Genomic DNA, 68,367 nt, shown 5'->3' with positions numbered 1-68,367 from the left:
GGAAACAGTGCAACCCACGCTAGCACTTCCTGCGGCTCCCAGGGCTCGCCCCTGACAAACCGCCTTCTCACACCCCGCTCCCTCTCCCGCAAAAACCCTCCCGAAACCCCCAGGCTTGAACTCGGCCGATTCCAGAGTGATGGCGGGTCCGGAGGAGGATTGGAAACCAACCCCTGGGGAAACAAAGGAAAAAAGACCTGGGCGTTGGACGGCAACACGCCACCTCCTCCATGGAGCTCTGGCCACCCAGCCGGAGGGCGAACCCAGTCTTCCGTCGCTGGTCCTCTGCTTAGGTGGAGCGGGGCGGGTGGGATCCCGGCCATACTCGCTAGATACCAGACCCATGGCACACGCTCCCTTCCCACCAGCACCGACGCGTCTGCTACTGAAGCCAGGCCACCCGCCCGCACAGGACCCGCTTTCACCGGGCAGCTCTCACACTTTCCTGCTCCTGCCGTAGGCTGAAAGCCAGGCAGGTGGGAACTGCTGCCTGACTGTGTGTCAGGGACCACCACAAAAGTCCCCTCCTTGGAGACAAACTGCTCCAGTCCTGGGGCCTTTCTAGCTGATGGAGACAGGGAGAGGGAGAGAGAGACAGTCAGAGAGAGAGAGAGAGAGAGAGAAAGAGATAGGGAGGGAGAGAGAGACAGAGAGATCAAAGACAGCGCTCACGCACATCGGTATTGGCCCGTATGTGTCTAGAGGATACACAGAGACTGCTGGGTTGATCGCCCCAACCTGTTTCAGATCTTGGTTACACAATCGGCCAATGACTGCTGACCCTGGGCCCGGTCAGGGGAAGAGGAAGCTGAGCGCTCCCTATTCCACACCCTTCACGAATAACAACCAGACCTTCGGCTCCAACACCTGGTTCAAACGGACTTGCAATCCATGCCCGGCACCGCTCTGTCTTCTAAGTGAGAGGGCGAAAGGGACAGAGCGTGGAGTGGCTCTGGAACACCAAGAGGAACACCAAGCACCGGCGTTCACGCCTAAACAGAGAGAGAAAGCCTGAGCCCGAGACACGAAACAGGGCTGAACATGCTGCCTTGACTGGGCCCCCACCGGCAGCAGCCCCACCTTAGGGCCGCCTACAGTCCCCTGAGGAACCTGTGCGAATGAGCCGCGAGCGGCCCTGTGTCTCCATCCTGTCCCCCTAGCAAACACACAGCCCCCAAGAAGTTGCAAACACCGTTAGGCCGCCCAGCCCCTGCTCACACCCCCCTCGGGAATGACTACTTTTTTCAAATTCCAAGACCCTGGGAACGTGCCAGTCTCTTGCCAGGCTGCGGACAGGAGATGTGACTGAAAGAACGCACAGATGGGGTGCGTCACAGCCATCTCACGGGGGCAAATCCACACATCAGAGGAACGCTGGGACACGCGACTTGGGATGACTCCAGGTCCGAGTCTAATTTTGCTAAGCTGTGCAAAATCACCCGGGGCGTCGGGGATCAAATTCAGGCCCACTTTGCTCAAAGGGATGGGCACCATATTCCCCCACGATTCCAGAGGGTCCAAAGAACAGTTTCCATGGGCCACTGGGACAGGTGGGGTAATTGAGTGAGTCACCGTGGGCACGATGAGTCACCGTGGGAATCCCCTTCCGCCCCCCACCCCCACCCCCCGGGGGGCCCACCGCAGAGCCAGCCGTCTGCACACAGCCCCACCCTAAACAACCCGACCGGGTGGGTCACAGCCCGCTATTCCATGGAGGACCCTTCATGCCCTGCGGTGGATGGGCAGGCCCGGGGGGCTTCAGGGCACGGCCAGTGGGTCCAGAAGTGCGGGTCTAGCGCGTGTCAAATCGCTTCCAAATAGGTGCCCAAAGCCAGTCCCACACATCCAGCGCCAAGACAACGACGGGACACCCAGGACCACGAGCTGAACGGCACCTGGCACCTGCTGTCTGACACTGTGTCAGGCACCACACCAGCGGTCTCCTCCGAGCAACAAGAGTGCTCCTTCCTCGGACCTCTCTCGCGCAGTGGTCAGACGCGTAGAGCGTGCAGATCGGCACGTGTGCATATCCGGGTACAGAGGACACACAGAGACCGCACGGTTGATCGCTCCAACCTTTTCCAGATCTGGGTTACACAAAGAGCCAAACCATGCCCGCCCTGGCTCCGGTTGCACTCAACAACCTGAGAGCTCCTCATCCCACGTTCTCACGAAGAAATCCATACCCTGAGCTCCAAGTCCTGGAGAGAATCGGCTTGGATTTGGGGGTCTTCGAATGCAGGCTCTGTCTTCTGACTTAGGGAGAGAAAGGACAAAGTCCGGAGTGCTGAGACTAGATTGAACAGCAAGCACGGCCAGCGTTCGCGCCCACACGGAGGGAAACGTGACTCTGAGAGATGATTCAACGCTGAACACATCGCCTTGTAGGGACCCCATCTACAGTAGCATGCCTTTTTATGTTTATTTTTTATTATTATTTTTTTAATTTAATAGTTTGTTTTTAATTAGTGAGTCAACGGGAGGCTACAGTTACAGATTTATACATTTTTGTGCTCATGATTCTCCCTTACAAAGTTTGATAACCCATCCCTTCACCAGTGCCCGTTCTCCACCACCAGGAAACCCAACATCCCTCGCCCCTTCCCCAGTCCTGTCTCCCCACACCCCACACTGCCACTGTGGCAGGGTATTCCCTTTTGTTCACTCTTTCTGATTAGGTGTTGTGGTTTGCAATAAAGGTGTTGAGTGGCCATTGTGTTCAGTCTCTTGTCTTTATTGGGCCCGCATCATCTTTCCCCCCTACATGACCTCCAATCATATTTGACTTGGTGTTCCCTTCTCTGAGTTGCCCAGAATGAGAGACACCCTCCAGCTTATTGAAGATAAAGGTATCTTCAAAGCATGCCTTGTTAATGAGTGAATCGAAATGAGTTACAGTTACAAACTTTCATGGTTGCGTTTCAATCACAGAAGTATCAAACGGCCATCCCTCCACCAGTGCAATTTCTCCATCCTCAATGTCCCTTGATCTCCCCTCCCCACGCCCCCGCCCCCTTGAAGCCCTCCATGGCTCTAGGGCAGGCCATTTCCTCGAGAATCACTCTGTACTTTGGGGTATTTTGGTTAGCCATGCAGAGACTCAGAGGCTATCCCTCTGATCCTCTAACTACGTTCGGCACACATCTCCCATCCTGAACGATTCCACCCCCCTCCGGGTTTTCTGCCCACACCTCTGTTTTCGGGCACTCGGGGTGTTTCCAGTTTCTGCCATGGTGAATGGCGCTGCCCTAACGAACATAGACGAGCCGACGGTGTTTGAGCTGTGTGGGTTTGGACCGTCAGGCTATATTCCCAGAAGCGGTATGGCGGGGGTCCCTGAGAGCTCGATTTCTACCTCTTTGAGGCATGTCTGTCTCGTTTGGCACAAAGAGCGAACCGGCCGGCATTCCCGGCACCCGGGAATTGAGGGTCCCTTTCCCTGCACTTCCGTGCCCGCACTGACTGTTCTGATTCTTTTGGATGTGTGTCAGTGTCTATGGCGTGAGTTGCTATCTCCTTGCTGTTTGCTTTTGCATCTCCCCGACGATTCCCGAGGTCGGACGCCTCCCCATGAGCCTGGAAGCCATGCGGATGTCTTCGTTGAGGAAGTTCTGTTCATGTCTTCTCCCCGTTTCTTGATGAGTACAGGCGCTTTTTCCTTGGATAGTTCTCCCAGTGCCTAGTAGAGCTGTGATATTCAAGCCTTAGGAGAGGGGTATTGCTTCAATCATCATTCCAATTCCAGGGGCCGTCTCTGAGTCTCGTTCACCGTTTCGGCTGAGGTGCACACGGTTCTTAGGTTCATAGGCTCCCGTGTGTTCATCTTGGTTGGCGTCCGCTTGCTTGGTCGGCGCTGGCTCCTCGTGGAACACGCCTGCAGCTTCATGGGCGTGGAGGGATTGCCCGTATTCCTCAGGGACCTTTTGCATTCAGGCCTGATGTGGAGATCTTCATCCACGTGGAACTGACTTGTGTGCATGGCCTAAGGTAGAGGTCAGGTGTACATTTTTTGCCCCCATGGAGCTGTCCAGTTCTGCAAGCATCCCTCGTTTATGTGCTCTCTCTCCCTCTCTCTTTCTCTCTTTCACAGGGACACACACACGCACACACACACACAGACACAGGGAGGTTCCGGGAGGACGTTCGAGGGGCTGGGATGACAAGCCACCCCAAAGGACCCAACTCTTTTCATTTGGACAAGATTCCCATCAGCCCTCCCCATTCCTCACAGCTTGGGTTCCTGTGCTCACACAGCCCTCGGGAATGATTTCCGTTCAAATTCTGGATCCCTGGATGCGTTTGGGCACCAAGGAGGCTCCTGACTACATGACATGGCGCTCCAGAGAAAGCACAACTGTGGTCACAGCAAGCCGAGTTGAGGCAAGCCAAGACGGCGCGAGGAACGCCGGAGAGCTACTCCTCCACGAGGGAACGACAGGAGTTCCAATTGGAGTTTTCTGCAAGTTGTTCAAAGTCACCAGGCCCAGGTTCCTGAGAGGAACTGCCACGAGATGCCATGATTGCAGACGGGACAGAGAACGGGTGCCACGGGACGGGGGGAGTGGGACAGGTGAGGCAGGCGAGTGAGTGTGGATGGGTAAGAGATGAGTCACGGTGGAGCCCCTCCTGGAGTGCAGGTTGGAGCGGGAAGGGGGGGGGGGCGGGGGGGATTTCCAGGCATCCCCAGGCCGAACGTCCCGCAAGGGTGCGCCACAGCCGGCCGTTGCACGGAGGACCAAGGGGCGGCGCGGGGGGCGGGACCTGGGGTCCAGGCTGTGTCCAGAGGGTACATAAGCGCGCGTCTGGCGCCACTCCCACTGTGCACCTCGCCGCAGAGACAGAGCTTGGCAGAACTGCGCCGCACCGCGCCGCCCAGGAGCCCGAAGGCCGGCCACTGCCCGACGTCAGCTGCGACTCCTGCACCTGCCGCGAAGCTCACCTCCACCCTTCGGGCCGCAGCGCCTTAGCCCAGCCCGCAAGGGCCGCACCTGCAGGCCCCCTCGCCTCCACCTCGGAGACATGCAGCCAGAAGGCCAGGCCCGCCCGGCGCCGGACGCCACCCTGGACAAGCTGCAAGCTCAGCTGGCCCTCCTGCCCAGACCCGCCAAGCTCCTCAAGGCGCTGACCAGGCTCTCCGCGCTGCCGCCCACCGCCGCTCTCCTGGACGACTCCCGCCTCAGCAAGGCCCTCAGGCGCCTGCGCGACTACCAGCAGCCGGCCGCTCTGGCCGCACGCTTGCTGGACCGCTGGAGTCCGCTCCTGGACGCTCCGGCCCCAGCCGAAGCCGGCACCGCCAGCCCAAGCAAGAGCCGGGGCCGGAAGCGCTCCAGGGAGGCCCGAGCGGGAGGAAACTGCGGCCAGCAAGAGCCCACGGCCCCACGCGCGGACACACCGGACGCCGCAGAACCCGCGCCCCAGGGACCCCCGAGGACCGTGCCTCCGCTGAGGATCAAACTCACACGCCTTCCTTCGGGGGCGAGGGCAGCGGGGACCCCCACCCGCTGCCCCCGCGGGCACGCAGACAGCGAGTCCCAGGCCCCCGCACGCCTGTCTCGGGAGGAGTGTCTCGACTACCAACCGCCACCCAGGAAAAAGCAAAGGACCAAGAGCGCACAGGCGGGGCAGGAGCCCCGCACCCAGCACGCTCAAGGGAGCGGGGGAGGCGACGACGACGACGACGATGACCACTGGGCCTTGGAGTCAGCCGACGGGCCCCCAGCCCGCCCAGAGGACCCGCGGCCTTCCACACGCGAAGACCCCCAGCTGGCAACGGCCCTCTCGGACAGCCTGGCCTGCCGGCCAGACCCCGCTCCCGCTCCGGGAGACGCGGGGGAGGCCCCGCTCCCGCACTGGGACTGGGGGTCCTTCGGGCAGCCTTCGCCCCCACGCCAGCACGAACCGGACTTGGCCCCGTGCAGAGTCAACGCCAAGACCCGCGTGTTCGCGGGCTCCAAGCGAGCCCACGGCCCCGCCGTGCCCAGCCTGCGCCAGCTCTGCACGCGCCTCCTGCAGAATCACCTGGATGCCATCGGCCCGCTGCCGCCCGCCTCCTACTCTCTTCTCCAGCCCGTCCTGCGCAGCTGCTCGCCGGATCAACTCTACCGCATCGAGACCTGCAACCCGGGCCTCGTGCCCCACGCAGACCACCTCTGGAAGGCTCACTGTGCCCAGAAATTTCCCACGGACACGCCGAGACCGGGGGAATCCTGGCGCGACGCCTACCTGAGGCTTCAGCTGGCCAGAGAGCAGCGCCTCCAAGCTCTCACCCTCAATTTCCGCTCGGCCCGCCTCACCAAGTTGCAAGACGCCCGCACCAAGATCGTGGTCTTCCACGGCCCAACCGCAAAGCCCTTCCCACTACCGAAGACGCCCCACGTGGACCCCGAAGAAGCCATTCGGCACGAGACCGAGCCCCACTCAGCCCCAGCCCCCACCGCCTGCCAGCCAGAGCCCCGCACCAACGCCCCCACCTCCCTTCCTCCGGCGGGCCTGCCCGAGGCCACCTCGGCCAACCCAGGCCCTGCCGCTTCCCAACGCACGCAGGCCTTCGCCAAACGCAAACCCAACAAGCCAATGCCCCGCCTGATGGCCAAGTCCATCAAAGACTTCAGGACATTGCTCTCCCGGCGCTAAGGAAGACGCACAGAGCCTAGGGCGGCGGCAAGGAAACAGTGCAACCCACGCTAGCACTTCCTGCGGCTCCCAGGGCTCGCCCCTGACAAACCGCCTTCTCACACCCCGCTCCCTCTCCCGCAAAAACCCTCCCGAAACCCCCAGGCTTGAACTCGGCCGATTCCAGAGTGATGGCGGGTCCGGAGGAGGATTGCAAACCAACCCCTGGGGAAACAAAGGAAAAAAGACCTGGGCGTTGGACGGCAACACGCCACCTCCTCCATGGAGCTCTGGCCACCCAGCCGGAGAGCGAACCCAGTCTTCTGTCGCTGGTCCTCTGCTTAGGTGGAGCGCGGCGGGTGGGATCCCGGCCATACTCGCTAGATACCAGACCCATGGCACACGCTCCCTTCCCACCAGCACCGACGCGTCTGCTACTGAAGCCAGGCCACCCGCCCGCACAGGACCCGCTTTCACCGGGCAGCTCTCACACTTTCCTGCTCCTGCCGTAGGCTGAAAGCCAGGCCGGTGGGAACTGCTGCCTGACTGTGTGTCAGGGACCACCACAAAAGTCCCCTCCTTGGAGACAAACTGCTCCAGTCCTGGGGCCTTTCTAGCTGATGGAGACAGGGAGAGGGAGAGAGAGACAGTCAGAGAGAGAGAGAGAGAGAGATAGGGAGGGAGAGAGAGACAGAGAGATCAAAGACAGCGCTCACGCACATCGGTATTGGCCCGTATGTGTCTAGAGGATACACAGAGACTGCTGGGTTGATCGCCCCAACCTGTTTCAGATCTTGGTTACACAATCGGCCAATGACTGCTGACCCTGGGCCCGGTCGGACAGAGGAAGCTGAGCGCTCCCTATTGCACACCCTTCACGAATAACAACCAGACCTTCGGCTCCAACACCTGGTTCAAACGGACTTGCAATCCATGCCCGGCACCGCTCTGTCTTCTAAGTGAGAGGGCGAAAGGGACAGAGCGTGGAGTGGCTCTGGAACACCAAGAGGAACACCAAGCACCGGCGTTCACGCCTAAACAGAGAGAGAAAGCCTGAGCCCGAGACACGAAACAGGGCTGAACATGCTGCCTTGACTGGGCCCCCACCGGCAGCAGCCCCACCTTAGGGCCGCCTACAGTCCCCTGAGGAACCTGTGCGAATGAGCCGCGAGCGGCCCTGTGTCTCCATCCTGTCCCCCTAGCAAACACACAGCCCCCAAGAAGTTGCAAACACCGTTAGGCCGCCCAGCCCCTGCTCACACCCCCCTCGGGAATGACTACTTTTTTCAAATTCCAAGACCCTGGGAACGTGCCAGTCTCTTGCCAGGCTGCGGACAGGAGATGTGACTGAAAGAACGCACAGATGGGGTGCGTCACAGCCATCTCACGGGGGCAAATCCACACATCAGAGGAACGCTGGGACACGCGACTTGGGATGACTCCAGGTCCGAGTCTAATTTTGCTAAGCTGTGCAAAATCACCCGGGGCGTCGGGGATCAAATTCAGGCCCACTTTGCTCAAAGGGATGGGCACCATATTCCCCCACGATTCCAGAGGGTCCAAAGAACAGTTTCCATGGGCCACTGGGACAGGTGGGGTAATTGAGTGAGTCACCGTGGGCACGATGAGTCACCGTGGGAATCCCCTTCCGCCCCCCACCCCCACCCCCCGGGGGGCCCACCGCAGAGCCAGCCGTCTGCACACAGCCCCACCCTAAACAACCCGACCGGGTGGGTCACAGCCCGCTATTCCATGGAGGACCCTTCATGCCCTGCGGTGGATGGGCAGGCCCGGGGGGCTTCAGGGCACGGCCAGTGGGTCCAGAAGTGCGGGTCTAGCGCGTGTCAAATCGCTTCCAAATAGGTGCCCAAAGCCAGTCCCACACATGCAGCGCCAAGACAACGACGGGACACCCAGGACCACGAGCTGAACGGCACCTGGCACCTGCTGTCTGACACTGTGTCAGGCACCACACCAGCGGTCTCCTCCGAGCAACAAGAGTGCTCCTTCCTCGGACCTCTCTCGCGCAGTGGTCAGACGCGTAGAGCGTGCAGATCGGCACGTGTGCATATCCGGGTACAGAGGACACACAGAGACCGCACGGTTGATCGCTCCAACCTTTTCCAGATCTGGGTTACACAAAGAGCCAAACCATGCCCGCCCTGGCTCCGGTTGCACTCAACAACCTGAGAGCTCCTCATCCCACGTTCTCACGAAGAAATCCATACCCTGAGCTCCAAGTCCTGGAGAGAATCCGCTTGGATTTGGGGGTCTTCGAATGCAGGCTCTGTCTTCTGACTTAGGGAGAGAAAGGACAAAGTCCGGAGTGCTGAGACTAGATTGAACAGCAAGCACGGCCAGCGTTCGCGCCCACACGGAGGGAAACGTGACTCTGAGAGATGATTCAACGCTGAACACATCGCCTTGTAGGGACCCCATCTACAGTAGCATGCCTTTTTATGTTTATTTTTTATTATTATTTTTTTTAATTTAATAGTTTGTTTTTAATTAGTGAGTCAACGGGAGGCTACAGTTACAGATTTATACATTTTTGTGCTCATGATTCTCCCTTACAAAGTTTGATAACCCATCCCTTCACCAGTGCCCGTTCTCCACCACCAGGAAACCCAACATCCCTCGCCCCTTCCCCAGTCCTGTCTCCCCACACCCCACACTGCCACTGTGGCAGGGTATTCCCTTTTGTTCACTCTTTCTGATTAGGTGTTGTGGTTTGCAATAAAGGTGTTGAGTGGCCATTGTGTTCAGTCTCTTGTCTTTATTGGGCCCGCATCATCTTTCCCCCCTACATGACCTCCAATCATATTTGACTTGGTGTTCCCTTCTCTGAGTTGCCCAGAATGAGAGACACCCTCCAGCTTATTGAAGATAAAGGTATCTTCAAAGCATGCCTTGTTAATGAGTGAATCGAAATGAGTTACAGTTACAAACTTTCATGGTTGCGTTTCAATCACAGAAGTATCAAACGGCCATCCCTCCACCAGTGCAATTTCTCCATCCTCGATGTCCCTTGATCTCCCCTCCCCCCGCCCCCGCCCCCTTGAAGCCCTCCATGGCTCTAGGGCAGGCCATTTCCTCGAGAATCACTCTGTACTTTGGGGTATTTTGGTTAGCCATGCAGAGACTCAGAGGCTATCCCTCTGATCCTCTAACTACGTTCGGCACACATCTCCCATCCTGAACGATTCCACCCCCCTCCGGGTTTTCTGCCCACACCTCTGTTTTCGGGCACTCGGGGTGTTTCCAGTTTCTGCCATGGTGAATGGCGCTGCCCTAATGAACATAGACGAGCCGACGGTGTTTGAGCTGTGTGGGTTTGGACCGTCAGGCTATATTCCCAGAAGCGGTATGGCGGGGGTCCCTGAGAGCTCGATTTCTACCTCTTTGAGGCATGTCTGTCTCGTTTGGCACAAAGAGCGAACCGGCCGGCATTCCCGGCACCCGGGAATTGAGGGTCCCTTTCCCTGCACTTCCGTGCCCGCACTGACTGTTCTGATTCTTTTGGATGTGTGTCAGTGTCTATGGCGTGAGTTGCTATCTCCTTGCTGTTTGCTTTTGCATCTCCCCGACGATTCCCGAGGTCGGACGCCTCCCCATGAGCCTGGAAGCCATGCGGATGTCTTCGTTGAGGAAGTTCTGTTCATGTCTTCTCCCCGTTTCTTGATGAGTACAGGCGCTTTTTCCTTGGATAGTTCTCCCAGTGCCTAGTAGAGCTGTGATATTCAAGCCTTAGGAGAGGGGTATTGCTTCAATCATCATTCCAATTCCAGGGGCCGTCTCTGAGTCTCGTTCACCGTTTCGGCTGAGGTGCACACGGTTCTTAGGTTCATAGGCTCCCGTGTGTTCATCTTGGTTGGCGTCCGCTTGCTTGGTCGGCGCTGGCTCCTCGTGGAACACGCCTGCAGCTTCATGGGCGTGGAGGGATTGCCCGTATTCCTCAGGGACCTTTTGCATTCAGGCCTGATGTGGAGATCTTCATCCACGTGGAACTGACTTGTGTGCATGGCCTAAGGTAGAGGTCAGGTGTACATTTTTTGCCCCCATGGAGCTGTCCAGTTCTGCAAGCATCCCTCGTTTATGTGCTCTCTCTCCCTCTCTCTTTCTCTCTTTCACAGGGACACACACACGCACACACACACACAGACACAGGGAGGTTCCGGGAGGACGTTCGAGGGGCTGGGATGACAAGCCACCCCAAAGGACCCAACTCTTTTCATTTGGACAAGATTCCCATCAGCCCTCCCCATTCCTCACAGCTTGGGTTCCTGTGCTCACACAGCCCTCGGGAATGATTTCCGTTCAAATTCTGGATCCCTGGATGCGTTTGGGCACCAAGGAGGCTCCTGACTACATGACATGGCGCTCCAGAGAAAGCACAACTGTGGTCACAGCAAGCCGAGTTGAGGCAAGCCAAGACGGCGCGAGGAACGCCGGAGAGCTACTCCTCCACGAGGGAACGACAGGAGTTCCAATTGGAGTTTTCTGCAAGTTGTTCAAAGTCACCAGGCCCAGGTTCCTGAGAGGAACTGCCACGAGATGCCATGATTGCAGACGGGACAGAGAACGGGTGCCACGGGACGGGGGGAGTGGGACAGGTGAGGCAGGCGAGTGAGTGTGGATGGGTAAGAGATGAGTCACGGTGGAGCCCCTCCTGGAGTGCAGGTTGGAGCGGGAAGGGGGGGGTGCGGGGGGGATTTCCAGGCATCCCCAGGCCGAACGTCCCGCAAAGGTGCGCCACAGCCGGCCGTTGCACGGAGGACCAAGGGGCGGCGCGGGGGGCGGGACCTGGGGTCCAGGCTGTGTCCAGAGGGTACATAAGCGCGCGTCTGGCGCCACTCCCACTGTGCACCTCGCCGCAGAGACAGAGCTTGGCAGAACTGCGCCGCACCGCGCCGCCCAGGAGCCCGAAGGCCGGCCACTGCCCGACGTCAGCTGCGACTCCTGCACCTGCCGCGAAGCTCACCTCCACCCTTCGGGCCGCAGCGCCTTAGCCCAGCCCGCAAGGGCCGCACCTGCAGGCCCCCTCGCCTCCACCTCGGAGACATGCAGCCAGAAGGCCAGGCCCGCCCGGCGCCGGACGCCACCCTGGACAAGCTGCAAGCTCAGCTGGCCCTCCTGCCCAGACCCGCCAAGCTCCTCAAGGCGCTGACCAGGCTCTCCGCGCTGCCGCCCACCGCCGCTCTCCTGGACGACTCCCGCCTCAGCAAGGCCCTCAGGCGCCTGCGCGACTACCAGCAGCCGGCCGCTCTGGCCGCACGCTTGCTGGACCGCTGGAGTCCGCTCCTGGACGCTCCGGCCCCAGCCGAAGCCGGCACCGCCAGCCCAAGCAAGAGCCGGGGCCGGAAGCGCTCCAGGGAGGCCCGAGCGGGAGGAAACTGCGGCCAGCAAGAGCCCACGGCCCCACGCGCGGACACACCGGACGCCGCAGAACCCGCGCCCCAGGGACCCCCGAGGACCGTGCCTCCGCTGAGGATCAAACTCACACGCCTTCCTTCGGGGGCGAGGGCAGCGGGGACCCCCACCCGCTGCCCCCGCGGGCACGCAGACAGCGAGTCCCAGGCCCCCGCACGCCTGTCTCGGGAGGAGTGTCTCGACTACCAACCGCCACCCAGGAAAAAGCAAAGGACCAAGAGCGCACAGGCGGGGCAGGAGCCCCGCACCCAGCACGCTCAAGGGAGTGGGGGAGGCGACGACGACGACGACGACGACGATGACCACTGGGCCTTGGAGTCAGCCGACGGGCCCCCAGCCCGCCCAGAGGACCCGCGGCCTTCCACACGCGAAGACCCCCAGCTGGCAACGGCCCTCTCGGACAGCCTGGCCTGCCGGCCAGACCCCGCTCCCGCTCCGGGAGACGCGGGGGAGGCCCCGCTCCCGCACTGGGACTGGGGGTCCTTCGGGCAGCCTTCGCCCCCACGCCAGCACGAACCGGACTTGGCCCCGTGCAGAGTCAACGCCAAGACCCGCGTGTTCGCGGGCTCCAAGCGAGCCCACGGCCCCGCCGTGCCCAGCCTGCGCCAGCTCTGCACGCGCCTCCTGCAGAATCACCTGGATGCCATCGGCCCGCTGCCGCCCGCCTCCTACTCTCTTCTCCAGCCCGTCCTGCGCAGCTGCTCGCCGGATCAACTCTACCGCATCGAGACCTGCAACCCGGGCCTCGTGCCCCACGCAGACCACCTCTGGAAGGCTCACTGTGCCCAGAAATTTCCCACGGACACGCCGAGACCGGGGGAATCCTGGCGCGACGCCTACCTGAGGCTTCAGCTGGCCAGAGAGCAGCGCCTCCAAGCTCTCACCCTCAATTTCCGCTCGGCCCGCCTCACCAAGTTGCAAGACGCCCGCACCAAGATCGTGGTCTTCCACGGCCCAACCGCAAAGCCCTTCCCACTACCGAAGACGCCCCACGTGGACCCCGAAGAAGCCATTCGGCACGAGACCGAGCCCCACTCAGCCCCAGCCCCCACCGCCTGCCAGCCAGAGCCCCGCACCAACGCCCCCACCTCCCTTCCTCCGGCGGGCCTGCCCGAGGCCACCTCGGCCAACCCAGGCCCTGCCGCTTCCCAACGCACGCAGGCCTTCGCCAAACGCAAACCCAACAAGCCAATGCCCCGCCTGATGGCCAAGTCCATCAAAGACTTCAGGACATTGCTCTCCCGGCGCTAAGGAAGACGCACAGAGCCTAGGGCGGCGGCAAGGAAACAGTGCAACCCACGCTAGCACTTCCTGCGGCTCCCAGGGCTCGCCCCTGACAAACCGCCTTCTCACACCCCGCTCCCTCTCCCGCAAAAACCCTCCCGAAACCCCCAGGCTTGAACTCGGCCGATTCCAGAGTGATGGCGGGTCCGGAGGAGGATTGCAAACCAACCCCTGGGGAAACAAAGGAAAAAAGACCTGGGCGTTGGACGGCAACACGCCACCTCCTCCATGGAGCTCTGGCCACCCAGCCGGAGAGCGAACCCAGTCTTCTGTCGCTGGTCCTCTGCTTAGGTGGAGCGCGGCGGGTGGGATCCCGGCCATACTCGCTAGATACCAGACCCATGGCACACGCTCCCTTCCCACCAGCACCGACGCGTCTGCTACTGAAGCCAGGCCACCCGCCCGCACAGGACCCGCTTTCACCGGGCAGCTCTCACACTTTCCTGCTCCTGCCGTAGGCTGAAAGCCAGGCCGGTGGGAACTGCTGCCTGACTGTGTGTCAGGGACCACCACAAAAGTCCCCTCCTTGGAGACAAACTGCTCCAGTCCTGGGGCCTTTCTAGCTGATGGAGACAGGGAGAGGGAGAGAGAGACAGTCAGAGAGAGAGAGAGAGAAAGAGATAGGGAGGGAGAGAGAGACAGAGACATCAAAGACAGCGCTCACGCACATCGGTATTGGCCCGTATGTGTCTAGAGGATACACAGAGACTGCTGGGTTGATCGCCCCAACCTGTTTCAGATCTTGGTTACACAATCGGCCAATGACTGCTGACCCTGGGCCCGGTCGGACAGAGGAAGCTGAGCGCTCCCTATTCCACACCCTTCACGAATAACAACCAGACCTTCGGCTCCAACACCTGGTTCAAACGGACTTGCAATCCATGCCCGGCACCGCTCTGTCTTCTAAGTGAGAGGGCGAAAGGGACAGAGCGTGGAGTGGCTCTGGAACACCAAGAGGAACACCAAGCACCGGCGTTCACGCCTAAACAGAGAGAGAAAGCCTGAGCCCGAGACACGAAACAGGGCTGAACATGCTGCCTTGACTGGGCCCCCACCGGCAGCAGCCCCACCTTAGGGCCGCCTACAGTCCCCTGAGGAACCTGTGCGAATGAGCCGCGAGCGGCCCTGTGTCTCCATCCTGTCCCCCTAGCAAACACACAGCCCCCAAGAAGTTGCAAACACCGTTAGGCCGCCCAGCCCCTGCTCACACCCCCCTCGGGAATGACTACTTTTTTCAAATTCCAAGACCCTGGGAACGTGCCAGTCTCTTGCCAGGCTGCGGACAGGAGATGTGACTGAAAGAACGCACAGATGGGGTGCGTCACAGCCATCTCACGGGGGCAAATCCACACATCAGAGGAACGCTGGGACACGCGACTTGGGATGACTCCAGGTCCGAGTCTAATTTTGCTAAGCTGTGCAAAATCACCCGGGGCGTCGGGGATCAAATTCAGGCCCACTTTGCTCAAAGGGATGGGCACCATATTCCCCCACGATTCCAGAGGGTCCAAAGAACAGTTTCCATGGGCCACTGGGACAGGTGGGGTAATTGAGTGAGTCACCGTGGGCACGATGAGTCACCGTGGGAATCCCCTTCCGCCCCCCACCCCCACCCCCCGGGGGGCCCACCGCAGAGCCAGCCGTCTGCACACAGCCCCACCCTAAACAACCCGACCGGGTGGGTCACAGCCCGCTATTCCATGGAGGACCCTTCATGCCCTGCGGTGGATGGGCAGGCCCGGGGGGCTTCAGGGCACGGCCAGTGGGTCCAGAAGTGCGGGTCTAGCGCGTGTCAAATCGCTTCCAAATAGGTGCCCAAAGCCAGTCCCACACATCCAGCGCCAAGACAACGACGGGACACCCAGGACCACGAGCTGAACGGCACCTGGCACCTGCTGTCTGACACTGTGTCAGGCACCACACCAGCGGTCTCCTCCGAGCAACAAGAGTGCTCCTTCCTCGGACCTCTCTCGCGCAGTGGTCAGACGCGTAGAGCGTGCAGATCGGCACGTGTGCATATCCGGGTACAGAGGACACACAGAGACCGCACGGTTGATCGCTCCAACCTTTTCCAGATCTGGGTTACACAAAGAGCCAAACCATGCCCGCCCTGGCTCCGGTTGCACTCAACAACCTGAGAGCTCCTCATCCCACGTTCTCACGAAGAAATCCATACCCTGAGCTCCAAGTCCTGGAGAGAATCCGCTTGGATTTGGGGGTCTTCGAATGCAGGCTCTGTCTTCTGACTTAGGGAGAGAAAGGACAAAGTCCGGAGTGCTGAGACTAGATTGAACAGCAAGCACGGCCAGCGTTCGCGCCCACACGGAGGGAAACGTGACTCTGAGAGATGATTCAACGCTGAACACATCGCCTTGTAGGGACCCCATCTACAGTAGCATGCCTTTTTATGTTTATTTTTTATTATTATTTTTTTAATTTAATAGTTTGTTTTTAATTAGTGAGTCAACGGGAGGCTACAGTTACAGATTTATACATTTTTGTGCTCATGATTCTCCCTTACAAAGTTTGATAACCCATCCCTTCACCAGTGCCCGTTCTCCACCACCAGGAAACCCAACATCCCTCGCCCCTTCCCCAGTCCTGTCTCCCCACACCCCACACTGCCACTGTGGCAGGGTATTCCCTTTTGTTCACTCTTTCTGATTAGGTGTTGTGGTTTGCAATAAAGGTGTTGAGTGGCCATTGTGTTCAGTCTCTTGTCTTTATTGGGCCCGCATCATCTTTCCCCCCTACATGACCTCCAATCATATTTGACTTGGTGTTCCCTTCTCTGAGTTGCCCAGAATGAGAGACACCCTCCAGCTTATTGAAGATAAAGGTATCTTCAAAGCATGCCTTGTTAATGAGTGAATCGAAATGAGTTACAGTTACAAACTTTCATGGTTGCGTTTCAATCACAGAAGTATCAAACGGCCATCCCTCCACCAGTGCAATTTCTCCATCCTCGATGTCCCTTGATCTCCCCTCCCCACGCCCCCGCCCCCTTGAAGCCCTCCATGGCTCTAGGGCAGGCCATTTCCTCGAGAATCACTCTGTACTTTGGGGTATTTTGGTTAGCCATGCAGAGACTCAGAGGCTATCCCTCTGATCCTCTAACTACGTTCGGCACACATCTCCCATCCTGAACGATTCCACCCCCCTCCGGGTTTTCTGCCCACACCTCTGTTTTCGGGCACTCGGGGTGTTTCCAGTTTCTGCCATGGTGAATGGCGCTGCCCTAACGAACATAGACGAGCCGACGGTGTTTGAGCTGTGTGGGTTTGGACCGTCAGGTTATATTCCCAGAAGCGGTATGGCGGGGGTCCCTGAGAGCTCGATTTCTACCTCTTTGAGGCATGTCTGTCTCGTTTGGCACAAAGAGCGAACCGGCCGGCATTCCCGGCACCCGGGAATTGAGGGTCCCTTTCCCTGCACTTCCGTGCCCGCACTGACTGTTCTGATTCTTTTGGATGTGTGTCAGTGTCTATGGCGTGAGTTGCTATCTCCTTGCTGTTTGCTTTTGCATCTCCCCGACGATTCCCGAGGTCGGACGCCTCCCCATGAGCCTGGAAGCCATGCGGATGTCTTCGTTGAGGAAGTTCTGTTCATGTCTTCTCCCCGTTTCTTGATGAGTACAGGCGCTTTTTCCTTGGATAGTTCTCCCAGTGCCTAGTAGAGCTGTGATATTCAAGCCTTAGGAGAGGGGTATTGCTTCAATCATCATTCCAATTCCAGGGGCCGTCTCTGAGTCTCGTTCACCGTTTCGGCTGAGGTGCACACGGTTCTTAGGTTCATAGGCTCCCGTGTGTTCATCTTGGTTGGCGTCCGCTTGCTTGGTCGGCGCTGGCTCCTCGTGGAACACGCCTGCAGCTTCATGGGCGTGGAGGGATTGCCCGTATTCCTCAGGGACCTTTTGCATTCAGGCCTGATGTGGAGATCTTCATCCACGTGGAACTGACTTGTGTGCATGGCCTAAGGTAGAGGTCAGGTGTACATTTTTGCCCCCATGGAGCTGTCCAGTTCTGCAAGCATCCCTCGTTTATGTGCTCTCTCTCCCTCTCTCTTTCTCTCTTTCACAGGGACACACACACGCACACACACACACAGACACAGGGAGGTTCCGGGAGGACGTTCGAGGGGCTGGGATGACAAGCCACCCCAAAGGACCCAACTCTTTTCATTTGGACAAGATTCCCATCAGCCCTCCCCATTCCTCACAGCTTGGGTTCCTGTGCTCACACAGCCCTCGGGAATGATTTCCGTTCAAATTCTGGATCCCTGGATGCGTTTGGGCACCAAGGAGGCTCCTGACTACATGACATGGCGCTCCAGAGAAAGCACAACTGTGGTCACAGCAAGCCGAGTTGAGGCAAGCCAAGACGGCGCGAGGAACGCCGGAGAGCTACTCCTCCACGAGGGAACGACAGGAGTTCCAATTGGAGTTTTCTGCAAGTTGTTCAAAGTCACCAGGCCCAGGTTCCTGAGAGGAACTGCCACGAGATGCCATGATTGCAGACGGGACAGAGAACGGGTGCCACGGGACGGGGGGAGTGGGACAGGTGAGGCAGGCGAGTGAGTGTGGATGGGTAAGAGATGAGTCACGGTGGAGCCCCTCCTGGAGTGCAGGTTGGAGCGGGAAGAGGGGGGGGCGGGGGGGATTTCCAGGCATCCCCAGGCCGAACGTCCCGCAAGGGTGCGCCACAGCCGGCCGTTGCACGGAGGACCAAGGGGCGGCGCGGGGGGCGGGACCTGGGGTCCAGGCTGTGTCCAGAGGGTACATAAGCGCACGTCTGGCGCCACTCCCACTGTGCACCTCGCCGCAGAGACAGAGCTTGGCAGAACTGCGCCGCACCGCGCCGCCCAGGAGCCCGAAGGCCGGCCACTGCCCGACGTCAGCTGCGACTCCTGCACCTGCCGCGAAGCTCACCTCCACCCTTCGGGCCGCAGCGCCTTAGCCCAGCCCGCAAGGGCCGCACCTGCAGGCCCCCTCGCCTCCACCTCGGAGACATGCAGCCAGAAGGCCAGGCCCGCCCGGCGCCGGACGCCACCCTGGACAAGCTGCAAGCTCAGCTGGCCCTCCTGCCCAGACCCGCCAAGCTCCTCAAGGCGCTGACCAGGCTCTCCGCGCTGCCGCCCACCGCCGCTCTCCTGGACGACTCCCGCCTCAGCAAGGCCCTCAGGCGCCTGCGCGACTACCAGCAGCCGGCCGCTCTGGCCGCACGCTTGCTGGACCGCTGGAGTCCGCTCCTGGACGCTCCGGCCCCAGCCGAAGCCGGCACCGCCAGCCCAAGCAAGAGCCGGGGCCGGAAGCGCTCCAGGGAGGCCCGAGCGGGAGGAAACTGCGGCCAGCAAGAGCCCACGGCCCCACGCGCGGACACACCGGACGCCGCAGAACCCGCGCCCCAGGGACCCCCGAGGACCGTGCCTCCGCTGAGGATCAAACTCACACGCCTTCCTTCGGGGGCGAGGGCAGCGGGGACCCCCACCCGCTGCCCCCGCGGGCACGCAGACAGCGAGTCCCAGGCCCCCGCACGCCTGTCTCGGGAGGAGTGTCTCGACTACCAACCGCCACCCAGGAAAAAGCAAAGGACCAAGAGCGCACAGGCGGGGCAGGAGCCCCGCACCCAGCACGCTCAAGGGAGCGGGGGAGGCGACGACGACGACGACGACGACGACGACCACTGGGCCTTGGAGTCAGCCGACGGGCCCCCAGCCCGCCCAGAGGACCCGCGGCCTTCCACACGCGAAGACCCCCAGCTGGCAACGGCCCTCTCGGACAGCCTGGCCTGCCGGCCAGACCCCGCTCCCGCTCCGGGAGACGCGGGGGAGGCCCCGCTCCCGCACTGGGACTGGGGGTCCTTCGGGCAGCCTTCGCCCCCACGCCAGCACGAACCGGACTTGGCCCCGTGCAGAGTCAACGCCAAGACCCGCGTGTTCGCGGGCTCCAAGCGAGCCCACGGCCCCGCCGTGCCCAGCCTGCGCCAGCTCTGCACGCGCCTCCTGCAGAATCACCTGGATGCCATCGGCCCGCTGCCGCCCGCCTCCTACTCTCTTCTCCAGCCCGTCCTGCGCAGCTGCTCGCCGGATCAACTCTACCGCATCGAGACCTGCAACCCGGGCCTCGTGCCCCACGCAGACCACCTCTGGACGGCTCACTGTGCCCAGAAATTTCCCACGGACACGCCGAGACCGGGGGAATCCTGGCGCGACGCCTACCTGAGGCTTCAGCTGGCCAGAGAGCAGCGCCTCCAAGCTCTCACCCTCAATTTCCGCTCGGCCCGCCTCACCAAGTTGCAAGACGCCCGCACCAAGATCGTGGTCTTCCACGGCCCAACCGCAAAGCCCTTCCCACTACCGAAGACGCCCCACGTGGACCCCGAAGAAGCCATTCGGCACGAGACCGAGCCCCACTCAGCCCCAGCCCCCACCGCCTGCCAGCCAGAGCCCCGCACCAACGCCCCCACCTCCCTTCCTCCGGCGGGCCTGCCCGAGGCCACCTCAGCCAACCCAGGCCCTGCCGCTTCCCAACGCACGCAGGCCTTCGCCAAACGCAAACCCAACAAGCCAATGCCCCGCCTGATGGCCAAGTCCATCAAAGACTTCAGGACATTGCTCTCCCGGCGCTAAGGAAGACGCACAGAGCCTAGGGCGGCGGCAAGGAAACAGTGCAACCCACGCTAGCACTTCCTGCGGCTCCCAGGGCTCGCCCCTGACAAACCGCCTTCTCACACCCCGCTCCTTCTCCCGCAAAAACCCTCCCGAAACCCCCAGGCTTGAACTCGGCCGATTCCAGAGTGATGGCGGGTCCGGAGGAGGATTGCAAACCAACCCCTGGGGAAACAAAGGAAAAAAGACCTGGGCGTTGGACGGCAACACGCCACCTCCTCCATGGAGCTCTGGCCACCCAGCCGGAGGGCGAACCCAGTCTTCCGTCGCTGGTCCTCTGCTTAGGTGGAGCGCGGCGGGTGGGATCCCGGCCATACTCGCTAGATACCAGACCCATGGCACACGCTCCCTTCCCACCAGCACCGACGCGTCTGCTACTGAAGCCAGGCCACCCGCCCGCACAGGACCCGCTTTCACCGGGCAGCACTCACACTTTCCTGCTCATGCCGTAGGCTGAAAGCCAGGCCGGTGGGAACTGCTGCCTGACTGTGTGTCAGGGACCACCACAAAAGTCCCCTCCTTGGAGACAAACTGCTCCAGTCCTGGGGCCTTTCTAGCTGATGGAGACAGGGAGAGGGAGAGAGAGACAGTGAGAGAGAGAGAGAGAGAGAGATAGGGAAGGAGAGAGAGACAGAGAGATCAAAGACAGCGCTCACGCACATCGGTATTGGCCCGTATGTGTCTAGAGGATACACAGAGACTGCTGGGTTGATCGCCCCAACCTGTTTCAGATCTTGGTTACACAATCGGCCAATGACTGCTGACGCTGGGCCCGGTCGGACAGAGGAAGCTGAGCGCTCCCTATTCCACACCCCTCACGAATAACAACCAGACCTTCGGCTCCAACACCTGGTTCAAACGGACTTGCAATCCATGCCCGGCACCGCTCTGTCTTCTAAGTGAGAGGGCGAAAGGGACAGAGCGTGGAGTGGCTCTGGAACACCAAGAGGAACACCAAGCACCGGCGTTCACGCCTAAACAGAGAGAGAAAGCCTGAGCCCGAGACACGAAACAGGGCTGAACATGCTGCCTTGACTGGGCCCCCACCGGCAGCAGCCCCACCTTAGGGCCGCCTACAGTCCCCTGAGGAACCTGTGCGAATGAGCCGCGAGCGGCCCTGTGTCTCCATCCTGTCCCCCTAGCAAACACACAGCCCCCAAGAAGTTGCAAACACCGTTAGGCCGCCCAGCCCCTGCTCACACCCCCCTCGGGAATGACTACTTTTTTCAAATTCCAAGACCCTGGGAACGTGCCAGTCTCTTGCCAGGCTGCGGACAAGAGATGTGACTGAAAGAACGCACAGATGGGGTGCGTCACAGCCATCTCACGGGGGCAAATCCACACATCAGAGGAATGCTGGGACACGCGACTTGGGATGACTCCAGGTCCGAGTCTAATTTTGCTAAGCTGTGCAAAATCACCCGGGGCGTCGGGGATCAAATTCAGGCCCACTTTGCTCAAAGGGATGGGCACCATATTCCCCCACGATTCCAGAGGGTCCAAAGAACAGTTTCCATGGGCCACTGGGACAGGTGGGGTAATTGAGTGAGTCACCGTGGGCACGATGAGTCACCGTGGGAATCCCCTTCCGCCCCCCACCCCCACCCCCCGGGGGGCCCACCGCAGAGCCAGCCGTCTGCACACAGCCCCACCCTAAACAACCCGACCGGGTGGGTCACAGCCCGCTATTCCATGGAGGACCCTTCATGCCCTGCGGTGGATGGGCAGGCCCGGGGGGCTTCAGGGCACGGCCAGTGGGTCCAGAAGTGCGGGTCTAGCGCGTGTCAAATCGCTTCCAAATAGGTGCCCAAAGCCAGTCCCACACATCCAGCGCCAAGACAACGACGGGACACCCAGGACCACGAGCTGAACGGCACCTGGCACCTGCTGTCTGACACTGTGTCAGGCACCACACCAGCGGTCTCCTCCGAGCAACAAGAGTGCTCCTTCCTCGGACCTCTCTCGCGCAGTGGTCAGACGCGTAGAGCGTGCAGATCGGCACGTGTGCATATCCGGGTACAGAGGACACACAGAGACCGCACGGTTGATCGCTCCAACCTTTTCCAGATCTGGGTTACACAAAGAGCCAAACCATGCCCGCCCTGGCTCCGGTTGCACTCAACAACCTGAGAGCTCCTCATCCCACGTTCTCACGAAGAAATCCATACCCTGAGCTCCAAGTCCTGGAGAGAATCGGCTTGGATTTGGGGGTCTTCGAATGCAGGCTCTGTCTTCTGACTTAGGGAGAGAAAGGACAAAGTCCGGAGTGCTGAGACTAGATTGAACAGCAAGCACGGCCAGCGTTCGCGCCCACACGGAGGGAAACGTGACTCTGAGAGATGATTCAACGCTGAACACATCGCCTTGTAGGGACCCCATCTACAGTAGCATGCCTTTTTATGTTTATTTTTTATTATTATTTTTTTTAATTTAATAGTTTGTTTTTAATTAGTGAGTCAACGGGAGGCTACAGTTACAGATTTATACATTTTTGTGCTCATGATTCTCCCTTACAAAGTTTGATAACCCATCCCTTCACCAGTGCCCGTTCTCCACCACCAGGAAACCCAACATCCCTCGCCCCTTCCCCAGTCCTGTCTCCCCACACCCCACACTGCCACTGTGGCAGGGTATTCCCTTTTGTTCACTCTTTCTGATTAGGTGTTGTGGTTTGCAATAAAGGTGTTGAGTGGCCATTGTGTTCAGTCTCTTGTCTTTATTGGGCCCGCATCATCTTTCCCCCCTACATGACCTCCAATCATATTTGACTTGGTGTTCCCTTCTCTGAGTTGCCCAGAATGAGAGACACCCTCCAGCTTATTGAAGATAAAGGTATCTTCAAAGCATGCCTTGTTAATGAGTGAATCGAAATGAGTTACAGTTACAAACTTTCATGGTTGCGTTTCAATCACAGAAGTATCAAACGGCCATCCCTCCACCAGTGCAATTTCTCCATCCTCAATGTCCCTTGATCTCCCCTCCCCCCGCCCCCGCCCCCTTGAAGCCCTCCATGGCTCTAGGGCAGGCCATTTCCTCGAGAATCACTCTGTACTTTGGGGTATTTTGGTTAGCCATGCAGAGACTCAGAGGCTATCCCTCTGATCCTCTAACTACGTTCGGCACACATCTCCCATCCTGAACGATTCCACCCCCCTCCGGGTTTTCTGCCCACACCTCTGTTTTCGGGCACTCGGGGTGTTTCCAGTTTCTGCCATGGTGAATGGCGCTGCCCTAACGAACATAGACGAGCCGACGGTGTTTGAGCTGTGTGGGTTTGGACCGTCAGGCTATATTCCCAGAAGCGGTATGGCGGGGGTCCCTGAGAGCTCGATTTCTACCTCTTTGAGGCATGTCTGTCTCGTTTGGCACAAAGAGCGAACCGGCCGGCATTCCCGGCACCCGGGAATTGAGGGTCCCTTTCCCTGCACTTCCGTGCCCGCACTGACTGTTCTGATTCTTTTGGATGTGTGTCAGTGTCTATGGCGTGAGTTGCTATCTCCTTGCTGTTTGCTTTTGCATCTCCCCGACGATTCCCGAGGTCGGACGCCTCCCCATGAGCCTGGAAGCCATGCGGATGTCTTCGTTGAGGAAGTTCTGTTCATGTCTTCTCCCCGTTTCTTGATGAGTACAGGCGCTTTTTCCTTGGATAGTTCTCCCAGTGCCTAGTAGAGCTGTGATATTCAAGCCTTAGGAGAGGGGTATTGCTTCAATCATCATTCCAATTCCAGGGGCCGTCTCTGAGTCTCGTTCACCGTTTCGGCTGAGGTGCACACGGTTCTTAGGTTCATAGGCTCCCGTGTGTTCATCTTGGTTGGCGTCCGCTTGCTTGGTCGGCGCTGGCTCCTCGTGGAACACGCCTGCAGCTTCATGGGCGTGGAGGGATTGCCCGTATTCCTCAGGGACCTTTTGCATTCAGGCCTGATGTGGAGATCTTCATCCACGTGGAACTGACTTGTGTGCATGGCCTAAGGTAGAGGTCAGGTGTACATTTTTTGCCCCCATGGAGCTGTCCAGTTCTGCAAGCATCCCTCGTTTATGTGCTCTCTCTCCCTCTCTCTTTCTCTCTTTCACAGGGACACACACACGCACACACACACACAGACACAGGGAGGTTCCGGGAGGACGTTCGAGGGGCTGGGATGACAAGCCACCCCAAAGGACCCAACTCTTTTCATTTGGACAAGATTCCCATCAGCCCTCCCCATTCCTCACAGCTTGGGTTCCTGTGCTCACACAGCCCTCGGGAATGATTTCCGTTCAAATTCTGGATCCCTGGATGCGTTTGGGCACCAAGGAGGCTCCTGACTACATGACATGGCGCTCCAGAGAAAGCACAACTGTGGTCACAGCAAGCCGAGTTGAGGCAAGCCAAGACGGCGCGAGGAACGCCGGAGAGCTACTCCTCCACGAGGGAACGACAGGAGTTCCAATTGGAGTTTTCTGCAAGTTGTTCAAAGTCACCAGGCCCAGGTTCCTGAGAGGAACTGCCACGAGATGCCATGATTGCAGACGGGACAGAGAACGGGTGCCACGGGACGGGGGGAGTGGGACAGGTGAGGCAGGCGAGTGAGTGTGGATGGGTAAGAGATGAGTCACGGTGGAGCCCCTCCTGGAGTGCAGGTTGGAGCGGGAAGAGGGGGGGGCGGGGGGGATTTCCAGGCATCCCCAGGCCGAACGTCCCGCAAGGGTGCGCCACAGCCGGCCGTTGCACGGAGGACCAAGGGGCGGCGCGGGGGGCGGGACCTGGGGTCCAGGCTGTGTCCAGAGGGTACATAAGCGCACGTCTGGCGCCACTCCCACTGTGCACCTCGCCGCAGAGACAGAGCTTGGCAGAACTGCGCCGCACCGCGCCGCCCAGGAGCCCGAAGGCCGGCCACTGCCCGACGTCAGCTGCGACTCCTGCACCTGCCGCGAAGCTCACCTCCACCCTTCGGGCCGCAGCGCCTTAGCCCAGCCCGCAAGGGCCGCACCTGCAGGCCCCCTCGCCTCCACCTCGGAGACATGCAGCCAGAAGGCCAGGCCCGCCCGGCGCCGGACGCCACCCTGGACAAGCTGCAAGCTCAGCTGGCCCTCCTGCCCAGACCCGCCAAGCTCCTCAAGGCGCTGACCAGGCTCTCCGCGCTGCCGCCCACCGCCGCTCTCCTGGACGACTCCCGCCTCAGCAAGGCCCTCAGGCGCCTGCGCGACTACCAGCAGCCGGCCGCTCTGGCCGCACGCTTGCTGGACCGCTGGAGTCCGCTCCTGGACGCTCCGGCCCCAGCCGAAGCCGGCACCGCCAGCCCAAGCAAGAGCCGGGGCCGGAAGCGCTCCAGGGAGGCCCGAGCGGGAGGAAACTGCGGCCAGCAAGAGCCCACGGCCCCACGCGCGGACACACCGGACGCCGCAGAACCCGCGCCCCAGGGACCCCCGAGGACCGTGCCTCCGCTGAGGATCAAACTCACACGCCTTCCTTCGGGGGCGAGGGCAGCGGGGACCCCCACCCGCTGCCCCCGCGGGCACGCAGACAGCGAGTCCCAGGCCCCCGCACGCCTGTCTCGGGAGGAGTGTCTCGACTACCAACCGCCACCCAGGAAAAAGCAAAGGACCAAGAGCGCACAGGCGGGGCAGGAGCCCCGCACCCAGCACGCTCAAGGGAGCGGGGGAGGCGACGACGACGACGACGACGACGACGACGACCACTGGGCCTTGGAGTCAGCCGACGGGCCCCCAGCCCGCCCAGAGGACCCGCGGCCTTCCACACGCGAAGACCCCCAGCTGGCAGCGGCCCTCTCGGACAGCCTGGCCTGCCGGCCAGACCCCGCTCCCGCTCCGGGAGACGCGGGGGAGGCCCCGCTCCCGCACTGGGACTGGGGGTCCTTCGGGCAGCCTTCGCCCCCACGCCAGCACGAACCGGACTTGGCCCCGTGCAGAGTCAACGCCAAGACCCGCGTGTTCGCGGGCTCCAAGCGAGCCCACGGCCCCGCCGTGCCCAGCCTGCGCCAGCTCTGCACGCGCCTCCTGCAGAATCACCTGGATGCCATCGGCCCGCTGCCGCCCGCCTCCTACTCTCTTCTCCAGCCCGTCCTGCGCAGCTGCTCGCCGGATCAACTCTACCGCATCGAGACCTGCAACCCGGGCCTCGTGCCCCACGCAGACCACCTCTGGAAGGCTCACTGTGCCCAGAAATTTCCCACGGACACGCCGAGACCGGGGGAATCCTGGCGCGACGCCTACCTGAGGCTTCAGCTGGCCAGAGAGCAGCGCCTCCAAGCTCTCACCCTCAATTTCCGCTCGGCCCGCCTCACCAAGTTGCAAGACGCCCGCACCAAGATCGTGGTCTTCCACGGCCCAACCGCAAAGCCCTTCCCACTACCGAAGACGCCCCACGTGGACCCCGAAGAAGCCATTCGGCACGAGACCGAGCCCCACTCAGCCCCAGCCCCCACCGCCTGCCAGCCAGAGCCCCGCAGAAACGCCCCCACCTCCCTTCCTCCGGCGGGCCTGCCCGAGGCCACCTCAGCCAACCCAGGCCCTGCCGCTTCCCAACGCACGCAGGCCTTCGCCAAACGCAAACCCAACAAGCCAATGCCCCGCCTGATGGCCAAGTCCATCAAAGACTTCAGGACATTGCTCTCCCGGCGCTAAGGAAGACGCACAGAGCCTAGGGCGGCGGCAAGGAAACAGTGCAACCCACGCTAGCACTTCCTGCGGCTCCCAGGGCTCGCCCCTGACAAACCGCCTTCTCACACCCCGCTCCTTCTCCCGCAAAAACCCTCCCGAAACCCCCAGGCTTGAACTCGGCCGATTCCAGAGTGATGGCGGGTCCGGAGGAGGATTGCAAACCAACCCCTGGGGAAACAAAGGAAAAAAGACCTGGGCGTTGGACGGCAACACGCCACCTCCTCCATGGAGCTCTGGCCACCCAGCCGGAGGGCGAACCCAGTCTTCCGTCGCTGGTCCTCTGCTTAGGTGGAGCGCGGCGGGTGGGATCCCGGCCATACTCGCTAGATACCAGACCCATGGCACACGCTCCCTTCCCACCAGCACCGACGCGTCTGCTACTGAAGCCAGGCCACCCGCCCGCACAGGACCCGCTTTCACCGGGCAGCACTCACACTTTCCTGCTCATGCCGTAGGCTGAAAGCCAGGCCGGTGGGAACTGCTGCCTGACTGTGTGTCAGGGACCACCACAAAAGTCCCCTCCTTGGAGACAAACTGCTCCAGTCCTGGGGCCTTTCTAGCTGATGGAGACAGGGAGAGGGAGAGAGAGACAGTGAGAGAGAGAGAGAGAGAGAGAGATAGGGAAGGAGAGAGAGACAGAGAGATCAAAGACAGCGCTCACGCACATCGGTATTGGCCCGTATGTGTCTAGAGGATACACAGAGACTGCTGGGTTGATCGCCCCAACCTGTTTCAGATCTTGGTTACACAATCGGCCAATGACTGCTGACGCTGGGCCCGGTCGGACAGAGGAAGCTGAGCGCTCCCTATTCCACACCCCTCACGAATAACAACCAGACCTTCGGCTCCAACACCTGGTTCAAACGGACTTGCAATCCATGCCCGGCACCGCTCTGTCTTCTAAGTGAGAGGGCGAAAGGGACAGAGCGTGGAGTGGCTCTGGAACACCAAGAGGAACACCAAGCACCGGCGTTCACGCCTAAACAGAGAGAGAAAGCCTGAGCCCGAGACACGAAACAGGGCTGAACATGCTGCCTTGACTGGGCCCCCACCGGCAGCAGCCCCACCTTAGGGCCGCCTACAGTCCCCTGAGGAACCTGTGCGAATGAGCCGCGAGCGGCCCTGTGTCTCCATCCTGTCCCCCTAGCAAACACACAGCCCCCAAGAAGTTGCAAACACCGTTAGGCCGCCCAGCCCCTGCTCACACCCCCCTCGGGAATGACTACTTTTTTCAAATTCCAAGACCCTGGGAACGTGCCAGTCTCTTGCCAGGCTGCGGACAAGAGATGTGACTGAAAGAACGCACAGACGGGGTGCGTCACAGCCATCTCACGGGGGCAAATCCACACATCAGAGGAATGCTGGGACACGCGACTTGGGATGACTCCAGGTCCGAGTCTAATTTTGCTAAGCTGTGCAAAATCACCCGGGGCGTCGGGGATCAAATTCAGGCCCACTTTGCTCAAAGGGATGGGCACCATATTCCCCCACGATTCCAGAGGGTCCAAAGAACAGTTTCCATGGGCCACTGGGACAGGTGGGGTAATTGAGTGAGTCACCGTGGGCACGATGAGTCACCGTGGGAATCCCCTTCCGCCCCCCACCCCCACCCCCCGGGGGGCCCACCGCAGAGCCAGCCGTCTGCACACAGCCCCACCCTAAACAACCCGACCGGGTGGGTCACAGCCCGCTATTCCATGGAGGACCCTTCATGCCCTGCGGTGGATGGGCAGGCCCGGGGGGCTTCAGGGCACGGCCAGTGGGTCCAGAAGTGCGGGTCTAGCGCGTGTCAAATCGCTTCCAAATAGGTGCCCAAAGCCAGTCCCACACATCCAGCGCCAAGACAACGACGGGACACCCAGGACCACGAGCTGAACGGCACCTGGCACCTGCTGTCTGACACTGTGTCAGGCACCACACCAGCGGTCTCCTCCGAGCAACAAGAGTGCTCCTTCCTCGGACCTCTCTCGCGCAGTGGTCAGACGCGTAGAGTGTGCAGATCGGCACGTGTGCATATCCGGGTACAGAGGACACACAGAGACCGCACGGTTGATCGCTCCAACCTTTTCCAGATCTGGGTTACACAAAGAGCCAAACCATGCCCGCCCTGGCTCCGGTTGCACTCAACAACCTGAGAGCTCCTCATCCCACGTTCTCACGAAGAAATCCATACCCTGAGCTCCAAGTCCTGGAGAGAATCGGCTTGGATTTGGGGGTCTTCGAATGCAGGCTCTGTCTTCTGACTTAGGGAGAGAAAGGACAAAGTCCGGAGTGCTGAGACTAGATTGAACAGCAAGCACGGCCAGCGTTCGCGCCCACACGGAGGGAAACGTGACTCTGAGAGATGATTCAACGCTGAACACATCGCCTTGTAGGGACCCCATCTACAGTAGCATGCCTTTTTATGTTTATTTTTTTATTATTATTTTTTTAAATTTAATAGTTTGTTTGTAGTTAGTGAGTCAAAGGGAGGGTACAGTTACAGATTTATACATTTTTGTGCTCATGATTCTCCCTTACAAAGTTTGATAACCCATCCCTTCACCAGCGCCCGTTCTCCACCACCAGTAAACCCAACATCCCTCGCCCCCTCCCCAGTCCTGTCTCCCCCCACCCCACACTGCCACTGTGGCAGGGTATTCCCTTTTGTTCACTCTTTCTGATTAGGTGTTGCAGTTTGCAATAAAGGTGTTGAGTGGCCATTGTGTTCAGTCTCTTGTCTTTATTGGGCCCGCATCATCTTTCCCCTACATGACCTCCAATCATATTTGACTTGGTGTTCCCTTCTCTGAGTTGCCCAGAATGAGAGACACCCTCCAGGATATTGAAGATAAAGCTATCTTCAAAGCATGCCTTGTTAATGAGTGAATCGAAATGAGTTACAGTTACAAACTTTCATGGTTGCGTTTCAATCACAGAAGTATCAAACGGCCATCCCTCCACCAGTGCAATTTCTCCATCCTCGATGTCCCTTGATCTCTCCTCCCCCCGCCCCCGCCCCCTTGAAGCCCTCCATGGCTCTAGGGCAGGCCATTTCCTCGAGAATCACTCTGTACTTTGGGGTATTTTGGTTAGCCATGCAGAGACTCAGAGGCTATCCCTCTGATCCTCTAACTACGTTCGGCACACATCTCCCATCCTGAACGATTCCACCCCCCTCCGGGTTTTCTGCCCACACCTCTGTTTTCGGGCACTCGGGGTGTTTCCAGTTTCTGCCATGGTGAATGGCGCTGCCCTAACGAACATAGACGAGCCGACGGTGTTTGAGCTGTGTGGGTTTGGACCGTCAGGCTATATTCCCAGAAGCGGTATGGCGGGGGTCCCTGAGAGCTCGATTTCTACCTCTTTGAGGCATGTCTGTCTCGTTTGGCACAAAGAGCGAACCGGCCGGCATTCCCGGCACCCGGGAATTGAGGCTCCCTTTCCCTGCACATCCGTGCCCGCACTGACTGTTCTGATTCTTTTGGATGTGTGTCAGTGTCTATGGCGTGAGTTGCTATCTCCTTGCTGTTTGCTTTTGCATCTCCCCGACGATTCACGAGGTCGGACGCCTCCCCATGAGCCATCCCCATTCCTCACAGCTTGGGTTCCTGTGCTCACACAGCCCTCGGGAATGATTTCCGTTCAAATTCTGGATCCCTGGATGCGTTTGGGCACCAAGGAGGCTCCTGACTACATGACATGGCGCTCCAGAGAAAGCACAACTGTGGTCACAGCAAGCCGAGTTGAGGCAAGCCAAGACGGCGCGAGGAACGCCGGAGAGCTACTCCACCACGAGGGAACGACACGAGTTCCAATTGGAGTTTTCTGCAAGTTGTTCAAAGTCACCAGGCCCAGGTTCCTGAGAGGAACTGCCACGAGATGCCATGATTGCAGACGGGACAGAGAACGGGTGCCACGGGACGGGGGGAGTGGGACAGGTGAGGCAGGCGAGTGAGTGTGGATGGGTAAGAGATGAGTCACGGTGGAGCCCCTCCTGGAGTGCAGGTTGGAGCGGGAAGGGGGGGGGCGGGGGGGATTTCCAGGCATCCCCAGGCCGAACGTCCCGCAAGGGTGCGCCACAGCCGGCCGTTGCACGGAGGACCAAGGGGCGGCGCGGGGGGCGGGACCTGGGGTCCAGGCTGTGTCCAGAGGGTACATAAGCGCGCGTCTGGCGCCACTCCCACTGTGCACCTCGCCGCAGAGACAGAGCTTGGCAGAACTGCGCCGCACCGCGCCGCCCAGGAGCCCGAAGGCCGGCCACTGCCCGACGTCAGCTGCGACTCCTGCACCTGCCGCGAAGCTCACCTCCACCCTTCGGGCCGCAGCGCCTTAGCCCAGCCCGCAAGGGCCGCACCTGCAGGCCCCCTCGCCTCCACCTCGGAGACATGCAGCCAGAAGGCCAGGCCCGCCCGGCGCCGGACGCCACCCTGGACAAGCTGCAAGCTCAGCTGGCCCTCCTGCCCAGACCCGCCAAGCTCCTCAAGGCGCTGACCAGGCTCTCCGCGCTGCCGCCCACCGCCGCTCTCCTGGACGACTCCCGCCTCAGCAAGGCCCTCAGGCGCCTGCGCGACTACCAGCAGCCGGCCGCTCTGGCCGCACGCTTGCTGGACCGCTGGAGTCCGCTCCTGGACGCTCCGGCCCCAGCCGAAGCCGGCACCGCCAGCCCAAGCAAGAGCCGGGGCCGGAAGCGCTCCAGGGAGGCCCGAGCGGGAGGAAACTGCGGCCAGCAAGAGCCCACGGCCCCACGCGCGGACACACCGGACGCCGCAGAACCCGCGCCCCAGGGACCCCCGAGGACCGTGCCTCCGCTGAGGATCAAACTCACACGCCTTCCTTCGGGGGCGAGGGCAGCGGGGACCCCCACCCGCTGCCCCCGCGGGCACGCAGACAGCGAGTCCCAGGCCCCCGCACGCCTGTCTCGGGAGGAGTGTCTCGACTACCAACCGCCACCCAGGAAAAAGCAAAGGACCAAGAGCGCACAGGCGGGGCAGGAGCCCCGCACCCAGCACGCTCAAGGGAGCGGGGGAGGCGACGACGACGACGACGACGACGACGACCACTGGGCCTTGGAGTCAGCCGACGGGCCCCCAGCCCGCCCAGAGGACCCGCGGCCTTCCACACGCGAAGACCCCCAGCTGGCAACGGCCCTCTCGGACAGCCTGGCCTGCCGGCCAGACCCCGCTCCCGCTCCGGGAGACGCGGGGGAGGCCCCGCTCCCGCACTGGGACTGGGGGTCCTTCGGGCAGCCTTCGCCCCCACGCCAGCACGAACCGGACTTGGCCCCGTGCAGAGTCAACGCCAAGACCCGCGTGTTCGCGGGCTCCAAGCGAGCCCACGGCCCCGCCGTGCCCAGCCTGCGCCAGCTCTGCACGCGCCTCCTGCAGAATCACCTGGATGCCATCGGCCCGCTGCCGCCCGCCTCCTACTCTCTTCTCCAGCCCGTCCTGCGCAGCTGCTCGCCGGATCAACTCTACCGCATCGAGACCTGCAACCCGGGCCTCGTGCCCCACGCAGACCACCTCTGGACGGCTCACTGTGCCCAGAAATTTCCCACGGACACGCCGAGACCGGGGGAATCCTGGCGCGACGCCTACCTGAGGCTTCAGCTGGCCAGAGAGCAGCGCCTCCAAGCTCTCACCCTCAATTTCCGCTCGGCCCGCCTCACCAAGTTGCAAGACGCCCGCACCAAGATCGTGGTCTTCCACGGCCCAACCGCAAAGCCCTTCCCACTACCGAAGACGCCCCACGTGGACCCCGAAGAAGCCATTCGGCACGAGACCGAGCCCCACTCAGCCCCAGCCCCCACCGCCTGCCAGCCAGAGCCCCGCACCAACGCCCCCACCTCCCTTCCTCCGGCGGGCCTGCCCGAGGCCACCTCGGCCAACCCAGGCCCTGCCGCTTCCCAACGCACGCAGGCCTTCGCCAAACGCAAACCCAACAAGCCAATGCCCCGCCTGATGGCCAAGTCCATCAAAGACTTCAGGACATTGCTCTCCCGGCGCTAAGGAAGACGCACAGAGCCTAGGGCGGCGGCAAGGAAACAGTGCAACCCACGCTAGCACTTCCTGCGGCTCCCAGGGCTCGCCCCTGACAAACCGCCTTCTCACACCCCGCTCCCTCTCCCGCAAAAACCCTCCCGAAACCCCCAGGCTTGAACTCGGCCGATTCCAGAGTGATGGCGGGTCCTGAGGAGGATTGCAAACCAACCCCTGGGGAAACAAAGGAAAAAAGACCTGGGCGTTGGACGGCAACACGCCACCTCCTCCATGGAGCTCTGGCCACCCAGCCGGAGGGCGAACCCAGTCTTCCGTCGCTGGTCCTCTGCTTAGGTGGAGCGCGGCGGGTGGGATCCCGGCCATACTCGCTAGATACCAGACCCATGGCACACGCTCCCTTCCCACCAGCACCGACGCGTCTGCTACTGAAGCCAGGCCACCCGCCCGCACAGGACCCGCTTTCACCGGGCAGCTCTCACACTTTCCTGCTCCTGCCGTAGGCTGAAAGCCAGGCCGGTGGGAACTGCTGCCTGACTGTGTGTCAGGGACCACCACAAAAGTCCCCTCCTTGGAGACAAACTGCTCCAGTCCTGGGGCCTTTCTAGCTGATGGAGACAGGGAGAGGGAGAGAGAGACAGTCAGAGAGAGAGAGAGAGAGAGATAGGGAGGGAGAGAGAGACAGAGAGATCAAAGACAGCGCTCACGCACATCGGTATTGGCCCGTATGTGTCTAGAGGATACACAGAGACTGCTGGGTTGATCGCCCCAACCTGTTTCAGATCTTGGTTACACAATCGGCCAATGACTGCTGACCCTGGGCCCGGTCGGACAGAGGAAGCTGAGCGCTCCCTATTGCACACCCTTCACGAATAACAACCAGACCTTCGGCTCCAACACCTGGTTCAAACGGACTTGCAATCCATGCCCGGCACCGCTCTGTCTTCTAAGTGAGAGGGCGAAAGGGACAGAGCGTGGAGTGGCTCTGGAACACCAAGAGGAACACCAAGCACCGGCGTTCACGCCTAAACAGAGAGAGAAAGCCTGAGCCCGAGACACGAAACAGGGCTGAACATGCTGCCTTGACTGGGCCCCCACCGGCAGCAGCCCCACCTTAGGGCCGCCTACAGTCCCCTGAGGAACCTGTGCGAATGAGCCGCGAGCGGCCCTGTGTCTCCATCCTGTCCCCCTAGCAAACACACAGCCCCCAAGAAGTTGCAAACACCGTTAGGCCGCCCAGCCCCTGCTCACACCCCCCTCGGGAATGACTACTTTTTTCAAATTCCAAGACCCTGGGAACGTGCCAGTCTCTTGCCAGGCTGCGGACAAGAGATGTGACTGAAAGAACGCACAGACGGGGTGCGTCACAGCCATCTCACGGGGGCAAATCCACACATCAGAGGAATGCTGGGACACGCGACTTGGGATGACTCCAGGTCCGAGTCTAATTTTGCTAAGCTGTGCAAAATCACCCGGGGCGTCGGGGATCAAATTCAGGCCCACTTTGCTCAAAGGGATGGGCACCATATTCCCCCACGATTCCAGAGGGTCCAAAGAACAGTTTCCATGGGCCACTGGGACAGGTGGGGTAATTGAGTGAGTCACCGTGGGCACGATGAGTCACCGTGGGAATCCCCTTCCGCCCCCCACCCCCACCCCCCGGGGGGCCCACCGCAGAGCCAGCCGTCTGCACACAGCCCCACCCTAAACAACCCGACCGGGTGGGTCACAGCCCGCTATTCCATGGAGGACCCTTCATGCCCTGCGGTGGATGGGCAGGCCCGGGGGGCTTCAGGGCACGGCCAGTGGGTCCAGAAGTGCGGGTCTAGCGCGTGTCAAATCGCTTCCAAATAGGTGCCCAAAGCCAGTCCCACACATCCAGCGCCAAGACAACGACGGGACACCCAGGACCACGAGCTGAACGGCACCTGGCACCTGCTGTCTGACACTGTGTCAGGCACCACACCAGCGGTCTCCTCCGAGCAACAAGAGTGCTCCTTCCTCGGACCTCTCTCGCGCAGTGGTCAGACGCGTAGAGTGTGCAGATCGGCACGTGTGCATATCCGGGTACAGAGGACACACAGAGACCGCACGGTTGATCGCTCCAACCTTTTCCAGATCTGGGTTACACAAAGAGCCAAACCATGCCCGCCCTGGCTCCGGTTGCACTCAACAACCTGAGAGCTCCTCATCCCACGTTCTCACGAAGAAATCCATACCCTGAGCTCCAAGTCCTGGAGAGAATCGGCTTGGATTTGGGGGTCTTCGAATGCAGGCTCTGTCTTCTGACTTAGGGAGAGAAAGGACAAAGTCCGGAGTGCTGAGACTAGATTGAACAGCAAGCACGGCCAGCGTTCGCGCCCACACGGAGGGAAACGTGACTCTGAGAGATGATTCAACGCTGAACACATCGCCTTGTAGGGACCCCATCTACAGTAGCATGCCTTTTTATGTTTATTTTTTTATTATTATTTTTTTTAATTTAATAGTTTGTTTGTAGTTAGTGAGTCAAAGGGAGGGTACAGTTACAGATTTATACATTTTTGTGCTCATGATTCTCCCTTACAAAGTTTGATAACCCATCCCTTCACCAGCGCCCGTTCTCCACCACCAGTAAACCCAACATCCCTCGCCCCCTCCCCAGTCCTGTCTCCCCCCACCCCACACTGCCACTGTGGCAGGGTATTCCCTTTTGTTCACTCTTTCTGATTAGGTGTTGCAGTTTGCAATAAAGGTGTTGAGTGGCCATTGTGTTCAGTCTCTTGTCTTTATTGGGCCCGCATCATCTTTCCCCTACATGACCTCCAATCATATTTGACTTGGTGTTCCCTTCTCTGAGTTGCCCAGAATGAGAGACACCCTCCAGGATATTGAAGATAAAGCTATCTTCAAAGCATGCCTTGTTAATGAGTGAATCGAAATGAGTTACAGTTACAAACTTTCATGGTTGCGTTTCAATCACAGAAGTATCAAACGGCCATCCCTCCACCAGTGCAATTTCTCCATCCTCGATGTCCCTTGATCTCTCCTCCCCCCGCCCCCGCCCCCTTGAAGCCCTCCATGGCTCTAGGGCAGGCCATTTCCTCGAGAATCACTCTGTACTTTGGGGTATTTTGGTTAGCCATGCAGAGACTCAGAGGCTATCCCTCTGATCCTCTAACTACGTTCGGCACACATCTCCCATCCTGAACGATTCCACCCCCCTCCGGGTTTTCTGCCCACACCTCTGTTTTCGGGCACTCGGGGTGTTTCCAGTTTCTGCCATGGTGAATGGCGCTGCCCTAACGAACATAGACGAGCCGACGGTGTTTGAGCTGTGTGGGTTTGGACCGTCAGGCTATATTCCCAGAAGCGGTATGGCGGGGGTCCCTGAGAGCTCGATTTCTACCTCTTTGAGGCATGTCTGTCTCGTTTGGCACAAAGAGCGAACCGGCCGGCATTCCCGGCACCCGGGAATTGAGGCTCCCTTTCCCTGCACATCCGTGCCCGCACTGACTGTTCTGATTCTTTTGGATGTGTGTCAGTGTCTATGGCGTGAGTTGCTATCTCCTTGCTGTTTGCTTTTGCATCTCCCCGACGATTCACGAGGTCGGACGCCTCCCCATGAGCCATCCCCATTCCTCACAGCTTGGGTTCCTGTGCTCACACAGCCCTCGGGAATGATTTCCGTTCAAATTCTGGATCCCTGGATGCGTTTGGGCACCAAGGAGGCTCCTGACTACATGACATGGCGCTCCAGAGAAAGCACAACTGTGGTCACAGCAAGCCGAGTTGAGGCAAGCCAAGACGGCGCGAGGAACGCCGGAGAGCTACTCCACCACGAGGGAACGACACGAGTTCCAATTGGAGTTTTCTGCAAGTTGTTCAAAGTCACCAGGCCCAGGTTCCTGAGAGGAACTGCCACGAGATGCCATGATTGCAGACGGGACAGAGAACGGGTGCCACGGGACGGGGGGAGTGGGACAGGTGAGGCAGGCGAGTGAGTGTGGATGGGTAAGAGATGAGTCACGGTGGAGCCCCTCCTGGAGTGCAGGTTGGAGCGGGAAGGGGGGGGGCGGGGGGGATTTCCAGGCATCCCCAGGCCGAACGTCCCGCAAGGGTGCGCCACAGCCGGCCGTTGCACGGAGGACCAAGGGGCGGCGCGGGGGGCGGGACCTGGGGTCCAGGCTGTGTCCAGAGGGTACATAAGCGCGCGTCTGGCGCCACTCCCACTGTGCACCTCGCCGCAGAGACAGAGCTTGGCAGAACTGCGCCGCACCGCGCCGCCCAGGAGCCCGAAGGCCGGCCACTGCCCGACGTCAGCTGCGACTCCTGCACCTGCCGCGAAGCTCACCTCCACCCTTCGGGCCGCAGCGCCTTAGCCCAGCCCGCAAGGGCCGCACCTGCAGGCCCCCTCGCCTCCACCTCGGAGACATGCAGCCAGAAGGCCAGGCCCGCCCGGCGCCGGACGCCACCCTGGACAAGCTGCAAGCTCAGCTGGCCCTCCTGCCCAGACCCGCCAAGCTCCTCAAGGCGCTGACCAGGCTCTCCGCGCTGCCGCCCACCGCCGCTCTCCTGGACGACTCCCGCCTCAGCAAGGCCCTCAGGCGCCTGCGCGACTACCAGCAGCCGGCCGCTCTGGCCGCACGCTTGCTGGACCGCTGGAGTCCGCTCCTGGACGCTCCGGCCCCAGCCGAAGCCGGCACCGCCAGCCCAAGCAAGAGCCGGGGCCGGAAGCGCTCCAGGGAGGCCCGAGCGGGAGGAAACTGCGGCCAGCAAGAGCCCACGGCCCCACGCGCGGACACACCGGACGCCGCAGAACCCGCGCCCCAGGGACCCCCGAGGACCGTGCCTCCGCTGAGGATCAAACTCACACGCCTTCCTTCGGGGGCGAGGGCAGCGGGGACCCCCACCCGCTGCCCCCGCGGGCACGCAGACAGCGAGTCCCAGGCCCCCGCACGCCTGTCTCGGGAGGAGTGTCTCGACTACCAACCGCCACCCAGGAAAAAGCAAAGGACCAAGAGCGCACAGGCGGGGCAGGAGCCCCGCACCCAGCACGCTCAAGGGAGCGGGGGAGGCGACGACGACGACGACGACGACGACGACCACTGGGCCTTGGAGTCAGCCGACGGGCCCCCAGCCCGCCCAGAGGACCCGCGGCCTTCCACACGCGAAGACCCCCAGCTGGCAACGGCCCTCTCGGACAGCCTGGCCTGCCGGCCAGACCCCGCTCCCGCTCCGGGAGACGCGGGGGAGGCCCCGCTCCCGCACTGGGACTGGGGGTCCTTCGGGCAGCCTTCGCCCCCACGCCAGCACGAACCGGACTTGGCCCCGTGCAGAGTCAACGCCAAGACCCGCGTGTTCGCGGGCTCCAAGCGAGCCCACGGCCCCGCCGTGCCCAGCCTGCGCCAGCTCTGCACGCGCCTCCTGCAGAATCACCTGGATGCCATCGGCCCGCTGCCGCCCGCCTCCTACTCTCTTCTCCAGCCCGTCCTGCGCAGCTGCTCGCCGGATCAACTCTACCGCATCGAGACCTGCAACCCGGGCCTCGTGCCCCACGCAGACCACCTCTGGACGGCTCACTGTGCCCAGAAATTTCCCACGGACACGCCGAGACCGGGGGAATCCTGGCGCGACGCCTACCTGAGGCTTCAGCTGGCCAGAGAGCAGCGCCTCCAAGCTCTCACCCTCAATTTCCGCTCGGCCCGCCTCACCAAGTTGCAAGACGCCCGCACCAAGATCGTGGTCTTCCACGGCCCAACCGCAAAGCCCTTCCCACTACCGAAGACGCCCCACGTGGACCCCGAAGAAGCCATTCGGCACGAGACCGAGCCCCACTCAGCCCCAGCCCCCACCGCCTGCCAGCCAGAGCCCCGCACCAACGCCCCCACCTCCCTTCCTCCGGCGGGCCTGCCCGAGGCCACCTCGGCCAACCCAGGCCCTGCCGCTTCCCAACGCACGCAGGCCTTCGCCAAACGCAAACCCAACAAGCCAATGCCCCGCCTGATGGCCAAGTCCATCAAAGACTTCAGGACATTGCTCTCCCGGCGCTAAGGAAGACGCACAGAGCCTAGGGCGGCGGCAAGGAAACAGTGCAACCCACGCTAGCACTTCCTGCGGCTCCCAGGGCTCGCCCCTGACAAACCGCCTTCTCACACCCCGCTCCCTCTCCCGCAAAAACCCTCCCGAAACCCCCAGGCTTGAACTCGGCCGATTCCAGAGTGATGGCGGGTCCTGAGGAGGATTGCAAACCAACCCCTGGGGAAACAAAGGAAAAAAGACCTGGGCGTTGGACGGCAACACGCCACCTCCTCCATGGAGCTCTGGCCACCCAGCCGGAGGGCGAACCCAGTCTTCCGTCGCTGGTCCTCTGCTTAGGTGGAGCGCGGCGGGTGGGATCCCGGCCATACTCGCTAGATACCAGACCCATGGCACACGCTCCCTTCCCACCAGCACCGACGCGTCTGCTACTGAAGCCAGGCCACCCGCCCGCACAGGACCCGCTTTCACCGGGCAGCTCTCACACTTTCCTGCTCCTGCCGTAGGCTGAAAGCCAGGCCGGTGGGAACTGCTGCCTGACTGTGTGTCAGGGACCACCACAAAAGTCCCCTCCTTGGAGACAAACTGCTCCAGTCCTGGGGCCTTTCTAGCTGATGGAGACAGGGAGAGGGAGAGAGAGACAGTCAGAGAGAGAGAGAGAGAGAGATAGGGAGGGAGAGAGAGACAGAGAGATCAAAGACAGCGCTCACGCACATCGGTATTGGCCCGTATGTGTCTAGAGGATACACAGAGACTGCTGGGTTGATCGCCCCAACCTGTTTCAGATCTTGGTTACACAATCGGCCAATGACTGCTGACCCTGGGCCCGGTCGGACAGAGGAAGCTGAGCGCTCCCTATTGCACACCCTTCACGAATAACAACCAGACCTTCGGCTCCAACACCTGGTTCAAACGGACTTGCAATCCATGCCCGGCACCGCTCTGTCTTCTAAGTGAGAGGGCGAAAGGGACAGAGCGTGGAGTGGCTCTGGAACACCAAGAGGAACACCAAGCACCGGCGTTCACGCCTAAACAGAGAGAGAAAGCCTGAGCCCGAGACACGAAACAGGGCTGAACATGCTGCCTTGACTGGGCCCCCACCGGCAGCAGCCCCACCTTAGGGCCGCCTACAGTCCCCTGAGGAACCTGTGCGAATGAGCCGCGAGCGGCCCTGTGTCTCCATCCTGTCCCCCTAGCAAACACACAGCCCCGAAGAAGTTGCAAACACCGTTAGGCCGCCCAGCCCCTGCTCACACCCCCCTCGGGAATGACTACTTTTTTCAAATTCCAAGACCCTGGGAACGTGCCAGTCTCTTGCCAGGCTGCGGACAAGAGATGTGACTGAAAGAACGCACAGACGGGGTGCGTCACAGCCATCTCACGGGGGCAAATCCACACATCAGAGGAATGCTGGGACACGCGACTTGGGATGACTCCAGGTCCGAGTCTAATTTTGCTAAGCTGTGCAAAATCACCCGGGGCGTCGGGGATCAAATTCAGGCCCACTTTGCTCAAAGGGATGGGCACCATATTCCCCCACGATTCCAGAGGGTCCAAAGAACAGTTTCCATGGGCCACTGGGACAGGTGGGGTAATTGAGTGAGTCACCGTGGGCACGATGAGTCACCGTGGGAATCCCCTTCCGCCCCCCACCCCCACCCCCCGGGGGGCCCACCGCAGAGCCAGCCGTCTGCACACAGCCCCACCCTAAACAACCCGACCGGGTGGGTCACAGCCCGCTATTCCATGGAGGACCCTTCATGCCCTGCGGTGGATGGGCAGGCCCGGGGGGCTTCAGGGCACGGCCAGTGGGTCCAGAAGTGCGGGTCTAGCGCGTGTCAAATCGCTTCCAAATAGGTGCCCAAAGCCAGTCCCACACATCCAGCGCCAAGACAACGACGGGACACCCAGGACCACGAGCTGAACGGCACCTGGCACCTGCTGTCTGACACTGTGTCAGGCACCACACCAGCGGTCTCCTCCGAGCAACAAGAGTGCTCCTTCCTCGGACCTCTCTCGCGCAGTGGTCAGACGCGTAGAGCGTGCAGATCGGCACGTGTGCATATCCGGGTACAGAGGACACACAGAGACCGCACGGTTGATCGCTCCAACCTTTTCCAGATCTGGGTTACACAAAGAGCCAAACCATGCCCGCCCTGGCTCCGGTTGCACTCAACAACCTGAGAGCTCCTCATCCCACGTTCTCACGAAGAAATCCATACCCTGAGCTCCAAGTCCTGGAGAGAATCGGCTTGGATTTGGGGGTCTTCGAATGCAGGCTCTGTCTTCTGACTTAGGGAGAGAAAGGACAAAGTCCGGAGTGCTGAGACTAGATTGAACAGCAAGCACGGCCAGCGTTCGCGCCCACACGGAGGGAAACGTGACTCTGAGAGATGATTCAACGCTGAACACATCGCCTTGTAGGGACCCCATCTACAGTAGCATGCCTTTTTATGTTTATTTTTTATTATTATTTTTTTTAATTTAATAGTTTGTTTTTAATTAGTGAGTCAACGGGAGGCTACAGTTACAGATTTATACATTTTTGTGCTCATGATTCTCCCTTACAAAGTTTGATAACCCATCCCTTCACCAGTGCCCGTTCTCCACCACCAGGAAACCCAACATCCCTCGCCCCTTCCCCAGTCCTGTCTCCCCACACCCCACACTGCCACTGTGGCAGGGTATTCCCTTTTGTTCACTCTTTCTGATTAGGTGTTGTGGTTTGCAATAAAGGTGTTGAGTGGCCATTGTGTTCAGTCTCTTGTCTTTATTGGGCCCGCATCATCTTTCCCCCCTACATGACCTCCAATCATATTTGACTTGGTGTTCCCTTCTCTGAGTTGCCCAGAATGAGAGACACCCTCCAGCTTATTGAAGATAAAGGTATCTTCAAAGCATGCCTTGTTAATGAGTGAATCGAAATGAGTTACAGTTACAAACTTTCATGGTTGCGTTTCAATCACAGAAGTATCAAACGGCCATCCCTCCACCAGTGCAATTTCTCCATCCTCAATGTCCCTTGATCTCCCCTCCCCCCGCCCCCGCCCCCTTGAAGCCCTCCATGGCTCTAGGGCAGGCCATTTCCTCGAGAATCACTCTGTACTTTGGGGTATTTTGGTTAGCCATGCAGAGACTCAGAGGCTATCCCTCTGATCCTCTAACTACGTTCGGCACACATCTCCCATCCTGAACGATTCCACCCCCCTCCGGGTTTTCTGCCCACACCTCTGTTTTCGGGCACTCGGGGTGTTTCCAGTTTCTGCCATGGTGAATGGCGCTGCCCTAACGAACATAGACGAGCCGACGGTGTTTGAGCTGTGTGGGTTTGGACCGTCAGGCTATATTCCCAGAAGCGGTATGGCGGGGGTCCCTGAGAGCTCGATTTCTACCTCTTTGAGGCATGTCTGTCTCGTTTGGCACAAAGAGCGAACCGGCCGGCATTCCCGGCACCCGGGAATTGAGGGTCCCTTTCCCTGCACTTCCGTGCCCGCACTGACTGTTCTGATTCTTTTGGATGTGTGTCAGTGTCTATGGCGTGAGTTGCTATCTCCTTGCTGTTTGCTTTTGCATCTCCCCGACGATTCCCGAGGTCGGACGCCTCCCCATGAGCCTGGAAGCCATGCGGATGTCTTCGTTGAGGAAGTTCTGTTCATGTCTTCTCCCCGTTTCTTGATGAGTACAGGCGCTTTTTCCTTGGATAGTTCTCCCAGTGCCTAGTAGAGCTGTGATATTCAAGCCTTAGGAGAGGGGTATTGCTTCAATCATCATTCCAATTCCAGGGGCCGTCTCTGAGTCTCGTTCACCGTTTCGGCTGAGGTGCACACGGTTCTTAGGTTCATAGGCTCCCGTGTGTTCATCTTGGTTGGCGTCCGCTTGCTTGGTCGGCGCTGGCTCCTCGTGGAACACGCCTGCAGCTTCATGGGCGTGGAGGGATTGCCCGTATTCCTCAGGGACCTTTTGCATTCAGGCCTGATGTGGAGATCTTCATCCACGTGGAACTGACTTGTGTGCATGGCCTAAGGTAGAGGTCAGGTGTACATTTTTTGCCCCCATGGAGCTGTCCAGTTCTGCAAGCATCCCTCGTTTATGTGCTCTCTCTCCCTCTCTCTTTCTCTCTTTCACAGGGACACACACACGCACACACACACACAGACACAGGGAGGTTCCGGGAGGACGTTCGAGGGGCTGGGATGACAAGCCACCCCAAAGGACCCAACTCTTTTCATTTGGACAAGATTCCCATCAGCCCTCCCCATTCCTCACAGCTTGGGTTCCTGTGCTCACACAGCCCTCGGGAATGATTTCCGTTCAAATTCTGGATCCCTGGATGCGTTTGGGCACCAAGGAGGCTCCTGACTACATGACATGGCGCTCCAGAGAAAGCACAACTGTGGTCACAGCAAGCCGAGTTGAGGCAAGCCAAGACGGCGCGAGGAACGCCGGAGAGCTACTCCTCCACGAGGGAACGACAGGAGTTCCAATTGGAGTTTTCTGCAAGTTGTTCAAAGTCACCAGGCCCAGGTTCCTGAGAGGAACTGCCACGAGATGCCATGATTGCAGACGGGACAGAGAACGGGTGCCACGGGACGGGGGGAGTGGGACAGGTGAGGCAGGCGAGTGAGTGTGGATGGGTAAGAGATGAGTCACGGTGGAGCCCCTCCTGGAGTGCAGGTTGGAGCGGGAAGAGGGGGGGGCGGGGGGGATTTCCAGGCATCCCCAGGCCGAACGTCCCGCAAGGGTGCGCCACAGCCGGCCGTTGCACGGAGGACCAAGGGGCGGCGCGGGGGGCGGGACCTGGGGTCCAGGCTGTGTCCAGAGGGTACATAAGCGCACGTCTGGCGCCACTCCCACTGTGCACCTCGCCGCAGAGACAGAGCTTGGCAGAACTGCGCCGCACCGCGCCGCCCAGGAGCCCGAAGGCCGGCCACTGCCCGACGTCAGCTGCGACTCCTGCACCTGCCGCGAAGCTCACCTCCACCCTTCGGGCCGCAGCGCCTTAGCCCAGCCCGCAAGGGCCGCACCTGCAGGCCCCCTCGCCTCCACCTCGGAGACATGCAGCCAGAAGGCCAGGCCCGCCCGGCGCCGGACGCCACCCTGGACAAGCTGCAAGCTCAGCTGGCCCTCCTGCCCAGACCCGCCAAGCTCCTCAAGGCGCTGACCAGGCTCTCCGCGCTGCCGCCCACCGCCGCTCTCCTGGACGACTCCCGCCTCAGCAAGGCCCTCAGGCGCCTGCGCGACTACCAGCAGCCGGCCGCTCTGGCCGCACGCTTGCTGGACCGCTGGAGTCCGCTCCTGGACGCTCCGGCCCCAGCCGAAGCCGGCACCGCCAGCCCAAGCAAGAGCCGGGGCCGGAAGCGCTCCAGGGAGGCCCGAGCGGGAGGAAACTGCGGCCAGCAAGAGCCCACGGCCCCACGCGCGGACACACCGGACGCCGCAGAACCCGCGCCCCAGGGACCCCCGAGGACCGTGCCTCCGCTGAGGATCAAACTCACACGCCTTCCTTCGGGGGCGAGGGCAGCGGGGACCCCCACCCGCTGCCCCCGCGGGCACGCAGACAGCGAGTCCCAGGCCCCCGCACGCCTGTCTCGGGAGGAGTGTCTCGACTACCAACCGCCACCCAGGAAAAAGCAAAGGACCAAGAGCGCACAGGCGGGGCAGGAGCCCCGCACCCAGCACGCTCAAGGGAGCGGGGGAGGCGACGACGACGACGACGACGACGACGACGACCACTGGGCCTTGGAGTCAGCCGACGGGCCCCCAGCCCGCCCAGAGGACCCGCGGCCTTCCACACGCGAAGACCCCCAGCTGGCAGCGGCCCTCTCGGACAGCCTGGCCTGCCGGCCAGACCCCGCTCCCGCTCCGGGAGACGCGGGGGAGGCCCCGCTCCCGCACTGGGACTGGGGGTCCTTCGGGCAGCCTTCGCCCCCACGCCAGCACGAACCGGACTTGGCCCCGTGCAGAGTCAACGCCAAGACCCGCGTGTTCGCGGGCTCCAAGCGAGCCCACGGCCCCGCCGTGCCCAGCCTGCGCCAGCTCTGCACGCGCCTCCTGCAGAATCACCTGGATGCCATCGGCCCGCTGCCGCCCGCCTCCTACTCTCTTCTCCAGCCCGTCCTGCGCAGCTGCTCGCCGGATCAACTCTACCGCATCGAGACCTGCAACCCGGGCCTCGTGCCCCACGCAGACCACCTCTGGAAGGCTCACTGTGCCCAGAAATTTCCCACGGACACGCCGAGACCGGGGGAATCCTGGCGCGACGCCTACCTGAGGCTTCAGCTGGCCAGAGAGCAGCGCCTCCAAGCTCTCACCCTCAATTTCCGCTCGGCCCGCCTCACCAAGTTGCAAGACGCCCGCACCAAGATCGTGGTCTTCCACGGCCCAACCGCAAAGCCCTTCCCACTACCGAAGACGCCCCACGTGGACCCCGAAGAAGCCATTCGGCACGAGACCGAGCCCCACTCAGCCCCAGCCCCCACCGCCTGCCAGCCAGAGCCCCGCACCAACGCCCCCACCTCCCTTCCTCCGGCGGGCCTGCCCGAGGCCACCTCAGCCAACCCAGGCCCTGCCGCTTCCCAACGCACGCAGGCCTTCGCCAAACGCAAACCCAACAAGCCAATGCCCCGCCTGATGGCCAAGTCCATCAAAGACTTCAGGACATTGCTCTCCCGGCGCTAAGGAAGACGCACAGAGCCTAGGGCGGCGGCAAGGAAACAGTGCAACCCACGCTAGCACTTCCTGCGGCTCCCAGGGCTCGCCCCTGACAAACCGCCTTCTCACACCCCGCTCCTTCTCCCGCAAAAACCCTCCCGAAACCCCCAGGCTTGAACTCGGCCGATTCCAGAGTGATGGCGGGTCCGGAGGAGGATTGCAAACCAACCCCTGGGGAAACAAAGGAAAAAAGACCTGGGCGTTGGACGGCAACACGCCACCTCCTCCATGGAGCTCTGGCCACCCAGCCGGAGGGCGAACCCAGTCTTCCGTCGCTGGTCCTCTGCTTAGGTGGAGCGCGGCGGGTGGGATCCCGGCCATACTCGCTAGATACCAGACCCATGGCACACGCTCCCTTCCCACCAGCACCGACGCGTCTGCTACTGAAGCCAGGCCACCCGCCCGCACAGGACCCGCTTTCACCGGGCAGCACTCACACTTTCCTGCTCATGCCGTAGGCTGAAAGCCAGGCCGGTGGGAACTGCTGCCTGACTGTGTGTCAGGGACCACCACAAAAGTCCCCTCCTTGGAGACAAACTGCTCCAGTCCTGGGGCCTTTCTAGCTGATGGAGACAGGGAGAGGGAGAGAGAGACAGTGAGAGAGAGAGAGAGAGAGAGAGATAGGGAAGGAGAGAGAGACAGAGAGATCAAAGACAGCGCTCACGCACATCGGTATTGGCCCGTATGTGTCTAGAGGATACACAGAGACTGCTGGGTTGATCGCCCCAACCTGTTTCAGATCTTGGTTACACAATCGGCCAATGACTGCTGACGCTGGGCCCGGTCGGACAGAGGAAGCTGAGCGCTCCCTATTCCACACCCCTCACGAATAACAACCAGACCTTCGGCTCCAACACCTGGTTCAAACGGACTTGCAATCCATGCCCGGCACCGCTCTGTCTTCTAAGTGAGAGGGCGAAAGGGACAGAGCGTGGAGTGGCTCTGGAACACCAAGAGGAACACCAAGCACCGGCGTTCACGCCTAAACAGAGAGAGAAAGCCTGAGCCCGAGACACGAAACAGGGCTGAACATGCTGCCTTGACTGGGCCCCCACCGGCAGCAGCCCCACCTTAGGGCCGCCTACAGTCCCCTGAGGAACCTGTGCGAATGAGCCGCGAGCGGCCCTGTGTCTCCATCCTGTCCCCCTAGCAAACACACAGCCCCGAAGAAGTTGCAAACACCGTTAGGCCGCCCAGCCCCTGCTCACACCCCCCTCGGGAATGACTACTTTTTTCAAATTCCAAGACCCTGGGAACGTGCCAGTCTCTTGCCAGGCTGCGGACAAGAGATGTGACTGAAAGAACGCACAGACGGGGTGCGTCACAGCCATCTCACGGGGGCAAATCCACACATCAGAGGAATGCTGGGACACGCGACTTGGGATGACTCCAGGTCCGAGTCTAATTTTGCTAAGCTGTGCAAAATCACCCGGGGCGTCGGGGATCAAATTCAGGCCCACTTTGCTCAAAGGGATGGGCACCATATTCCCCCACGATTCCAGAGGGTCCAAAGAACAGTTTCCATGGGCCACTGGGACAGGTGGGGTAATTGAGTGAGTCACCGTGGGCACGATGAGTCACCGTGGGAATCCCCTTCCGCCCCCCACCCCCACCCCCCGGGGGGCCCACCGCAGAGCCAGCCGTCTGCACACAGCCCCACCCTAAACAACCCGACCGGGTGGGTCACAGCCCGCTATTCCATGGAGGACCCTTCATGCCCTGCGGTGGATGGGCAGGCCCGGGGGGCTTCAGGGCACGGCCAGTGGGTCCAGAAGTGCGGGTCTAGCGCGTGTCAAATCGCTTCCAAATAGGTGCCCAAAGCCAGTCCCACACATCCAGCGCCAAGACAACGACGGGACACCCAGGACCACGAGCTGAACGGCACCTGGCACCTGCTGTCTGACACTGTGTCAGGCACCACACCAGCGGTCTCCTCCGAGCAACAAGAGTGCTCCTTCCTCGGACCTCTCTCGCGCAGTGGTCAGACGCGTAGAGCGTGCAGATCGGCACGTGTGCATATCCGGGTACAGAGGACACACAGAGACCGCACGGTTGATCGCTCCAACCTTTTCCAGATCTGGGTTACACAAAGAGCCAAACCATGCCCGCCCTGGCTCCGGTTGCACTCAACAACCTGAGAGCTCCTCATCCCACGTTCTCACGAAGAAATCCATACCCTGAGCTCCAAGTCCTGGAGAGAATCGGCTTGGATTTGGGGGTCTTCGAATGCAGGCTCTGTCTTCTGACTTAGGGAGAGAAAGGACAAAGTCCGGAGTGCTGAGACTAGATTGAACAGCAAGCACGGCCAGCGTTCGCGCCCACACGGAGGGAAACGTGACTCTGAGAGATGATTCAACGCTGAACACATCGCCTTGTAGGGACCCCATCTACAGTAGCATGCCTTTTTATGTTTATTTTTTATTATTATTTTTTTTAATTTAATAGTTTGTTTTTAATTAGTGAGTCAACGGGAGGCTACAGTTACAGATTTATACATTTTTGTGCTCATGATTCTCCCTTACAAAGTTTGATAACCCATCCCTTCACCAGTGCCCGTTCTCCACCACCAGGAAACCCAACATCCCTCGCCCCTTCCCCAGTCCTGTCTCCCCACACCCCACACTGCCACTGTGGCAGGGTATTCCCTTTTGTTCACTCTTTCTGATTAGGTGTTGTGGTTTGCAATAAAGGTGTTGAGTGGCCATTGTGTTCAGTCTCTTGTCTTTATTGGGCCCGCATCATCTTTCCCCCCTACATGACCTCCAATCATATTTGACTTGGTGTTCCCTTCTCTGAGTTGCCCAGAATGAGAGACACCCTCCAGCTTATTGAAGATAAAGGTATCTTCAAAGCATGCCTTGTTAATGAGTGAATCGAAATGAGTTACAGTTACAAACTTTCATGGTTGCGTTTCAATCACAGAAGTATCAAACGGCCATCCCTCCACCAGTGCAATTTCTCCATCCTCAATGTCCCTTGATCTCCCCTCCCCCCGCCCCCGCCCCCTTGAAGCCCTCCATGGCTCTAGGGCAGGCCATTTCCTCGAGAATCACTCTGTACTTTGGGGTATTTTGGTTAGCCATGCAGAGACTCAGAGGCTATCCCTCTGATCCTCTAACTACGTTCGGCACACATCTCCCATCCTGAACGATTCCACCCCCCTCCGGGTTTTCTGCCCACACCTCTGTTTTCGGGCACTCGGGGTGTTTCCAGTTTCTGCCATGGTGAATGGCGCTGCCCTAACGAACATAGACGAGCCGACGGTGTTTGAGCTGTGTGGGTTTGGACCGTCAGGCTATATTCCCAGAAGCGGTATGGCGGGGGTCCCTGAGAGCTCGATTTCTACCTCTTTGAGGCATGTCTGTCTCGTTTGGCACAAAGAGCGAACCGGCCGGCATTCCCGGCACCCGGGAATTGAGGGTCCCTTTCCCTGCACTTCCGTGCCCGCACTGACTGTTCTGATTCTTTTGGATGTGTGTCAGTGTCTATGGCGTGAGTTGCTATCTCCTTGCTGTTTGCTTTTGCATCTCCCCGACGATTCCCGAGGTCGGACGCCTCCCCATGAGCCTGGAAGCCATGCGGATGTCTTCGTTGAGGAAGTTCTGTTCATGTCTTCTCCCCGTTTCTTGATGAGTACAGGCGCTTTTTCCTTGGATAGTTCTCCCAGTGCCTAGTAGAGCTGTGATATTCAAGCCTTAGGAGAGGGGTATTGCTTCAATCATCATTCCAATTCCAGGGGCCGTCTCTGAGTCTCGTTCACCGTTTCGGCTGAGGTGCACACGGTTCTTAGGTTCATAGGCTCCCGTGTGTTCATCTTGGTTGGCGTCCGCTTGCTTGGTCGGCGCTGGCTCCTCGTGGAACACGCCTGCAGCTTCATGGGCGTGGAGGGATTGCCCGTATTCCTCAGGGACCTTTTGCATTCAGGCCTGATGTGGAGATCTTCATCCACGTGGAACTGACTTGTGTGCATGGCCTAAGGTAGAGGTCAGGTGTACATTTTTTGCCCCCATGGAGCTGTCCAGTTCTGCAAGCATCCCTCGTTTATGTGCTCTCTCTCCCTCTCTCTTTCTCTCTTTCACAGGGACACACACACGCACACACACACACAGACACAGGGAGGTTCCGGGAGGACGTTCGAGGGGCTGGGATGACAAGCCACCCCAAAGGACCCAACTCTTTTCATTTGGACAAGATTCCCATCAGCCCTCCCCATTCCTCACAGCTTGGGTTCCTGTGCTCACACAGCCCTCGGGAATGATTTCCGTTCAAATTCTGGATCCCTGGATGCGTTTGGGCACCAAGGAGGCTCCTGACTACATGACATGGCGCTCCAGAGAAAGCACAACTGTGGTCACAGCAAGCCGAGTTGAGGCAAGCCAAGACGGCGCGAGGAACGCCGGAGAGCTACTCCACCACGAGGGAACGACACGAGTTCCAATTGGAGTTTTCTGCAAGTTGTTCAAAGTCACCAGGCCCAGGTTCCTGAGAGGAACTGCCACGAGATGCCATGATTGCAGACGGGACAGAGAACGGGTGCCACGGGACGGGGGGAGTGGGACAGGTGAGGCAGGCGAGTGAGTGTGGATGGGTAAGAGATGAGTCACGGTGGAGCCCCTCCTGGAGTGCAGGTTGGAGCGGGAAGAGGGGGGGGGCGGGGGGGATTTCCAGGCATCCCCAGGCCGAACGTCCCGCAAGGGTGCGCCACAGCCGGCCGTTGCACGGAGGACCAAGGGGCGGCGCGGGGGGCGGGACCTGGGGTCCAGGCTGTGTCCAGAGGGTACATAAGCGCACGTCTGGCGCCACTCCCACTGTGCACCTCGCCGCAGAGACAGAGCTTGGCAGAACTGCGCCGCACCGCGCCGCCCAGGAGCCCGAAGGCCGGCCACTGCCCGACGTCAGCTGCGACTCCTGCACCTGCCGCGAAGCTCACCTCCACCCTTCGGGCCGCAGCGCCTTAGCCCAGCCCGCAAGGGCCGCACCTGCAGGCCCCCTCGCCTCCACCTCGGAGACATGCAGCCAGAAGGCCAGGCCCGCCCGGCGCCGGACGCCACCCTGGACAAGCTGCAAGCTCAGCTGGCCCTCCTGCCCAGACCCGCCAAGCTCCTCAAGGCGCTGACCAGGCTCTCCGCGCTGCCGCCCACCGCCGCTCTCCTGGACGACTCCCGCCTCAGCAAGGCCCTCAGGCGCCTGCGCGACTACCAGCAGCCGGCCGCTCTGGCCGCACGCTTGCTGGACCGCTGGAGTCCGCTCCTGGACGCTCCGGCCCCAGCCGAAGCCGGCACCGCCAGCCCAAGCAAGAGCCGGGGCCGGAAGCGCTCCAGGGAGGCCCGAGCGGGAGGAAACTGCGGCCAGCAAGAGCCCACGGCCCCACGCGCGGACACACCGGACGCCGCAGAACCCGCGCCCCAGGGACCCCCGAGGACCGTGCCTCCGCTGAGGATCAAACTCACACGCCTTCCTTCGGGGGCGAGGGCAGCGGGGACCCCCACCCGCTGCCCCCGCGGGCACGCAGACAGCGAGTCCCAGGCCCCCGCACGCCTGTCTCGGGAGGAGTGTCTCGACTACCAACCGCCACCCAGGAAAAAGCAAAGGACCAAGAGCGCACAGGCGGGGCAGGAGCCCCGCACCCAGCACGCTCAAGGGAGCGGGGGAGGCGACGACGACGACGACGACGACGACGACGACCACTGGGCCTTGGAGTCAGCCGACGGGCCCCCAGCCCGCCCAGAGGACCCGCGGCCTTCCACACGCGAAGACCCCCAGCTGGCAGCGGCCCTCTCGGACAGCCTGGCCTGCCGGCCAGACCCCGCTCCCGCTCCGGGAGACGCGGGGGAGGCCCCGCTCCCGCACTGGGACTGGGGGTCCTTCGGGCAGCCTTCGCCCCCACGCCAGCACGAACCGGACTTGGCCCCGTGCAGAGTCAACGCCAAGACCCGCGTGTTCGCGGGCTCCAAGCGAGCCCACGGCCCCGCCGTGCCCAGCCTGCGCCAGCTCTGCACGCGCCTCCTGCAGAATCACCTGGATGCCATCGGCCCGCTGCCGCCCGCCTCCTACTCTCTTCTCCAGCCCGTCCTGCGCAGCTGCTCGCCGGATCAACTCTACCGCATCGAGACCTGCAACCCGGGCCTCGTGCCCCACGCAGACCACCTCTGGAAGGCTCACTGTGCCCAGAAATTTCCCACGGACACGCCGAGACCGGGGGAATCCTGGCGCGACGCCTACCTGAGGCTTCAGCTGGCCAGAGAGCAGCGCCTCCAAGCTCTCACCCTCAATTTCCGCTCGGCCCGCCTCACCAAGTTGCAAGACGCCCGCACCAAGATCGTGGTCTTCCACGGCCCAACCGCAAAGCCCTTCCCACTACCGAAGACGCCCCACGTGGACCCCGAAGAAGCCATTCGGCACGAGACCGAGCCCCACTCAGCCCCAGCCCCCACCGCCTGCCAGCCAGAGCCCCGCACCAACGCCCCCACCTCCCTTCCTCCGGCGGGCCTGCCCGAGGCCACCTCAGCCAACCCAGGCCCTGCCGCTTCCCAACGCACGCAGGCCTTCGCCAAACGCAAACCCAACAAGCCAATGCCCCGCCTGATGGCCAAGTCCATCAAAGACTTCAGGACATTGCTCTCCCGGCGCTAAGGAAGACGCACAGAGCCTAGGGCGGCGGCAAGGAAACAGTGCAACCCACGCTAGCACTTCCTGCGGCTCCCAGGGCTCGCCCCTGACAAACCACCTTCTCACACCCCGCTCCTTCTCCCGCAAAAACCCTCCCGAAACCCCCAGGCTTGAACTCGGCCGATTCCAGAGTGATGGCGGGTCCGGAGGAGGATTGCAAACCAACCCCTGGGGAAACAAAGGAAAAAAGACCTGGGCGTTGGACGGCAACACGCCACCTCCTCCATGGAGCTCTGGCCACCCAGCCGGAGGGCGAACCCAGTCTTCCGTCGCTGGTCCTCTGCTTAGGTGGAGCGCGGCGGGTGGGATCCCGGCCATACTCGCTAGATACCAGACCCATGGCACACGCTCCCTTCCCACCAGCACCGACGCGTCTGCTACTGAAGCCAGGCCACCCGCCCGCACAGGACCCGCTTTCACCGGGCAGCACTCACACTTTCCTGCTCATGCCGTAGGCTGAAAGCCAGGCCGGTGGGAACTGCTGCCTGACTGTGTGTCAGGGACCACCACAAAAGTCCCCTCCTTGGAGACAAACTGCTCCAGTCCTGGGGCCTTTCTAGCTGATGGAGACAGGGAGAGGGAGAGAGAGACAGTGAGAGAGAGAGAGAGAGAGAGAGATAGGGAAGGAGAGAGAGACAGAGAGATCAAAGACAGCGCTCACGCACATCGGTATTGGCCCGTATGTGTCTAGAGGATACACAGAGACTGCTGGGTTGATCGCCCCAACCTGTTTCAGATCTTGGTTACACAATCGGCCAATGACTGCTGACGCTGGGCCCGGTCGGACAGAGGAAGCTGAGCGCTCCCTATTCCACACCCCTCACGAATAACAACCAGACCTTCGGCTCCAACACCTGGTTCAAACGGACTTGCAATCCATGCCCGGCACCGCTCTGTCTTCTAAGTGAGAGGGCGAAAGGGACAGAGCGTGGAGTGGCTCTGGAACACCAAGAGGAACACCAAGCACCGGCGTTCACGCCTAAACAGAGAGAGAAAGCCTGAGCCCGAGACACGAAACAGGGCTGAACATGCTGCCTTGACTGGGCCCCCACCGGCAGCAGCCCCACCTTAGGGCCGCCTACAGTCCCCTGAGGAACCTGTGCGAATGAGCCGCGAGCGGCCCTGTGTCTCCATCCTGTCCCCCTAGCAAACACACAGCCCCGAAGAAGTTGCAAACACCGTTAGGCCGCCCAGCCCCTGCTCACACCCCCCTCGGGAATGACTACTTTTTTCAAATTCCAAGACCCTGGGAACGTGCCAGTCTCTTGCCAGGCTGCGGACAAGAGATGTGACTGAAAGAACGCACAGACGGGGTGCGTCACAGCCATCTCACGGGGGCAAATCCACACATCAGAGGAATGCTGGGACACGCGACTTGGGATGACTCCAGGTCCGAGTCTAATTTTGCTAAGCTGTGCAAAATCACCCGGGGCGTCGGGGATCAAATTCAGGCCCACTTTGCTCAAAGGGATGGGCACCATATTCCCCCACGATTCCAGAGGGTCCAAAGAACAGTTTCCATGGGCCACTGGGACAGGTGGGGTAATTGAGTGAGTCACCGTGGGCACGATGAGTCACCGTGGGAATCCCCTTCCGCCCCCCACCCCCACCCCCCGGGGGGCCCACCGCAGAGCCAGCCGTCTGCACACAGCCCCACCCTAAACAACCCGACCGGGTGGGTCACAGCCCGCTATTCCATGGAGGACCCTTCATGCCCTGCGGTGGATGGGCAGGCCCGGGGGGCTTCAGGGCACGGCCAGTGGGTCCAGAAGTGCGGGTCTAGCGCGTGTCAAATCGCTTCCAAATAGGTGCCCAAAGCCAGTCCCACACATCCAGCGCCAAGACAACGACGGGACACCCAGGACCACGAGCTGAACGGCACCTGGCACCTGCTGTCTGACACTGTGTCAGGCACCACACCAGCGGTCTCCTCCGAGCAACAAGAGTGCTCCTTCCTCGGACCTCTCTCGCGCAGTGGTCAGACGCGTAGAGTGTGCAGATCGGCACGTGTGCATATCCGGGTACAGAGGACACACAGAGACCGCACGGTTGATCGCTCCAACCTTTTCCAGATCTGGGTTACACAAAGAGCCAAACCATGCCCGCCCTGGCTCCGGTTGCACTCAACAACCTGAGAGCTCCTCATCCCACGTTCTCACGAAGAAATCCATACCCTGAGCTCCAAGTCCTGGAGAGAATCGGCTTGGATTTGGGGGTCTTCGAATGCAGGCTCTGTCTTCTGACTTAGGGAGAGAAAGGACAAAGTCCGGAGTGCTGAGACTAGATTGAACAGCAAGCACGGCCAGCGTTCGCGCCCACACGGAGGGAAACGTGACTCTGAGAGATGATTCAACGCTGAACACATCGCCTTGTAGGGACCCCATCTACAGTAGCATGCCTTTTTATGTTTATTTTTTTATTATTATTTTTTTTAATTTAATAGTTTGTTTGTAGTTAGTGAGTCAAAGGGAGGGTACAGTTACAGATTTATACATTTTTGTGCTCATGATTCTCCCTTACAAAGTTTGATAACCCATCCCTTCACCAGCGCCCGTTCTCCACCACCAGTAAACCCAACATCCCTCGCCCCCTCCCCAGTCCTGTCTCCCCCCACCCCACACTGCCACTGTGGCAGGGTATTCCCTTTTGTTCACTCTTTCTGATTAGGTGTTGCAGTTTGCAATAAAGGTGTTGAGTGGCCATTGTGTTCAGTCTCTTGTCTTTATTGGGCCCGCATCATCTTTCCCCTACATGACCTCCAATCATATTTGACTTGGTGTTCCCTTCTCTGAGTTGCCCAGAATGAGAGACACCCTCCAGGATATTGAAGATAAAGCTATCTTCAAAGCATGCCTTGTTAATGAGTGAATCGAAATGAGTTACAGTTACAAACTTTCATGGTTGCGTTTCAATCACAGAAGTATCAAACGGCCATCCCTCCACCAGTGCAATTTCTCCATCCTCGATGTCCCTTGATCTCTCCTCCCCCCGCCCCCGCCCCCTTGAAGCCCTCCATGGCTCTAGGGCAGGCCATTTCCTCGAGAATCACTCTGTACTTTGGGGTATTTTGGTTAGCCATGCAGAGACTCAGAGGCTATCCCTCTGATCCTCTAACTACGTTCGGCACACATCTCCCATCCTGAACGATTCCACCCCCCTCCGGGTTTTCTGCCCACACCTCTGTTTTCGGGCACTCGGGGTGTTTCCAGTTTCTGCCATGGTGAATGGCGCTGCCCTAACGAACATAGACGAGCCGACGGTGTTTGAGCTGTGTGGGTTTGGACCGTCAGGCTATATTCCCAGAAGCGGTATGGCGGGGGTCCCTGAGAGCTCGATTTCTACCTCTTTGAGGCATGTCTGTCTCGTTTGGCACAAAGAGCGAACCGGCCGGCATTCCCGGCACCCGGGAATTGAGGCTCCCTTTCCCTGCACATCCGTGCCCGCACTGACTGTTCTGATTCTTTTGGATGTGTGTCAGTGTCTATGGCGTGAGTTGCTATCTCCTTGCTGTTTGCTTTTGCATCTCCCCGACGATTCACGAGGTCGGACGCCTCCCCATGAGCCTGGAAGCCATGCGGATGTCTTCGTTGAGGAAGTTCTGTTCATGTCTTCTCCCCGTTTCTTGATGAGTACAGGCGCTTTTTCCTTGGATAGTTCTCCCAGTGCCTAGTAGAGCTGTGATATTCAAGCCTTAGGAGAGGGGTATTGCTTCAATCATCATTCCAATTCCAGGGGCCGTCTCTGAGTCTCGTTCACCGTTTCGGCTGAGGTGCACACGGTTCTTAGGTTCATAGGCTCCCGTGTGTTCATCTTGGTTGGCGTCCGCTTGCTTGGTCGGCGCTGGCTCCTCGTGGAACACGCCTGCAGCTTCATGGGCGTGGAGGGTTTGCCCGTATTCCTCAGGGACCTCTTGCATTCAGGCCTGATGTGGAGATCTTCATCCACTTGGAACTGACTTGTGTGCATGGCCTAAGGTAGAGGTCAGGTGTACATTTTTTGCCCCCATGGAGCTGTCCAGTTCTGCAAGCATCCCTCGTTTATGTGCTCTCTCTCCCTCTCTCTTTCTCTCTTTCACAGGGACACACACACGCACACACACACACAGACACAGGGAGGTTCCGGGAGGACGTTCGAGGGGCTGGGATGACAAGCCACCCCAAAGGACCCAACTCTTTTCATTTGGACAAGATTCCCATCAGCCATCCCCATTCCTCACAGCTTGGGTTCCTGTGCTCACACAGCCCTCGGGAATGATTTCCGTTCAAATTCTGGATCCCTGGATGCGTTTGGGCACCAAGGAGGCTCCTGACTACATGACATGGCGCTCCAGAGAAAGCACAACTGTGGTCACAGCAAGCCGAGTTGAGGCAAGCCAAGACGGCGCGAGGAACGCCGGAGAGCTACTCCACCACGAGGGAACGACACGAGTTCCAATTGGAGTTTTCTGCAAGTTGTTCAAAGTCACCAGGCCCAGGTTCCTGAGAGGAACTGCCACGAGATGCCATGATTGCAGACGGGACAGAGAACGGGTGCCACGGGACGGGGGGAGTGGGACAGGTGAGGCAGGCGAGTGAGTGTGGATGGGTAAGAGATGAGTCACGGTGGAGCCCCTCCTGGAGTGCAGGTTGGAGCGGGAAGGGGGGGGGCGGGGGGGATTTCCAGGCATCCCCAGGCCGAACGTCCCGCAAGGGTGCGCCACAGCCGGCCGTTGCACGGAGGACCAAGGGGCGGCGCGGGGGGCGGGACCTGGGGTCCAGGCTGTGTCCAGAGGGTACATAAGCGCGCGTCTGGCGCCACTCCCACTGTGCACCTCGCCGCAGAGACAGAGCTTGGCAGAACTGCGCCGCACCGCGCCGCCCAGGAGCCCGAAGGCCGGCCACTGCCCGACGTCAGCTGCGACTCCTGCACCTGCCGCGAAGCTCACCTCCACCCTTCGGGCCGCAGCGCCTTAGCCCAGCCCGCAAGGGCCGCACCTGCAGGCCCCCTCGCCTCCACCTCGGAGACATGCAGCCAGAAGGCCAGGCCCGCCCGGCGCCGGACGCCACCCTGGACAAGCTGCAAGCTCAGCTGGCCCTCCTGCCCAGACCCGCCAAGCTCCTCAAGGCGCTGACCAGGCTCTCCGCGCTGCCGCCCACCGCCGCTCTCCTGGACGACTCCCGCCTCAGCAAGGCCCTCAGGCGCCTGCGCGACTACCAGCAGCCGGCCGCTCTGGCCGCACGCTTGCTGGACCGCTGGAGTCCGCTCCTGGACGCTCCGGCCCCAGCCGAAGCCGGCACCGCCAGCCCAAGCAAGAGCCGGGGCCGGAAGCGCTCCAGGGAGGCCCGAGCGGGAGGAAACTGCGGCCAGCAAGAGCCCACGGCCCCACGCGCGGACACACCGGACGCCGCAGAACCCGCGCCCCAGGGACCCCCGAGGACCGTGCCTCCGCTGAGGATCAAACTCACACGCCTTCCTTCGGGGGCGAGGGCAGCGGGGACCCCCACCCGCTGCCCCCGCGGGCACGCAGACAGCGAGTCCCAGGCCCCCGCACGCCTGTCTCGGGAGGAGTGTCTCGACTACCAACCGCCACCCAGGAAAAAGCAAAGGACCAAGAGCGCACAGGCGGGGCAGGAGCCCCGCACCCAGCACGCTCAAGGGAGCGGGGGAGGCGACGACGACGACGACGACGACGACGACCACTGGGCCTTGGAGTCAGCCGACGGGCCCCCAGCCCGCCCAGAGGACCCGCGGCCTTCCACACGCGAAGACCCCCAGCTGGCAACGGCCCTCTCGGACAGCCTGGCCTGCCGGCCAGACCCCGCTCCCGCTCCGGGAGACGCGGGGGAGGCCCCGCTCCCGCACTGGGACTGGGGGTCCTTCGGGCAGCCTTCGCCCCCACGCCAGCACGAACCGGACTTGGCCCCGTGCAGAGTCAACGCCAAGACCCGCGTGTTCGCGGGCTCCAAGCGAGCCCACGGCCCCGCCGTGCCCAGCCTGCGCCAGCTCTGCACGCGCCTCCTGCAGAATCACCTGGATGCCATCGGCCCGCTGCCGCCCGCCTCCTACTCTCTTCTCCAGCCCGTCCTGCGCAGCTGCTCGCCGGATCAACTCTACCGCATCGAGACCTGCAACCCGGGCCTCGTGCCCCACGCAGACCACCTCTGGACGGCTCACTGTGCCCAGAAATTTCCCACGGACACGCCGAGACCGGGGGAATCCTGGCGCGACGCCTACCTGAGGCTTCAGCTGGCCAGAGAGCAGCGCCTCCAAGCTCTCACCCTCAATTTCCGCTCGGCCCGCCTCACCAAGTTGCAAGACGCCCGCACCAAGATCGTGGTCTTCCACGGCCCAACCGCAAAGCCCTTCCCACTACCGAAGACGCCCCACGTGGACCCCGAAGAAGCCATTCGGCACGAGACCGAGCCCCACTCAGCCCCAGCCCCCACCGCCTGCCAGCCAGAGCCCCGCACCAACGCCCCCACCTCCCTTCCTCCGGCGGGCCTGCCCGAGGCCACCTCGGCCAACCCAGGCCCTGCCGCTTCCCAACGCACGCAGGCCTTCGCCAAACGCAAACCCAACAAGCCAATGCCCCGCCTGATGGCCAAGTCCATCAAAGACTTCAGGACATTGCTCTCCCGGCGCTAAGGAAGACGCACAGAGCCTAGGGCGGCGGCAAGGAAACAGTGCAACCCACGCTAGCACTTCCTGCGGCTCCCAGGGCTCGCCCCTGACAAACCGCCTTCTCACACCCCGCTCCCTCTCCCGCAAAAACCCTCCCGAAACCCCCAGGCTTGAACTCGGCCGATTCCAGAGTGATGGCGGGTCCTGAGGAGGATTGCAAACCAACCCCTGGGGAAACAAAGGAAAAAAGACCTGGGCGTTGGACGGCAACACGCCACCTCCTCCATGGAGCTCTGGCCACCCAGCCGGAGGGCGAACCCAGTCTTCCGTCGCTGGTCCTCTGCTTAGGTGGAGCGCGGCGGGTGGGATCCCGGCCATACTCGCTAGATACCAGACCCATGGCACACGCTCCCTTCCCACCAGCACCGACGCGTCTGCTACTGAAGCCAGGCCACCCGCCCGCACAGGACCCGCTTTCACCGGGCAGCTCTCACACTTTCCTGCTCCTGCCGTAGGCTGAAAGCCAGGCCGGTGGGAACTGCTGCCTGACTGTGTGTCAGGGACCACCACAAAAGTCCCCTCCTTGGAGACAAACTGCTCCAGTCCTGGGGCCTTTCTAGCTGATGGAGACAGGGAGAGGGAGAGAGAGACAGTCAGAGAGAGAGAGAGAGAGAGAGAGAAAGAGATAGGGAGGGAGAGAGAGACAGAGAGATCAAAGACAGCGCTCACGCACATCGGTATTGGCCCGTATGTGTCTAGAGGATACACAGAGACTGCTGGGTTGATCGCCCCAACCTGTTTCAGATCTTGGTTACACAATCGGCCAATGACTGCAGACCCTGGGCCCGGTCGGACAGAGGAAGCTGAGCGCTCCCTATTCCACACCCTTCACGAATAACAACCAGACCTTCGGCTCCAACACCTGGTTCAAACGGACTTGCAATCCATGCCCGGCACCGCTCTGTCTTCTAAGTGAGAGGGCGAAAGGGACAGAGCGTGGAGTGGCTCTGGAACACCAAGAGGAACACCAAGCACCGGCGTTCACGCCTAAACAGAGAGAGAAAGCCTGAGCCCGAGACACGAAACAGGGCTGAACATGCTGCCTTGACTGGGCCCCCACCGGCAGCAGCCCCACCTTAGGGCCGCCTACAGTCCCCTGAGGAACCTGTGCGAATGAGCCGCGAGCGGCCCTGTGTCTCCATCCTGTCCCCCTAGCAAACACACAGCCCCCGAGAAGTTGCAAACACCGTTAGGCCGCCCAGCCCCTGCTCACACCCCCCTCGGGAATGACTACTTTTTTCAAATTCCAAGACCCTGGGAACGTGCCAGTCTCTTGCCAGGCTACGGACAGGAGATGTGACTGAAAGAACGCACAGACGGGGTGCGTCACAGCCATCTCACGGGGGCAAATCCACACATCAGAGGAATGCTGGGACACGCGACTTGGGATGACTGCAGGTCCGAGTCTAATTTTGCTAAGCTGTGCAAAATCACCCGGGGCGTCGGGGATCAAATTCAGGCCCACTTTGCTCAAAGGGGTGGGCACCATATTCCCCCACGATTCCAGAGGGTCCAAAGAACAGTTTCCATGGGCCACTGGGACAGGTGGGGTAATTGAGTGAGTCACCGTGGGAATCCCCTTCCGCCCCCCACCCCCACCCCCCGGCGGGCCCACCGCAGAGCCAGCCGTCTGCACACAGCCCCACCCTAAACAACCCGACAGGGTGGGTCACAGCCCGCTATTCCATGGAGGACCCTTCATGCCCTGCGGTGGATGGGCAGGCCCGGGGGGCTTCAGGGCACGGCCAGTGGGTCCAGAAGTGCGGGTCTAGCGCGTGTCAAATCGCTTCCAAATAGGTGCCCAAAGCCAGTCCCACACATCCAGCGCCAAGACAACGACGGGACACCCAGGACCACGAGCTGAACGGCACCTGGCACCTGCTGTCTGACACTGTGTGAGGCACCACACCAGCGGTCTCCTCCGAGCAACAAGAGTGCTCCTTCCTCGGACCTCTCTCGCGCAGTGGTCAGACACGTAGATCGTGCAGATCGGCACGTGTGCATATCCGGGTACAGAGGACACACAGAGACCGCACGGTTGATCGCTCCAACCTTTTCCAGATCTGGGTTACACAAAGAGCCAAACCATGCCCGCCCTGGCTCCGGTTGCACTCAACAACCTGAGAGCTCCTCATCCCACGTTCTCACGAAGAAATCCATACCCTGAGCTCCAAGTCCTGGAGAGAATCGGCTTGGATTTGGGGGTCTTCGAATGCAGGCTCTGTCTTCTGACTTAGGGAGAGAAAGGACAAGGTCCGGAGTGCTGAGACTAGATTGAACAGCAAGCACGGCCAGCGTTCGCGCCCACACGGAGGGAAACGTGACTCTGAGAGATGATTCAACGCTGAACAGATCGCCTTGTAGGGACCCCTATATTCCCAGAAGCAGTGTGGCGGGTTCACTGAGAGCTCAATTTCTATTATATTTATCCCTTAGGTAATGGGTATTGCTTACATCATTATTCCAATTCCAGGGGTTGTGTTTGTATTTCATTTATGTTTAGGCTGATGTATAGATGGTTCTTCGTTTCATAGGGTTCTGTCTGTTAATCTTTGTTTGCATCCACTTGCTTGGTCAGCGTTGGCTCATCTTGGAAGATGCCTTGAGCTTCATGGGTGTGGAGGGTTTGCTGGTTTTCTTCAAGGACCTTGGATTCATGACTGTTGTTGAGATCTTGATCCATTTGGATTTGATTTGTTTGCATGTCCTAAGGTAGAGGTCATTGTTACATCTTTTCTTATGGAGCTGTCCAGTTCTGCAAGCATCCCTAATTTTTGTGCTCTCTCTCTCTCTCTCTTTCTCTCTCTCTCTCTATCTCTGTCTGTCTGTCTCATACACACACACATACACAGAAACACACACTCACGGATTTTAGGGTTGACATTCGAGCTGGGATGACACCGACCCATAGGATCCATCATCCTGTTAGCACACAGGGCTCTTAAAGCCAACAGGACTCACCTCTTAGACAGAAGCCATCAGCAAGCCAAGAGCCATGCTGTCTTGGGCCCCATGACCATAACAGTGGAGAAAGGAAAAATGGAAGACAAAATGGATCATTCCACAGTAGATGGAGAATTGCATTCCATCATATTAGGTGCCAAGAAGAAAACAGGACACCTGTTTCTACTAGGTGAAGTGCTGGGCACCCAGCAGATTTGTGCTGTTGTTTTCACTTTCTACATGTACAACCCATGGTTTCCTGCCAGACCCCTGCACAACAATGATCTCTTGCAACAAGTCCAAGTTCAAACTTACAAAAACTCATAGGCTCATGTGTGATAGTTGACTCCCGAGGCACAGGATGATACCTGAGGCCACCCACAAGGAAATCATCCATCCAAATTGGCCATGTATCTCTTCTTGGGTAGAGCCATCTCAAGTTAGAATTACAGAGGGAGAAGGACACCAGCCCAGCCATGCTCATGACCAAACTCCTGTGCCTTCTGCCAACATCCCAGATATCTTCACCACAAACCCTTTAGAGTTCTCCATAGAAAATACCTCCCACCTCTGTAGCATAGTTTTGGGTAGTCCTGACATTGGGTAACAGTTCCAAACTTCCCTCTTTTGCCTCAGACTTCCAAGTCTACATCAGCCCAAATATCTAGGTCCATCCCCAGCTTTCCCCACCCAGCTACTCACCCCTAACTCCCTCAATCACACCTCTCCCACTCTAGGTGGCTTTTAGTCTTCATAAGAACCTGCTTCCTATCTTACCCAGCACAGAGTTTTCAATCAGGAAAAGCCCTGATTTTTTTCCTTCACTTCCTCATTTCCAATGCCTAGTCTGCGTGCTGACCCAGGTGGTCTGAAGGGACCAGCTTGATCCAGTGCCTCCAGGGCCCCTGAGGGATAAACCATTGTCCACATTGGAACACAGCGTCCTGATTTCCGGAAATTAGCAACTCAGGTGTTTGTATCTAAAGTTTCTGGGATTGTTATCACGCCAGAACCTTTGAACACTTTGCTTGAATAGAAATCAGCACCATCCACTGTATCCTGGAGTTTTTCAGGGTACCAAGCCACCAAAGAGCATGAGCACCTCTATCTTGACCTTGGGCAGGCAGGGTGGCCTATGGGTATTCAAGACTCTGTCCAGTTGCTGTACTCAAGGGTACCTCCTGGTGGAACACTAGGGACCAGATGCGGTGCTGGGAAAATGGAGGGTCCCAGCCCAAGCTGGCCCATGACTCAGCTCCTAGAGGATCTCTAGGGTCCACTGGATTATTATTTTCTATAGGATCATGGCCCCATGCATTTTGTCCTTCTGGAGAGAGATTTCCTGGAGAAGGAGGAAGCATAGGAGCAATCAGAGGTGTCCAGGCAAATGGAATGGAACCCTAAAGACTCCTAGTCAGCGAGGCGCCTAATCTGCCATCCACTGATGCAAGAAGTGTTGGGTTTAATGTGTCCCACACCTCTTTGGTTTTTTTTCCTTTTTTTATGGGATCAGTATGAGATAGAGCATTACATAACTGCTCATAGTTGCATTTCAGTCATACAAAGTTCCAATATCCATCCCTCCAACGGTATAATTTTCCAGCACCAGCTTCCCCAGATTTTTTCCCACCTCTTCAAGCTACTCCCTCCCCAAAATGTCTCCATGTCATCTTCTCACTCCCTCTCTCTTTCTCTCTCTCTCTCTTTCTCTATCACTATCATTTTAGGCATTATGCTTTGCATTACAGATGCTGAAAAGTTATAATGTATATCCCTTTACCTGCTTTCAATACTGATTGCATGTCCAGAGTGATCGTATCCAACTAATATTGTCATAAAGGACCTTCCTCAGTTTAACTACCCTCCATTTCCCACACCACTGATCCACCATTGACCTGTCCTCCTGGCCCGTTTTCCCTGGCCTTGGTTATTCGTTTCATACCCATTCTACATCTGTCCCTCTCCTTCTAACTCATTGCACTCAGCAGGATACTCTCCAAGTCTCTCCCTGTACAAGCAGGTTTCATGACCTCATTTTTTCTAACAGCTGTGTAGCAGTTCATTGAGTAGATGTACTATAGTTTCTTTACCATACTTCTGTTCTTGAGCCCTCAGGTTGTTTTCAGATTCTGGCTATTGTGAATAGTGGAGCAATGGACATAGCAGAGAAGATGATGTTTCTGCTATGTGTTTTTGGACCCCTGGGGTATATTCCTAGAAGTGGTGTGTCTGGTTCACTGAGAGCTCAATTTTGAGCTTTTACAGGAATGTTCATCTTATTTTTCAAAAAGGGCAGAACTGGTCAGCAAACCACCAGCAATGACTGAGGGTCCCTTTCTCCCCTCATTCGTGCCGGGACTGGTTGTTCAGGTTTATTTGTATGTATGCAAGTGTCTGTGTCATGACATGATAACTCATTGTTGTTTTGTTTTGCATCTCCCAATGATTCATGAGGTTGAGCATTTTCTCATGTGCCTTTTGGTCATAAGGATTTCTTTGCTGTGGAAATTTCTATTCATTTTTTCTCTCCATTTTTTGAGGGGGTGAGGTGCTTGTTCCTTGTAAAGATCTCCCGGTGACTTCTAGAGCTTTGATATCAATCAGTTATCCGATGGGTATTAAGTAAATTGATTTTCCAGTTCCATGGGCTGTCTTTGTCTGGCCACTGTTTCTACTGAGATGCAGAAGGTTCTTAGTTTAACTTAGTTCCATTTGTTAATCTTTGCTTCCACTTGTTTGGTCAGCGATGTTTCATCTTGGAAGATGCCTTGAGCCTCAAGGGCATGGAGGGTTTTGTTTGTTTCCTTTCATGGACGTTTTGGATTCAGGGCTGATGTTGAGGTCTTAATCCATTTGGATCTGACTGGTGTGCATGACCATAGGTAGACGTCAGTGTTCACTTTTGTATATAACTGTCCAGTTCTGCCAGCATCCCTTGTTAATGTGGCCACACATCACTTTGGGGAGGACAATAGAGGGGTTGGGATGATGATTAGACACAAGGGACACAAGTCTTTTCAATTCTACAAAGCCCACCTACCCCCATATTGTGTACATTACTTCAGTTCCCATACTCACACACCCCTTGGTAGTGATTTCTGTTCAAATTCGGGTACCCGGACACATTTCAGAATCTAGGTTCGTGACAAGATGCCACTCCAAAGAACACACAATTTGATTTACAGCAAACCAACTTTGGGCAAATACAAACATCTTTAGGAATGGTGGAGTCACACTACTTTGAAATGACTTTAGTTCCTATTCTAGTTTTGATAAAACTGTTCAAAGGCACCAGGATGGTCCAGAATAAAATCCAGGCCCACTTTTTTCAAACAAATTTACATGATACCACATGACTCCATAGGCTAATAACAGCTTCCATGGGGGAGTAGGACAGGTGAGGTAGGTGAGTGGGCCAGAATGGGCAAAATGAATCAGAATGGGCCCTTGGGCTGGGGTCCAGTGTGGAGCCTGTGGTTTCCATACTTCTCCACCCTAATCAACCTGAATAGTGAAAATTACTTGAATCTTCTGTGTGATTTTTGTTTTATTGTAGGTTTGGGGCCTCCCACAAGTACTCAGTTGTTTTGGTGACCATTCCCAGCCAGAAGTACCCAGTCTGGCTGTGCAGGTCTGATTATTTAGAAGTAAATCTGTACCTGTGTTGCCTTACACTGTCAGGGTCCAAAATAAGGGCTTGATTCATGCCAGCCACCTGCTCCAGCCTTTTGAGCTCTCCTTGGCCCTTGTTGGTTCTTTGTGTTTTTTTTTAATTCTCAGAAGTATAATAATGCCTTTTGGATACTAACCCAAATGCCAGTAATATAAAAGTCTACATAAACATTTTTGGGAGAAAGTTTTTTCGTTTTCGTTTTTGTTTTTGTTTTGAGTCTTTATTTTTTATTTTATTAATCTTTCTTTGATTAATCACCGTGGGGTACAGTTACAGACTTAAAAACTTTCGTGCTTATGTTTCAGTCATACAATGATTGAGTACCCATCCCTTCACTAGTGCCCATTTTCCACCACCAATAATCCTGGTATCCCTCCCACCACTCCCACACCATCCCTCCCTACCCCACCCTGCCTCTGTGACAGGGCATTCCCTTTTTTCTGTCTCTCCTATGGGTGTTGTGGTTTGCAATAGAGGTATTGAATTGCCGTAATCAGTCTGTAGAAAGTAGACACTGTTAAAGAGATTGGTGGTGGAACATCGCACACCTGAAACCCAGCCACATATGACTATGTAATTTCCTTGACTAAATTAAATTTTTTAAAATAAGGGAAACAATATTTAAGATTTAAGCACTTGTCTCATATTTATTCTCCAGTACCATATGTGGTACCCACTACACAACCAGTTAGCAGCCAGGAGTGATCCCTGAGTGCAAATTCAGGAGGAAACACTTAGCACAACTGGGTGAGGCCAAAAACAGATAACAAAATATTTTAGTGTGCAGAATGATTATTTCTAACTATCATTGTCATACTGATCCCTTCTGTATCCAAATTGTCCTTAGCCACTCGAACTGAGTGCTGAAAGTAGGTAAAGGGATATACATGATAATCTATCAGTATATGTATTGCAAACTATAATGCCCAAAAGGAGAAAGAGAGAGAGACAGAGAGAGACAGAGAGAGACAGAGAGACTAAGTGCCTGCCATTGAGGCAGGTGGTGGGAAGAGGAGAGGGAGGGAAACTGGAGATATTGGTAGTGGAAAATGTACACTGTGAAAAGATGGGTGTTGGAACATTATATGACTGAAACTCGATCATGAACAACTTTGTAACTGTCTATCTCTCTGTGGTCCGATTAAAAAACAAAAGAAATGTGAGCATGCACTATTTGAAATTCACTGTGCTAGTGCTTAACAAGAATATAATTTTCCAATTTGTTCTTAGTTTCTAAATAAGGTGAAAAATTAAAATTTAAAAAGAAATAAATATTTTAGTGTGACTGCTTATGTCAAATAAAAAGTATGCAACATTTCAACAATCTTAACTTCAGATTCCTTTATGATTTACCTTGGTGAGATAGAGTGACAAACTTTGTGAATCCTTTACTAAAGCCTTCGATATGATTCAGGATAGTCTTTTAAACCAGCATTCATCAATTTTCTTATGCCTGTAGACCACTACATATCCTTTGAATAGCCCTCGGACTAGCCGTTATAATCACCACGGAGACCAGTGGTTTGCAACTTATCTTCACCTACCAATCAGGTATATTTTAGTTTGTAAGACTAGAGGATGTATAAAACAACATACACAAAACATTAGACAATGCTGCAGAAAAGGTGGGAGTAAAAAGCAGATAGATCCTCAGTACTCAGGATTAATATCAAGAGGTCTAACATGCATGTAATTCATATTCTAGAGTGAACACAAGCAAGAGAAAATACATGAGGATATAGTAACCAGAAATTTCTCTATGGATCCAAGATACAGCCCAGTTGCTGGTGACAAAGCAAATTGCTATCTTTTGAGCTGTTGTCTATGGAGACCCATGTGGGAGGAAAGAAAGAAAAATTCAGAACAGCCAACAAAACACTCACAAAGAACTAACCACAAAGGCTGCGGAAATGTGTTTAGGAGACTGAAATGTACCGAATCTTGATTGGGGTATTAATCACCTGTGTGAGTACAGTTGTTGAAATAGCAGACAGTAGGTTTGAAATGGATGAAATTGTAATAAAATATAAAATGTTATGTATGTAAATGATAATAAAGCTGATTTCAGAGGCTAAAGAAAGCCCAATCTACTGGGCACATGTTTTACATGCAGAAAACCCAAACTCGATCTGGTGATCTCCTGAGCACTAAGCCATCACCAGGTGTGGCACAGGAATAAAATAAAACATTTCAAAAAGATACACAAAGTCACACTGTATTCAACAGAAATGTGTAAAGTAAGGATCTGGGCCAGAGTAATAGTACAACACTGCATGCAGCCGACCGAGTTTCAATCCCCAGCATCCCATAGGGTCCCCCAAAAGTAATTCCAGAGCCAGGAATAACTCTGCAGCATTGCTGGGTGTGATCCAAAAGTCTCCCTCCCCCCCCACACACAAAAAAGACTATTTCTGCCTTAATGGAAGACAGCCAACAAGTAAACCCAAAGTATGGAGCTGATGTGATTTTGTTTTATCTTAAGATCACATAATTTACAGATTTGTGCTATCTCCTCTAATGAGTTATCAAAGCATTGTTACCTATTACACAGTAAGGGATAGTTTAACAGGTATATGTTTTCATTTAATTTTTTAAATTTTGTCTTAGTGAATCACTGTGAGGTACAGTTACAGACTTACAAACTTTAGTGCTTGCGTTTCAATCACACAATGATCGAGTACCAATCCCTCCACCAGTGCCCATTTTCCACCACTAATGGTCCCAGCATCCCTCCCACCACCCCCACCCCATTCCCTCCACCCCATTCCACCTCTGTGGCAGGGCATTCCCTTTTGCTCTCTCTCTCCTTTTGGGTGTAGTGGCTTACAATAGAGGTATTAAGTGGCCATCATGTTCAGTCTATAGTCTACTTTCAGCCCGAATCTCCCATCCCGAGTGGGCCCTCCTACCACCCTTTACTTGGTGGTCCCTTCTCTATCTGAGCTGCCTGTTCCCCCAGCATGTGAGGCTGGCTTCTAAGCTGTGGAGTAATCCTCCTGGTACTTATCTCTACTATTCTTGGGTGCTAGTCTCCCATCCTGTTACTTTATATTCCACAAATGAGTG

At 58.7% G+C, this 68,367-nt stretch overlaps 9 protein-coding genes across 9 annotated transcripts; all 9 read left to right on the top strand.

Annotated features, from left to right (window-relative positions):
- Window positions 1-5,019: 5,019 nt before the first annotated feature.
- LOC129401890 (elongin-A-like) lies at window positions 5,020-6,633 on the top strand. Its single transcript, XM_055124842.1, has one exon. The coding sequence runs from the start codon at window positions 5,020-5,022 to the stop codon at window positions 6,631-6,633; it is 1,614 nt and encodes a 537-aa protein (XP_054980817.1).
- Window positions 6,634-11,673: 5,040 nt separating this feature from the next.
- Window positions 11,674-13,293, top strand: LOC129401889 (elongin-A-like). Its single transcript, XM_055124841.1, has one exon. The coding sequence runs from the start codon at window positions 11,674-11,676 to the stop codon at window positions 13,291-13,293; it is 1,620 nt and encodes a 539-aa protein (XP_054980816.1).
- A 5,040-nt stretch (window positions 13,294-18,333) lies between these two features.
- LOC129401888 (elongin-A-like) lies at window positions 18,334-19,953 on the top strand. The gene has a single exon (XM_055124840.1). It carries the CDS (start codon window positions 18,334-18,336, stop codon window positions 19,951-19,953), a length of 1,620 nt encoding a protein of 539 aa, XP_054980815.1.
- Window positions 19,954-24,993: 5,040 nt separating this feature from the next.
- LOC129401887 (elongin-A-like) lies at window positions 24,994-26,616 on the top strand. Its single transcript, XM_055124839.1, has one exon. It carries the CDS (start codon window positions 24,994-24,996, stop codon window positions 26,614-26,616), a length of 1,623 nt encoding a protein of 540 aa, XP_054980814.1.
- Window positions 26,617-29,869: 3,253 nt separating this feature from the next.
- On the top strand, window positions 29,870-32,639 carry LOC129401886 (elongin-A-like). The gene is made up of 3 exons (XM_055124838.1): window positions 29,870-29,960; window positions 30,836-30,903; window positions 30,960-32,639. The coding sequence occupies exons 1-3, from the start codon at window positions 29,870-29,872 to the stop codon at window positions 32,637-32,639; spliced, it is 1,839 nt and encodes a 612-aa protein (XP_054980813.1).
- A 3,251-nt stretch (window positions 32,640-35,890) lies between these two features.
- LOC129401885 (elongin-A-like) lies at window positions 35,891-38,660 on the top strand. Its single transcript, XM_055124837.1, has 3 exons — window positions 35,891-35,981; window positions 36,857-36,924; window positions 36,981-38,660. Exons 1-3 carry the CDS (start codon window positions 35,891-35,893, stop codon window positions 38,658-38,660), a joined length of 1,839 nt encoding a protein of 612 aa, XP_054980812.1.
- A 5,040-nt stretch (window positions 38,661-43,700) lies between these two features.
- Window positions 43,701-45,323, top strand: LOC129401884 (elongin-A-like). The gene has a single exon (XM_055124836.1). It carries the CDS (start codon window positions 43,701-43,703, stop codon window positions 45,321-45,323), a length of 1,623 nt encoding a protein of 540 aa, XP_054980811.1.
- Window positions 45,324-50,366: 5,043 nt separating this feature from the next.
- Window positions 50,367-51,989, top strand: LOC129401883 (elongin-A-like). Its single transcript, XM_055124834.1, has one exon. It carries the CDS (start codon window positions 50,367-50,369, stop codon window positions 51,987-51,989), a length of 1,623 nt encoding a protein of 540 aa, XP_054980809.1.
- A 5,040-nt stretch (window positions 51,990-57,029) lies between these two features.
- On the top strand, window positions 57,030-58,649 carry LOC129401882 (elongin-A-like). Its single transcript, XM_055124833.1, has one exon. It carries the CDS (start codon window positions 57,030-57,032, stop codon window positions 58,647-58,649), a length of 1,620 nt encoding a protein of 539 aa, XP_054980808.1.
- Window positions 58,650-68,367: the final 9,718 nt, after the last annotated feature.

Source organism: Sorex araneus, chromosome 2 (assembly GCF_027595985.1).
Source record: "Sorex araneus isolate mSorAra2 chromosome 2, mSorAra2.pri, whole genome shotgun sequence".
In the NCBI taxonomy this organism is placed as follows: Eukaryota; Metazoa; Chordata; class Mammalia; order Eulipotyphla; family Soricidae; genus Sorex; species Sorex araneus.
This window is presented reverse-complemented; position numbering and strand designations above follow the sequence as displayed.

Excerpts from the sequence above, each read along its gene's own strand:
- LOC129401890 (XM_055124842.1), top strand. The coding sequence starts at position 5,020 with ATGCAGCCAGAAGGCCAGGCCCGCCCGGCGCCGGACGCCACCCTGGAC.
- LOC129401889 (XM_055124841.1), top strand. The coding sequence starts at position 11,674 with ATGCAGCCAGAAGGCCAGGCCCGCCCGGCGCCGGACGCCACCCTGGAC.
- LOC129401888 (XM_055124840.1), top strand. The coding sequence starts at position 18,334 with ATGCAGCCAGAAGGCCAGGCCCGCCCGGCGCCGGACGCCACCCTGGAC.
- LOC129401887 (XM_055124839.1), top strand. The coding sequence starts at position 24,994 with ATGCAGCCAGAAGGCCAGGCCCGCCCGGCGCCGGACGCCACCCTGGAC.
- LOC129401886 (XM_055124838.1), top strand. The coding sequence starts at position 29,870 with ATGGTGAATGGCGCTGCCCTAACGAACATAGACGAGCCGACGGTGTTT. Across the intron at positions 29,961-30,835 it reads AGGCTATATTCCCAGAAGCG|AGACAGAGCTTGGCAGAACT; the intron begins GTATGGCGGGGG and ends ACCTCGCCGCAG. Across the intron at positions 30,904-30,959 it reads AAGGCCGGCCACTGCCCGAC|CGCCTTAGCCCAGCCCGCAA; the intron begins GTCAGCTGCGAC and ends TTCGGGCCGCAG.
- LOC129401885 (XM_055124837.1), top strand. The coding sequence starts at position 35,891 with ATGGTGAATGGCGCTGCCCTAACGAACATAGACGAGCCGACGGTGTTT. Across the intron at positions 35,982-36,856 it reads AGGCTATATTCCCAGAAGCG|AGACAGAGCTTGGCAGAACT; the intron begins GTATGGCGGGGG and ends ACCTCGCCGCAG. Across the intron at positions 36,925-36,980 it reads AAGGCCGGCCACTGCCCGAC|CGCCTTAGCCCAGCCCGCAA; the intron begins GTCAGCTGCGAC and ends TTCGGGCCGCAG.
- LOC129401884 (XM_055124836.1), top strand. The coding sequence starts at position 43,701 with ATGCAGCCAGAAGGCCAGGCCCGCCCGGCGCCGGACGCCACCCTGGAC.
- LOC129401883 (XM_055124834.1), top strand. The coding sequence starts at position 50,367 with ATGCAGCCAGAAGGCCAGGCCCGCCCGGCGCCGGACGCCACCCTGGAC.
- LOC129401882 (XM_055124833.1), top strand. The coding sequence starts at position 57,030 with ATGCAGCCAGAAGGCCAGGCCCGCCCGGCGCCGGACGCCACCCTGGAC.